The 72,089-nt window shown below is 38.0% G+C and overlaps 3 protein-coding genes and 2 long non-coding RNA genes across 8 annotated transcripts; 4 read left to right on the plus strand and 1 right to left on the minus strand.

The window, feature by feature from the left end:
* Window positions 1-5,746: 5,746 nt before the first annotated feature.
* On the plus strand, window positions 5,747-9,858 carry LOC110917278 (4-hydroxy-tetrahydrodipicolinate synthase, chloroplastic). The gene is made up of 4 exons (XM_022161867.2): window positions 5,747-6,152; window positions 7,685-7,765; window positions 7,848-8,082; window positions 9,033-9,858. Exons 1-4 carry the CDS (start codon window positions 6,046-6,048, stop codon window positions 9,726-9,728), a joined length of 1,119 nt encoding a protein of 372 aa, XP_022017559.1. The 5' UTR covers window positions 5,747-6,045; the 3' UTR covers window positions 9,729-9,858.
* A 13,249-nt stretch (window positions 9,859-23,107) lies between these two features.
* On the minus strand, window positions 23,108-28,622 carry LOC110917277. 4 transcript variants are annotated; one of them, XM_022161865.2, is made up of 16 exons: window positions 28,381-28,622; window positions 27,684-27,778; window positions 27,482-27,583; window positions 27,294-27,329; window positions 27,056-27,166; window positions 26,870-26,953; window positions 26,659-26,777; window positions 26,415-26,516; window positions 25,571-25,687; window positions 25,433-25,498; window positions 25,278-25,344; window positions 24,582-24,635; window positions 24,374-24,463; window positions 23,630-23,656; window positions 23,520-23,546; window positions 23,108-23,422 (listed from the first exon to the last, which is right to left on the minus strand). In XM_022161865.2, the coding sequence occupies exons 2-16, from the start codon at window positions 27,741-27,743 to the stop codon at window positions 23,279-23,281; spliced, it is 1,206 nt and encodes a 401-aa protein (XP_022017557.1). In that variant the 5' UTR covers window positions 27,744-27,778; window positions 28,381-28,622; the 3' UTR covers window positions 23,108-23,278. The 4 variants fall into 4 exon arrangements, with proteins under 4 accessions (XP_022017557.1, XP_035841167.1, XP_022017556.1 ...); XM_035985274.1 differs by having other exon boundaries at window positions 25,433-25,480; window positions 28,361-28,622; XM_022161864.2 differs by having other exon boundaries at window positions 28,361-28,622.
* Window positions 28,623-59,014: 30,392 nt separating this feature from the next.
* On the plus strand, window positions 59,015-60,403 carry LOC110917798. The gene is made up of 3 exons (XR_002580860.2): window positions 59,015-59,141; window positions 59,717-59,773; window positions 60,268-60,403. It is a non-coding gene; the product is annotated as an uncharacterized LOC110917798 (long non-coding RNA).
* A 5,536-nt stretch (window positions 60,404-65,939) lies between these two features.
* LOC118488130 lies at window positions 65,940-66,124 on the plus strand. The gene is made up of 2 exons (XR_004883864.1): window positions 65,940-66,010; window positions 66,075-66,124. It is a non-coding gene; the product is annotated as an uncharacterized LOC118488130 (long non-coding RNA).
* Window positions 66,125-66,415: 291 nt separating this feature from the next.
* Window positions 66,416-68,040, plus strand: LOC110919716. The gene is made up of 3 exons (XM_022163978.2): window positions 66,416-67,189; window positions 67,272-67,562; window positions 67,633-68,040. The coding sequence occupies exons 1-3, from the start codon at window positions 66,416-66,418 to the stop codon at window positions 68,038-68,040; spliced, it is 1,473 nt and encodes a 490-aa protein (XP_022019670.2).
* Window positions 68,041-72,089: the final 4,049 nt, after the last annotated feature.

Consider the following 72,089-nt stretch of genomic DNA (forward strand, 5'->3'; position numbering starts at 1 on the left):
TTCAAAACACAGTATCGCATTTAAACGCTCCTTACAACGCATTAAACGCATTTTATCGCATATTACATTGCTTGTTAGACTAAACGCTCTCGCAACGCAATCTCAACGCAACTCGAAACGCGGATTTACTTTATGCTTTTACTTGTGTTATGTGTGTTACTTGTGTGATTATTTGTTTAAATGTTATGTGGATATCTCAACGCAACGCTTACTAACACAAACGCTTACTCGCAACTCGATTAAACGCAACGCAACGCTTAACAAATGAAACAAAGTCGGAAAACTAACAAAACGCAACTCGGTTGATCGAATGGACTTCCGTCCGCATGACCATCCGCTCGGATGGCCATCCGACCGAATGACCATTCGACCGGGTACGCCATCTGACCGAACACCACTCTCCACCGACTTAACCCTCACTCTCATCCTATAAATACTCCCCGTACACCTCTCTTTCACTGATTTGACATCTCCATCCGACCACACGCACTCAAGTCGCTCTCAGTCACTTTTTCTCACGATTCAAGGCTATTTTGTAAGTATTTCTCCTCAAATCTTGTACAACCTTCATCACTAATCACTTCTACATCATCTCTCTATCTAAATCACACACAAACACTTGCTTTTCTCTGAAATCACTGATTTAGGCCTCTTGAAGCTGGTTCCCACCGGTTTTTCTCTGGCAAACGGTTAAGGAACACCATTTGATTGATAATGGCTCTAGATCTGAAAGATTTCACACCTTTTAACTTAATCTCAACTATATTTCAACACTTTTCAACTGTTTTCAACTTTTCTTCAACTTTCTATGCAATACCGATAACTAATTCAGGCTCTCTACTCATTCCTTAGTTAAGAGCCGGCTTGAAAACGGATTTCCACCGGAGAGATGGCCGATTAACGGGTTGAACATGAAATTCCATCAAGAACAGTGAGTCTAATCGAATGGGTTGAGACCATCCGACCGAGTGAGCTGGACTTGGTGTGTTTTCCGTTGTTTGACACGAAATCACGCCGTCTCCGTTAAACTTCAAACTTTTTACTTAGAAAATTTTACAAAGTTTTCAAGTAACAGATCGTCCACTCGAGTGGCCATCCGATCGGATGACCATCCGATCGAATGACCATCCGACCAGGTGACCTGCCCCTTATACTAATCCTTGTTCAAAACGATTTGATTAAACTTCGAACTTTAACGATTTACAAACACAACACACCTCATTCGAATGGCCATCCGTTCGAATGGTCATCCGCTCAGATGACCATCCGTCCGGATGACCATCCGCTCGAATGGAGGCTCATCTGTTCGGACCACCTTTCAAACACTCAGCCATTCCACATACTGTTTACGCTTTGTTTAACGACTCACGTTACTGTTCTATGCTCAGGCTAACTCCAGCGCGCTCCCTTCAATCCAATCAAGCTTGTGTTTACTTGTTAAACCCATACTGTGAGTATACTCGAACCCATTTCCTTTTAACGCACTTTTGGGTGTTACATACGTTCTATATCAAAACACAACACACAACGCAACACTTTATGAACGCTAACCGCTCCCGCATGTTATACATGATCTATGAATGCTTGTTACTACGTTTATACAGTATTACACTATACTGCCTCTAGCAACGGTAGTACTATAGTTTGGACCCAGCACCTGTCATGGACAGGGGTTGCTAGGGATCAGATCACTTTACTTAAGTTGTAATCATTGTGTAATAGTTACTTGCTTCGCCCGTTACGTGATACATGCTGGTTATGCGTAAACGTATGTGACACATATGTTGGTTACGTGATACTACTATATGCTATGCAAACTTGTGTAATCACCTTTACATGTTATGTATTGACTTTATTTTAACGTATGTGACAGGTTGAATTGGATGCTATGATGAAACAAGCTAGGAAGTCTAGAAACCCGCTAAACAAATCCGAGTTGTCGGAATAGACTTGTTTTTGAGACTTATATATGTAATGACTGTTTTTGCTTTATCTGTTAGTAGTATGGGATATTAACATTAAAGATATGGTAATTTAATAGTTGTTGTAGATTCTCAAAAAACAATCTGTTTCGCTCAGTGCCACACCCCGATGTTTCCGCTATCGGTTGGGGTGTGACAGTTGGGGAGATTGAAAAATTTAATTTTTAGTCCTTGAGTTATTGGGTTGGTTATTTGGTGCTAAAGTGTATGCAAGCATGTGTAATGTATGAACATGTACGAATATAATTCCGAGAAAATATAATCTCGATGCATGGCTTGGTTTTTAAAATAAAAACACGTATGTCGTGATCGTTTACGTATTGTGCATGTATGATTAAATAAATATGGTATAAAATATAGTTTTCGTTATGATCACGTCTTGAATTGCAAAAAAAAATGAATATAAAATACGAATTGAAATAAAATGGAAAATGTTTTAAAAATACGGGACGTTACAATCATTTCTCTCTCTCCTACTCCCCATATCTACAAGTTTTGAGGTGCGACCATGATTTTTGGCGGTGTGTACCGTGGTCTGTAGGTGGTTGTGCAGCGGTAGTGGAGGTGTGTGTGATGATCGAATGTGGTTGAAGGTGGGGGTGTGTACGATGGGTTGGGATGGAGAAGACAAGTGACTGGGGGCGTGTACAGTGGTCTGTAGGTGGTTATGCGGTGGTGGAGGTATAGTGGGGTGTTTATGGTGATGGTGGCAGAAGGTTTGGATGTTTGGGAGAGAGTCAAAGTTGAAGAGATGAGTTTTTAGATATTTATGTGTGTGAGAGTGTATATATATCGGGCTTGGTTCAAATGAGAACCACCACGAGTTGTGAGAACCACTACGAGTTGTGAGAACCGTGAGAACTTTTTGTTCACGAGCGAGTTGGGCCAAATTTTTTTTTTGCACAAACGTAGATAAAAATATTATAAACACATCTGTAAAAAAAGTAAAAAAAAATTGTCGAGTCAGTAGTTTTGACTGATGCAAGTTAATTTAAGCGCTGGTGTAAATTTTGTAAGAAGATAAATATTTTTTACGCCTCATGTAAATGTGGGTATGCGGCATTTTTTTTGTTGAAACAAGTAATTTTTATGACTTTTGAGAAAAAAAATTCGGAAAAAACTTTTGGATGACCTAGTTCTCACGGTTCTCACAACTCAAGGTGGTTCTCATTTTAACCCATCCATATATATATATATACACTTGTGCATCAAAACACTTGTACCTTATGTGCAAATGAATGAAATGCCCTAATATAGTGTTTGGTATGCATGAATGAGAGGCGGAATGAATTGAACTATGGTGAGAGAACGAACAAAAATGTGTTCGGTTAGTTAAGGTAATGGAATCAGCAATTACATAAGACATTACATTCCCCCAAATTCATTCAATCCACCCCTTGCCTTTTTTTTCCATTCCATTCCCTCTCTCATCCTTTATCACCAACATCGCCACCCACCACCATCACTTGTCATCAACACCATTGACCACCGCCGCTGCCGCCACCGCTACCCTCCGTCATTGACCACCTCCACCACCTGCCACCACGCACCGGCGCCACCGCCATCCCGACCACTGCCACTAGGGGTGAGCAAATTAACCACCATAACCGATAACCGAACCATAACCGACATAACCAAACCGCTAATAACCGATAACCAATATAACCAATGGTTATGAAACTTTGTATAACCGTTCAATCGGTTATGGTTATGGTTATGAAGCTTTGGTTAACCGAATATAACCGAAACCGAACCGAAGTTGTGATGTTAACTTTATATAATAGATTTGTGTTTTACAAAACCATATAGAGGGTTTTACTAAGATAAAAGTATGTTAGTAACAAAATAATTTTGATATATATGTCATTTATTTTGATAAAGAACTAAGGTGTTATGGCCATAATTGTTTTTGTTTGAGAATTACCTTACTAAAACGAACTCTAAATTGGTAGTTTAACCAAAAAGTTTAGTCTTCGTTATCTTATAAAATAGGTTCAAGATAAGTTCAAATCGTGCACAACCCTATTTATTTCAAACCTTGCTTGGTTACTTAACCGAAATTAACTAAAACCGAACCATAACCGACTTCATAACCGATTAACCATAACCGAAGTTTGGTTATGGTTATGGTTACCAAAACTCTATAACCGAACTAGCGGTTATGGTTATAGATAATAGTAAAAACCGACCCATGCACACCCCTAACTGCCACAACCACCCTCCGCCGTCGACCACTACCGCCACTGCCACCACCCGACGCCGCCAATAACACCGACCACCGTTGTCGCCATCCTCCACCATCTCCGCCACCACCACCGACGTTGCCAACACCACACACTACCGCTACCCATCACCGATATTAGTCTTTCGTCTTTTTCTTTTTCTTTTTTGCTTATTATACAACACAAGGTAATGATTCATTCCATTCCCACATGGTAACCAAACAAGACCATGGAATAGTAATGATCAATTTCATTCCGTTGTCCATTCCATTTCCTCGTCCATTCTATTACACCATATCAAACAGACCCTAATAGTTACTAGACTTGGTTGACGGTGTTAGTAAATTGGACTCAAATGATTAAAAGTAGAAAAATCAAGTATTCAGATAGTTAAAATTTTTAATTTTAAACTCAGATGATTAAAACAATTAAAACACAAAAACTCAAAAGGAAATTTACTCAAATTCCAAACTTCTTAACACACCTTAAGTTTAACCAACTCTATTGAGACATGATAGAATGAGGTGGCCAAAGTTATACATAAGTTGTAAGGACACATTTTGTTGACATTAAAAAAATAAGAAAGTTGGTAGTGTTTGACGGCTAATTTTATTAGCACTATAAAAATGTAATATAGTGTCAATTGCCTTGAACTTACATATACTTTTCCGATTTATGTTATAGTTTATTTTCTCTACTTTAATTATATAAAATGATTACAAAAGTATATAGTTAAAGACAGTGGCAGATCCAGGATTTTTTTTATTGAGATCCATTTTTCGCGTTACAATTTTTCACAACCAAACATTAAAATTTTCGAGTCGGTCATCGTAGTCGGGTCCGGTCGGGGCTAGGAAATAATGTATAAGCATTTAGTGGACATAAAACCACTACATTATTAACAATCATTTTTAAGAATCAAGTTATCAAATTGTGGTGATTAATAAGTTGTTTGAAACCAATAGCTACCTAAATAACACAATCACTTCACATAACTTTGAAATTTTGTTTAAGTTTTTTTTTAATGCGTATTTGTTGAAAGTCTTATTTGGTAATCAAATGTGAAATAAAATCATTCGGAGACATTAAATTTATCATTTAAAAAAAACAAATTAGAGGAATTATAGTGTTTTAAAACACTAGTTTAATTTGATGGAAAAAAATAAACTAAAAAACAAGAGAGGTAAGACTTGAACTTGAGACATAGTTGTTGGAACACAAGGAGATTTACCACCATACCATCTTTGCTTTTAATGTTATGAGGTTCAACTAATTTATTTTATGGGGTCCTTGAAAAATTTAATATACTGGTTCTACTATTTTTTTTAAAAAATATTGGGGTTCGTAGACCCTGACCCGCACCATGTGGGTCCGCCCCTATTCAAAGTGATACAAAAAGTATCAAAGAGACTCCAAATGAATACATTTAAACAACATTAGGATCGTCCCATCGATACAACTTTTAGATTACAAACCCGCTGCACGACTCCAGGGTACACATTTTTAGCTTTTAACCTAATCTTTGCACGAGACTCTTTCTCCAACTATACACTTTTTATTTAATTATAAAAAGAATAAAAAATAGTATAAATAAAAATAAATAAAAACCTGTTCTGGAGGCTAAAATCTCTAGGGTTCCAGTTCCACTCCTCATCATCCTGTCATCCATAACCAACGGCAATGTTCCACCACCTCGCCGCCAGTATCCTCAGCCGCCGGACTACCACAACCGTCACCACCACTACAACCATTATTATCACCACCATTATCGCCATATCTATCTGAGAATAATATAACTAATCAACCCCCTTCTGTTGCAACTATTATCTCTTTGTTGAAAGATGTCTCTTGCGTATCAGCAAATGTCCGCTTTCAAGAGCTCGAATTCCTTCGCTAATGACTCTGCGTTCCGATTTGTACGCCCAAATTCAACCACCACTCGCAATAGGTATTCTGCCTGTTTGAACCCTGATTTGTATTATGTGATTGTTAATTGATTATTGTTGGTGCATGTTATGTTATGATGGATTTGCATTTTTTGTGTTCTTCTGTTGAAATTTGACTGTGTTTGAGAGCTATTTGTATATTTTTGAATGTGACTGGTTTGTTAAACCATGCAAGTGGTGATGGATAAAATGAATTCTGATTATGGATGGCCATGAAACCCGAACCCGACTGGTAAAACCGAAACATTTGGTTCTGCGATTAGTTTCAAAAATTTTGGAGGTATAGATATGCCTGTTTATCCGACCCAATTACCCAAAAACATATACGATATGCCCGTTTACTTGATTATATACGCAAAATTATATTCTTTTTATTTATTTTTATGTATCTAGTAATAATCCGTTAATCCATAGTTGTCAACAACGAGCATAGCGATCGCTATAGTGCGCTACATAGCGTATAGGTATAGGCTCGCTATTAGGGTTGTAGCGATAGACAGTGACAATTTATTTATTTTTTGTATTTTTTTTAATATAAATAGCAATTAAATATAGATATAAAATGGCTGGATTTTAGCGGTTTTTGTTAAATATACATGTAAAATAGCATATATACCAGGGTAATTTGATATAATATACATATAAAATTTTTAAATTTTTTTTAGTGTATCGCTATTTATAAAATAGCCGTCAGCTATTATCGCTATTTGCCATTAACAACTATGCGTTAATCTAAATATAAGTGAACATATATATTTTTTTCATATATTTAAGAAATTTTATTTTAGGTTATGGAGAGTAGAAAAAAGTAGCATGGTATTTTTTTTTTGTTTTTTTAAAACCCAACGGGTATGCCGGATACCCTATAGATGCTTGACGGGTATTGGGTCTGGTATGGGACACTGTTTTACAACTGGGTATGGCGTTGAGATTACCAAAACCTATCCCAAACCCTCCCTGTTGTCATCCCTAATAATAATTCAGGTTTTTTTTTTTTTTTTTTTTTTTGCATTTTACCAAAGTATCATTGGTTCATTTGCAGTAAAACTACAAGGGTATTGAGATCACAAATAGGATTTGGTTATGGGGATTTTACATATTAACAATGTTTATTTTACATTGCTGTGTTGATGAATCCTTTCATTTGTCTGTGTTCTTCTGTCGCACATATTATACCGTAATACAAGGGTGTGCATAGACAGTAACCAGTAACCACCCAAAGCTAAGCAAGTCGGCCGGGTGTCCATTTTGAGATTTACATGGTTCGTTTTGACGGTTTGGTGGTTATACATTTCGGCTAGCAGACTGGAACTTGGAACCCGTCATTTAACCATTTTATGAACCTTCTTTTATTATTTAAAAATTATAATACAGAGTAATGATTTTTGAAAACAATAAAAAAATCATTTAAAACCGCCAAAGCGAGCCATCAAACCTCGATAATTAGCATACGTCCTGTTACTTGTTCAACACTTTGTCAGTATTTTCGAATTTTGATCATTAAAGACTTGGTTAAATTTCGACTATTAAACAGGACTACACGATGTGTATCCCCAAAAGCAGCTGTGATCCCCAATTTCCATCTACCAATGCGTAGTTTCGAAGTTAAAAACAGGTATCAAAACCTCCAAAATTAGTGTTTCAGTCTCCTCTAAATTTTGCCATCGTAATGTAACAACATCTTGCTATGTTATCAGGACCTCTACCGATGAAATCAAGTCGCTGAGATTAATAACTGCTATTAAAACTCCATACTTACCAGATGGGAGGTTTGATCTAGAGGCTTATGACGCGTTGGTGCATATGCAGATTGAAGACGGTGTTGATGGTGTAATCGTTGGCGGCACCACCGGTGAAGGCCAGTTAATGAGTTGGGATGAGCACATTATGCTCATTGGTCACACCATCAACTGCTTCGGCACATCAATTAAGGTCAAAACACCATTTCTTTATATTTCACTTTTTTACTGCTTTGGTGAAATTTTTATCTATTCACTTTTTTACTGCTTTGGCACATCGTTTTAATAATATAATATTATGCAAGTTATAATTGTTAATAAAAAACGATAAGGAAATGCCTGCGAGTCAATCTAACCTGGCCTCTTTTGACTAGGGGTGTTTTTTCGGGCTTTTTAATCGGGTTTCGGGTTATTTGTTATGGGAATCCTATCCGAGCCCGACCCAAATAAAACTCGGGTTAATCGGTTTCGGGTTTATTTGGGTCGGGTTAATCGGTATACGGATTTTTAAATACAAGTTGCAATGCATACTTTACAATTTAATTTAACATGATTATTATCAAGTAAAAAACACAAAATGCCAAATAAAAACACTCCCAATATGATATTTCGTTCAAACCCCATGCATCAAACATACATATTACCTAAAAAAACATCAAATACAATAAGGCAATAAGCACAATACCAAACCGTATCAACTAATCGTATAAAATAAAAAGAAAACGTCAAATCATATCAACCGAATCTTTTTAGTTGCTCAAACAACCAACGAAACACCGAAACAAAACATCATGTTCACAACAACAAACAAAACATATGGGGGGGGGGGGACTCCAGACTTTTCTGTTATTATATGTATAAATATATCTAACATCTTTATGTAATTCGGGCTAATCGGGTCAACCCGATTAACATTTTTTAACCCAATTAACGACCGGAATACTATTTTCGGGTTTCAGGTGCCATCTTGTTCAGGTTAATTGGGTAACACCATAATCGGGTTCAGGTTAATTTTATTCGGGTCGGTTTTCAGTTAAAAAACACCCCTACTTTTGACTTGTACAATCAAAACAACCTGCTTTTTGCCTGAACATATTTTTGAGTTTTTACCCGTTACCTAATCCGTTAATCTTACCATTTCAGGTCATAGGAAACACCGGAAGCAACTCAACCCGAGAAGCAATCCACGCAACCGAACAAGGTTTTGCGGTTGGAATGCATGCTGCGCTTCACATCAACCCGTACTACGGGAAAACATCTCTAGAAGGCATGGTTTCTCACTTCAAATGCGTTCTTCCAATGGGCCCGACAATCATCTACAACGTGCCGGGCAGAACGGGCCAAGATATCCCGCCAAGTGTCATCCAATCTCTAGCCGAAAACACCACCAACTTAGCCGGTGTCAAAGAATGTGTAGGACACGAGAGAACAGAACAACACACCAAAAAAGACATTACGGTTTGGAGTGGAAACGACGACGAGTGTCATGACGCAAGGTGGGATCACGGGGCTACAGGCGTAATTTCGGTTGCGAGTAATTTGGTTCCGGGGTTGATGCGAGAACTCATGTTTGAAGGTAAGAATTCAGCCCTTAATGCGAAGCTTTTGCCTTTGATAAAATGGTTGTTTTGTGAGCCCAACCCGATCGGGTTGAACACTGCTCTTGCTCAACTCGGGGTTGTAAGGCCCGTTTTTCGGTTACCGTATGTGCCCCTTTCTTTGGCGAAGAGGGTCGAGTTTGTCAACATAGTTAAAGAGATCGGGCGTGAGAATTTCATCGGAGACAAAGAGGTTGAGGTTCTTGATGATGATGATTTTATCTTGGTTGGTCGATATTAGTGGTTAGTTAAGTTAATTTAATAATGGAGAGTTAAACTTTGTTTATGATGTTTTTTTAAGACTTGCCAGTTACCCCAGCTTAGGGTTTAAGACAAGATTTTGTTATTATCCTCAACTTGTTCTTTTAGTAGTAGTCTGTGTCTATCGTTGCTTTTCTTGTGAGAAAAGCATGAAAGCAGCTAGCGTGTTATACCTCTATAGTCATGTTAAAAATATCTACGTCTATAAGGGGGTGCAAACGAGCCGAGCTTAAACGAGCTCGAGCTTAAAGACAAGCTAGTTTAGTAAACGAGCCCGAGCTTCGCTTATCGAGCTTGAGCCGGCTCGTGAGCCTTAACGAGCTTTCTTTTTATATATTTTTTATTAATATATTAAACATATATTTAAATAATAATATTTGCCATTTATATAAATATAAAAAAATAACTAAATTATATGTATAACAATTAATTAATAAATACTAAACGAGCCGAGCCCGAGCCGAGCTCGAGCTTTAGAAATAAAGCTCGGATCAAGCCGAGCTCGAGCTTTCATATGTTAAACGAGCTCAAGCTCGAGCCTGGTCGAGCTCGGGCTCGGCTCGGCTCGTTTGCACCCCTTCATAAGACGTGTGAAATTATCGCCACGTGTCTACTCGAGTGTGTATGAGTTTTATTAAGTGCATATTAGGCCATGGGGTATGGGGCTTGGGTTGGGGGCATGGTTGTAAAACAAGGTTTCCAAGTCCGAGTACTCCCCGAGTAGTCGCTACAAGGTAGGTTGCCGAGACGACTTTCTCTAACTCCGACTAATTACTTGGAATCGATCAAACACGGTCAAACTCAACCAAAATCGGATCTAGTAGGTCAATTCGGGCCGAGTTTGACTTAAAAAATAATAAACCATAATTTATATGATTATCATTTTAAATAATGAATATTATTTCACGTATTTTGTTATAAATATTAGTAAATTTATGTTATTAGACATATATTTAATTTCCGGAAACCAATATCTTTATAATTTAACATGTCCGAGTACTCCCGGAGTACTCTCCGCCTATGCCGAGTACTCTCAACTCTCCGGTCGACCGACTAGGGAGCGCCTAGCGACTTTTGCAACCATGGTTGGGGGAAAACGCCCAAGCCACCACCCCGGGTGGGCTTGGGTTGGGGCGTGGCCCTTGGGGCTTGGGTTTCAAGCCGGGCATGGGGCGGGGGAGCAAGCTGACATGGCGGGTTGTGAATGGCACATTCAGACTAGCCGTTGGGGGCTACTTTTTAAAAAAAAAAAATTTCCTTTATAAATACTTACCACATTTAACATTTTTCTCACACAATATCAAACACATAAAACACAATCTTGTCATGAGTTCTTCAAGTTATAGTGAATCGTCATCTTCATCTGACGATGGTGCGGAAATATATCTACAAACGACCGCGGCGGTGGTGAAAGCTATCGTGGAAGACGAAGACAATGAGGAAGAGACTCAACAACCTAAACGGAGGGGAAGGTACATCGCTCGTGAACGGCACACCGCTAACGATTTGTTGGTAAGCGATTACTTCTCAGCGGAACCTAAGTATGATGAAAAAATGTTTAGGCGTCGTTTTCGTATGAGTAGAAACTTATTTTTAAGGATATCTAGAGATCTTGAGGAGAAACATGTTTATTTCCAACAAAAACCCGATGTAACCGGGCAATTAGGATTTAGTACGTGGCAAAAGGTCTCGGCCGCACTTAGGCAGTTAGCGTACGACAATAGTTCGGACATTATGGATGACTATTTAAAAATGTCTGCACGTGTAGCTAGAGAAACTTTTCACAACTTTTGTTCGTGTATTCTAGAACTTTATAGGAAAAGATATTTGAGAAAGTCCTCCTTCAGTGACATGCAACAAATATTGGAACATCACGCAGATTATCATGGGCTACCCGGGATGCTAGGTAGTTTAGATTGTATGAAATGGCCTTGGGAACTTTGTCCTACCCAATGGCAAGGCGCTCACACTAGTGGATTCCACAGGGTGCCAGCCATCATGCTTGAAGCGGTTGCGTCCCAAGATCTTTGGATATGGCATGCGTTCTTCGGTATGCCAGGTTCATATAATGATATTACATCATAAACCACTCGTCTCTTTTCAATGATCGGGTAAATGGTGTAGGACCCAAAGGAACTTTCTTTGTAAACGGGGTTGAGTACGTGTACGGGTACTACCTAGTTGATGGGATTTACCCAGAGTGTGGGGTTTTCATAAAATCGTTCACAAGACACGGTCCCGCAGATCCAAAGAGATTAAAGTTTAACAGGGTCCAGATGGCTGCACGTAAAGACGTCGAGCGAGCATTCGGTGTTTTGAAGAAAAGGTGGCGAATATTGGCAATGCCTTGTCAACTATGGGACAAGGATCAGATTGGAAACGTGATGTACACATGTATCATTCTTCACAACATGATTTTGGAGGATGAAGGTAGAGCGGTCGTAACCTACTATGATGATGATGACCCTCAACCAGGTAACGTAACAGACGAAGATAAAGCGGCAAATGAATTTTTTATAAAGTCAAGGGATATACATCACAACCTTCGATCTGATTTGGTGGAACATGTTTCAACGATTCCTGGGTTCGAAACCGACGAAGACGACGAAGAATGATAGTTTTTTATTTTGATAATTATTTTGTATGTTTATTTTAATAATTATGTTGTATGTTTATGTAGTTTTTGGTTATATATATATATATATATATATATATATATATATATATATTAAAAAAAAAGCTGATGTGGCTTGGCCACGCCAGCCAAGCCACGCCCACCATACCCCCTCCAAAGTGGGTTGAAGACTTGAGTTTTGAAATTCCACGTGTCAACCAATGCCCCAACCCAAGCCTCAACCCAAGCCCCACCATACCCCACAGTCTTAGGTCCTATGCGAATTAACTATCGTTGTCATACCTAAATTTTTGTAAACCCCTTTTATAACCATCTAATGATTTGAAAAAAGTGCTCCTTTTTTAAGGATAACATAACTATAAAAAAAAAAACCTACATTGTCTCGTTTGATCATTTCAGAGGCTCATCTCTTCTTGCCATCTAAGAATCATATGTGTTAGACCGGATGGTGTGGAGGCGTCAAGGATGGCGTGGAGGCTTCAACCACGCCGGCACTTCGTGGCCCGGTGTGGTTGTGGCGTGGAGAGGGGGGCGTTGAAAGCTTCACTGGCGTGGAGAGGCTTAAGGTGGTGAGATGGAGGCAGGCGGGTGGGTCGGGATGGGTGGGTGGGAGGGAGGTTTGTTTTGATTGGTTGGTTATTATTTGTTTATTTTTTTATACGTCTATGCCCTTTCCACCCCATTCTTTTTAAAAGCCCCATGCTGATGTGGCTGCCATGTGAGGCTTCATGTCCCTCCACACTGAGTAGTCTTAGGCTAAAGGGTGTGATTGATAGAGACTGAATTGAATGAAGATGATCAAAACAAAAACTGTAACTATATGGTTTGATTGACGAAGAAAACAATACAGAATAATAACCACCGAAGTGGCCAGGGCTATGCCCTTCTCAATGCCATAAACATGAGCTTAACACTTACTAATTTCTCCCTCCCCTTTACTAATGACTAATGGCTTATTTATAGCAAAGTAATTACACTAATACCCCTTACACTATTACAATATACTAATACGTATGTGATTTCCATCAATACTCCCTCCATAAGTCAAGACTTGTCCTCAAGTCTTGTGAAAAGAACCCACAACTGTTTGAACACCCTCGTCCGAATGCATAGTCAACTCATCCCTTTCATCCCATTCATCATCCCCAAGTAATAAGACACGAAGACTACCCGTCGGACACTTGTGGCTAGGACTATAAACCTGTCCACATTTAAAACACAATCCCTTCTTCTTCTGATCCTCCCACTCGACACGAGATAAGGAGCGAATGCCTCGATCATTGACACCTGCTTGCACCTTGGCAGCCCCATCATTGCCAACACTTGTAAATCCCGTGGTACGGCATACACGATGGTTGATCCCTGAATCCATAGAAGGCAGCCCGGTATGTGACAAATACTGAAAACGAGATATCAACGAACCGGATTTGGAAGGCCGAAGCATCAACTCCACATCTTTGGCCAAATACATAACATCCATACAAGTAATAGGGCGATGTAAACGGACTTGTTGCTTGACATCCTCTTTCAAACCCGCAATGAAATAGCCAATAGATTGCGACTCCGGCAAACGAGGGACCAAGGATAACACATACTCAAAATCATCAATATAATCAAAGATGGAATCCGATTGCTTAATAGTAGCTAACTGTTCATACGGATTCTGAATTGAAAGACCAGTGTGTCACACCCCGATTTCCACGTGTCTCACCAGTGGGCCCGGTGGGGGATTATCGTGACGTAGTTGGCAACAATATAGTTAAACCACACAATATATGAATGCACAGCGGAAGCATAAAGATAATTATATTTCAACCATTGTTTGTAATATCAATGTATTACGAATAGTCGAAAAGTATCCACAGGGGATCAATAAAAAGATAAAAATAATTGTTCAACAGACGTGGGCATCTTAAGCTTGCGAGACTCTTTATTGATGCTAAGGAGAAATATCCAGCCAATTACGCTTAGTACCTGCATTTAGTCTTTTTGGGAAAATACGTCAGTTTACACTGGTAAATACATTCAACCGACACTTTTGTAAAATGTTTATTAAAATTGATTTGAATGCACAAGGCACAAACTCTTTTATAACTTGGGAGAATTATTTAAATTTATAATCTTGTTAACGGATTACATGTTCCTTATGCGTTCAGTAGTCTGGATCTTGTCCGGGTTAAAGATTAATAGACACACCACTTAGCATAAAACCGTGGCGGTTAAACCAACGGCTATACCTTATAATTATGGACATAATGCCGGGTGTACGCCTACACCCGGATGTCAAGGTCGTGGCCATTTCGTAAAATGCTGCCAAGGATATCCGGGACATGTTCATTAACCCCCTAAAGGCTTTAAGTAACAAGACTGTTTAAACGAGCCGATCAAATTTATTCAATTACCCACTCAATGGTGGAGAATTTGATGCCCGATCAAGCGGTATGCTATATACCGTAACCCAAGCCCGTATAACGGAAAATAAGTTAAAAGTATTTACCTTTGCAAGTATAAATCCTTAATCGAATAAATTGCAAATAGCTTTTACTGGTCTCCTATTCTGGAACGAAGGTTAAAAACAACCTATTAGAATCCTAACGGGTCTTTAATTTAGCCATAGCTTAGACCGGTCAGTTTCAAAGGATAGTTACGGTTTAATCGCGTGAAAGGCGAAAACCGGGAATGGAATGTGATTTAGACCCGACAAGTTTGAAGACTTGTTTTATATGGGTATAATAACCACACTCTTGATTTTGGGGTCAAAACAATATGGTTTGACCCGTTTCGGCTAGTTTATGTAAACTAGTTACATAAGCCGAACCGTGCGAGCAAAAGGCGCAACGGGTAACCGTAAGAGTCCTACACTGGTTTCCTAAGTCAATATGCTTTAAAGAGGTTGGGGTATCAGTAGGATACCTTCCATAATGCCCGTAACGAGTTTAAATCAATTTTATGCCCCGTAGGGGTATTTCGGTCATTTTAAAGATTATAAAAGAGGTCTCTGAATTCTACAGGAAATCTGAGTTTCCTGAACAGTTTATAAAGTCCAAAATATTTTATTTATTATTTAAAATCAGTAGCAACTGGAATCGGGTCAAAAGACCTTGTAGAACTCAAGTTATGGCTGAAAAGGGTATATTCGGTATTTACCGAACCGTTGCCATAACCGCATCTGGAGGTCGTACGCGGCCCGCTTTAGAATTCAGGCTAGGCTCACGCCGGCCGCCTGAATCCTAATGTCAGTAAACGGATCTTTATATGGCGCGCGGACCGCATTAGCTTGCTGGTTTCACTCACGCGGCCCGCCTGAGGTCTGATTTCCAAGATTTTCAAATCTTTTGTAATCATTAACCTGACCTTTCGGTTTCGAAGGGGTAACTTTGCGATTTGGCCCTCGATTATTTACAATTAAGGGCCTCGTGACTTTTACCCGCATTGTTAAGTCCCCGGTTAGTTTAATTACTATCCGAAAAGCCTTAACTTTTATTGTTGACGCTTTTAACCCCTCGCATACAAATTTGATCATAACTTTCTCGTTTTAAAACGGAACTTCGCGAAATTTATATCGTATATTCTAGTGAGCGTATTTTACTGTTACAAAGCCTCGGGTTCGTCAAAGGGTCACTCAGAGGTATAAATTAAACATGTTGACACAATTAACCCCTGTAGCTTGTAATCTCTCACTTTCTCCCGCATTTCGCTCCGTACGATCCATGATTCATTCGTTTGAAGGTACGAGCATCATTTAGGGTTACTATACAGTATATTTACCCCTCGTTGACATTTTTAACCCTCGAATTTACATATTTTCAAGGTTTGTCAACTTTAGTCCTTTATTTAGTATTTAATACCACGTGTAAACTTATGACACGTGTCAACACATTATTGGACAAAAAATTTCGAGGTGTTACACAGTGAAACCTTGCAACAATTCGGACTGAAATTGAAGCCAAGTCAAAGACGGATGAACCTGATTGATGATTGTTAACGAATGTTGAGCGGCACCAATCATACTCAGTTGAGCAAGCTGTAAACGAGAAGCCTCAAGAGTCTGATTGAGATCGAAGAACAGGTTCGCCTTCCGGATCCAAACTTGTGGATCAAAACCAGAGAATTCAGGCAGGTGCACCTTCTTCACAGCCCATGGTAAGCCTGATGGTGGATCCGAAGAGTCAGATTTAGGATCGAGCATCGAGAACACTATACCAGAAGATCCAGGACCTGATGAATCATCCACATGCTTCTTCTCCTGCGATTTCATCCATGTTAACACAACCTTACGAAACTCGGTGGATTCCAAACGATCCTCTTCCAAAACCTGCAATGAGGCCTTAATTGCAGTAACATCGGCTTGTAACTGCCGAATCTGTTGATCATGGGCATCCAATCGAGCATTATGATTCACCATAATTGAATCGGAAAGTGAAGTGAACTGGAGAAATCTGAGAATCGAAACTCGAACAGGAACAGAAATTGAAAACCAGCGAGTAAACTGAAATCGGAATTGAAATCCGAGAATGAATCTGGAAGAAGTGGAAACGGAAATTGATATAGCAGGTGAAAAGGTAACCGGAATTCAATGAAATTGAAGCAGAAAAGATGAGGAAGGTCGAGCAGATCTGAGATGAATTAGATCTGAGATTCGCAGGTGATACAGAGCCGAAAATTGGAAGAGAGATCTGATTGAATTTGGAATTGAGATCGGAAATAAATTGGATCTGAGATCTGACTGTGGCACAGATCCGAGAACGAAGATAAATCTGGTTGAAATTGTGAACGATCAGAAGTAAAGCAGAAGAATAGCGAAAAAAAAATAAAATAGAGAAAGAAGGTGAAGCTGACTTGAGACGCTAAGTTGAGGAATCACCTGAAATTGAACGAATGGAGAGTAGAGTAGGCAGGTCGGACCAATGATAGAGACTGAATTGAATGAAGATGATGAAAACAAAAACTGTAACTATATGGTTTGATTGAAGAAGAAAACAATACAGAATAATAACCACCAAAGTGGCCAGGGTTATGCCCTTCTCAATGCCATAAGCATGAGCCTAACACTTACTAATTTCTCCATCCCCTTTACTAATACTAATGCCTTATTTATAGCAAAGTAATTACACTAATACCCCTTACACTATTACAATATACTAATACGTATGTTATTTCCATCAGTGATCATGACCCTCCATATAAATGTCATGTCACCCACATCTAATCCACCATCTAAAATCACTACCTTAAGTTAAGGGGTGGTCATTACCCAAACCACTATCCCCTTTATTATTTTAATATATTTTTGTCTCGGAGTCATCTGTGGTAATCCACGCCAACCACCATTAATCACGGAGGGGGGTGATATAGCTTTCCATTCATGTTCCTATGTGGTGAATCATGTTCCAACCATTACCACCACACCCTTCAGCCTTATAAGATACTAAGCATATCTTACGAAAGTAACTTCTAGTCATATAAGAATCGTACTTTCAAATTACCCATATCTTGCGAGCTTAACAACTTAGCATACAAATCTAGTATGCAAAGGTCTACAACTAGTATTGTTACTTAACATAATAAGCATGTAGACATATTTGCATACAAATAGAACAACTAAGCAAATTAAACACATTCATCCTTAAAAAAAGAAAATTTTATGTACTCACCTTAGTAAAGCTTAGGTTCTAAATTCATAATTGTGATCATAATTTTCATTAATAAGATTCATGTAAAAATCATTTTCATGACCAAGTTAACTCAATTACCCAAATTCAGTTATTGGTCTTCATTTGTTCATCGTCACATACCAAAGATTTGACTTTGAGCTTTAATTGGGAGATCAACTTTGTCACACCCCGATTTTTAATGGGCCCAGACTTAGGGTCATGTGACGGTCAGATAGCAATCATCACAATTTGCAGTGGAAGTATAGAGTTATCACAAAAGTAGAATCCAATAAAATGGACTTGAGACTATTTTGGGTCCCTAACCAAGGAGTCAAAAATTCCATGGTTTAAGACCAAGCACTATCCAGCCTATTTCGTTATTCGCCACCTGTAGATTAATCTTTAAGACTACGTCAGCTTTCGCCGGTAAATACAATTAATTGACTAATTTTGAAAATCATTTTATAGAATCATTTGAAATATTTATCATGAGAACCCGTAGGCAATCACCAAATATTCCTTGGGGTATTTTTCTTGTCACCAATTTTACATGCTTGTCAATATAGTCGGGAACCAGAATCATATGCCGGTCATTGCAATAATGATTATGGTACATACCACCTTTAATACAACGTCTTATGGGCGTATGCCTACCCTGACGCGTATTTTATATGGCCATACCTCATTGATGAGTCGGGACGCTCGGACACGGTACCATTAACCCCCAAGTGTATAAGTTATCAAGCAATACAGATTAAACCAGATTCTTATATTTATGAGAGCATTTGGCCATTAATATAATACACGCTCCAAGAGGCTTATTGCCATATCCCGAATTATTAAATAAAAATAGGCTAAGAGTATTTACCTGTATTAGCATTCTCATAGTGTATTTGGTTCTCGTAGAACAACGGCATTCAAAGTTTATCAACTCAGGTGCAATTTACTTGAGGGCTCTATAGTCTAGAATGGATGGAAATATTATCCTATAGAATGTTAATTGTATATCCTTTGGACTTTGACCGACTACTTAGAATTACACTCGATATCACTAGATTAAGCGTTGACCGGATAGAATGTGGTTTATACCCATCTGATTGCAGGAACTCATTGGATACGAGTTATTTAACCAAACATTCTGATTTGGAGTAATTTTGAAAGGTTTAAACCCAATTCGACTAGTTTATATATTTTACATATTTAAACTAGTCATGTCTGTAAATACGGCATCAGGTGGTCGAATGAGTCTTATGATGAGTCCGCTATGTCAAAACAAAAATTTAAAATGTTGTATGATCAGTTTAAAGGTCAAATTATATGTCTCTTAGGTTTTAAAACGATTTTTATGTCGGAGGGGCATTTTTGACATTTTTTTAAAAGTATATATGGTTGACTCGTCAATTAACTCTTTAAATGATATGAACAAAAGGTATAACCTGAGAGGATTATTCCCTATAATATTATGGTCACATAACATGCCTTGATTGGGTTTCAAAGTAGACCAAACGGGTTAGAATCAATAGTTAAAGCAAAAGTCAAACTGCTTGACTTTCGATATAAGAATGAGTGCTAAACTGAATATGACAAGTTGGACATGTTAAAATGGGTTTTATAAGGTTATATAAACTGTTATAATGTTAAAACATGTGGTTTATATACTTAGAAGTCCATTCGTCGTAATTTACAAAATCTGCGTTTTTGACTTTTATTTTGTACAAGTTTGACTCGTCATTTCGCCTACTAAGCGTGATGATCAGAGGGTGTAATCGGAAGAGATTAACAACTTCATTATTACGATCACGTTGCAAAGTTCAATCCGAACTTTGACTTGACCGAAATGGTCAGAAGCGAAAGTCAAAACAAAAGTCCATTTGCTTGACTTTCGGCTAATAACTAGCCTATAAAATGAAATAAACTAGAAAAAGCACTTACTAGTGTTGAAGAATACTTATAGAACTCAGAAGGAGGTTTCCAATAGTAGAAGCAAGCTCCATTGAGGGTGAAAGAAATGAATGGTGTGATCGTGATGAACTTTGTAAAACTTAGGCCTATTTATAGGTGATCAAATGTGAGGAGAGTGTGCCAAGGCCCAAGTGTTACTAAGAGAGCTTAGGAGCTGATTAGTGGCGTGAGAGGTGTCATCATATGGTTAACTGTGGCACAAAATGAGCTAGGTGGCAAGAAAATGAAGCAAGGCTGCTGCCAGCCATCCCCCTGCTGTCAGCGCACCCCTTACGGACCGTAAGGGGTATGTCTTACGGTCCGTAAGGGACCTCAGGCGCACAGTGTATTTGAAAACCCCCGTTACGGACCGTAAGGGGTTATGGTTACGGTTCGTAAGGACCTCCTGAATCAGAATTTCGTCTTTAAGGCAGATTTAGCCCCTCAACTTTAAATTTATAATATTTTTTTTTGATTTTTAATCCTTCCTTTCAACATTGTGAATTATGTGGAAGATTTCTAGATACGTGTCATGCTTGGATTCGATCCATAATTATCGAGGTGTTACAAACTTCCAAACTATGTTAATCTCAAATATTCCCATAGTGATTTTCTACTTATTTCAATAGAAAAAAAAAAGTTTTATAATCCATAATTTCATAAAATTTACTTTTTGTCAATTTTGATCAAATCCACAAGTAATTAACATATCAATAATCTTGGTTAGGCTAGAGGGTGTGGTTCACTAGTGGAGGCTCATCATCACCCTCCACCTATCCCCTTCCACCATCTCTCACATCTAGGGATGAGATTGGTACAGTACCAGTACCCGTACCTAGAATCCAGAAGACGAGAGGGTATGAATGCTAACATAAATGTAAATGTTAATCAAGACATTAGGAAGACAAAGATTGCAAAGTATAATATATTTGCTAAATGGAAATTGTTTCATCTCCGTCGTCTACCCACCTATCACTGACACGTCCTGTTTTCGCGCTCTTTCCCATGAGTCTAGGACTGAGCATTTCACGATTCTAACCCATCAAACCCGAAGACTCAACAGGTTTAAGTGTTAGAAACTTACTAAAAGAACCTTAGTTAATTTATGGGTGTTTCAAAGGCATGCCTACGTAAGCGAACTGTTGGCAGGGGCGGACATAAGGGTGGCCGAAGGTGGGCGGGCGCACCCCCGGGAAAAAAAAAATTAGTGCTAAGTTCCGTAGAAAATCCTGTCCGCACCTCTTGAAATTTTTCGTTCGCACCCCTTGGAATTTTCCGTCCGCACCCCTTATGTAAAAAGTGTTATCAATTTATATTTTAATTTTTTTAGTAAACTCTTATTTTTTAAAAAATACTACCTAAATTATATAACTTTTAATACCCAAATAACTAAATAACTAAACCCAAATACCTAATACCTTTAACTTGCCCACCACTAAGTCTTAGCCCAATAAACAAACCCAACAAATCAACAATATTTCAAACTAAAATAAAATATTCTCTCCCTCTCTGTATCGTCCTTGCATGCATGCCAGCGATCAGAACATCAGTGACAACAGTGAACAGTCAGCAGCCGCATACCACCGTAATCAGCCAGCCACCATACCACCGTCGATCGAACACGGGTAAGTTTCTTTGTTATTTTTGATGATTTTCGATTGATTTTTTGATGATTTTTGGTTGATTTTTGGTGGGACGGAACCGGTAGCCCACCGGAAGTGATTTTTTGATAACAGGAGACATGTTCTTCGTTTTGATGATTTTGTTAGTGATGTTTTTTTTTTTTTTTTTTTTTTTTTTTTTGTGGTGGGTTATATACTTATATTTTATATTTTGTTAGTGATGATATTTTCCTTTTTTTTTATAGCCGCATACACCACAACGATCAGACCTGATAATGTAAAAATACCCCTTAACTCCGTTTCCGTAATGTAAAAATACCCTTTAACTCCGTTTCCGTAGTGTAAAAATACCCCGCAACTTCATCTCCATTATACAAAGGATACCCCTGGTCTAAAAAATAAAAAAATTGGAATACCCCTAAATTTTGGGCTACTTCCGCCGCTGTGTTATATAGAGAAATAGTTGCTTAAGAAAGTAGGTTTAGATGATGTTTTGGATAGATTTCAAAAAATGAAAACCCGTAATACTGACGTTTTAATTATGTTTGTAACAAGGTTTGACATGTTTTGATGATTATATAAATTCAGTTTGATGTTCTTTTGTTTTACATGACCCGACCCGACCCGAACCGATGTTTTTACTTATATACCTTGGGGCCTAAAATTTTTAAAAATGTTCCGCACCCCCTTGGAAAAATTTCTGGGTCCTGTTGGTCTCATTCTTAGCTCATCGGATGCTGAAGCAGAACACACAGTTCCAATCAACAGCCACTAAAGTTCTCTGTTCAGTTCATCATCCACAGGTATTGCTTCTTCTTCAATGTGTAATATGTTGTGTAATCTCGATGGACTAATAAAGTCAAAGGCCCAACTAAAATATATACAGGTCAACCGAATTAATCGCGGCCTGATAAGGATCGAGAATGCTACTTTGCTTTGTCCATTGTTGTTAAAAAGTCAAGATAGATGTCTCCTATAAATAGATATTATTGTTAGTTTTTTAATTGTGTTTGGTTTAGTAAACCTGACATGAAGTCAAGATAAAAGTCTCCTATAAATAGATATTTGTCTTTCCCTATGAAGTCAAGATAAAAGTCTCCTATAAATAGTTATTTGTCTTTCCCTATACGTAACAAGAGTTTTGAGTTGAAAAAAAAAAAAAAAAAAAAAAAAAAAAGAAGAGTCTTGGGATTTTCGTCCCCCACAAATTACCGTGTTTAGCATGTTCGTGTTTTCTTTTATCAATTGTTCGCCGACACTTGGGATCTTCGTCAAGTTTAGCAGCCCAGATAAATAACTGGTCTAAACCACGCAACTCGTCATACCCAACCGCCAAACCCAGAACCGACACATTCGCATACTGTTAGGTTCTTGATTCCATTATTACCCATCTCACGGTTCTGGTTCTAGTCCGGTCAGGTCCAGGTTTGACCGAATTTCTTGTTTTGTTTTAAGTAGTTTACATTATCGACTATTGTGAATGTGAAGGGGCAATGGCTAACAATCATAGGCTAAGCAAAATAAACCAAGAAAAGCGAAAAACATGGAGGTTTAAACAAATTAAATATACATGAGGTCAAATGGGCCTCTAGACAAAACTAAATTACAAGCCAACTTTATAAACGGTCACTATATCCTAAGCTAAGCAAAATAAATTAAAATTTGTGCGGTCAAAAACTCACGAGTCAAGACTTGCGATCAGTCTTGGCTTGCGTATCCGTCTTCTTCTCAAGAACGGGTCAACCCAGTTTGTGTCCTCCTTCACGGCTTTTTCCCATCGTTGTTTGAACATTTTGAGCTCCATCGTTGACTGCCTCCTTATCTGCATTAACACAATCGATACAGAAACAATATATGTAAACCGGAACAAGTATACATTCAGATGTAGAGTACAAGAGGATCGGGTTGGGTTGGGTTACCTCGGCCCGCGTATCAACTGTGTGTTTCTGGAAAAAAAAAAAAGGAGAAAAGATAAATGACATGGGATTAATAGAAAGAAAAGCTAAAACGAACTATTAAGGAATCATACCTTAGTCATATCTAAATTGTTCCGGGTCTGAAAATAAAAAGTTAAATGTAAGTTCTAGTGAGATAAGATAAAAGTCTGCACATGTGAATAGGGCTAGCAAACGAACTGTAACATTCAGCGAACAGTTCGGCAGGAAGTTATTTGTGTTCGTTCGTTTAATAAATGAACGAACACGAACAAGAAATTTCGTTCTTTTAGTTAAATGAGCAAACATGAACAGAGGCCACATTCGTTCATTTATGTTCGTGAACGTTCGGTAACGTGTTCGTTTATGTTCGTTTGTGTGCAATAGTCCATTAATGTTTTTAATTTTATACTTTATTTAAATACTTTAAAATTCTGACAAATAATATATTTAACAAGTTTCAATGGATTGATTATATATTCTGTGTTCTATATGTTTTGTTTATGAATGCTTGTTTATGTTCGTTTGTTTTTATTTGTGTTCATGAACACTAGTTTGTGTTTGTTTAAGTTCATTGCCTAAAATTAACAAATGAACACGTTCATTTCCTTAACGAACAAAAAAAAAACACGAACAGAAATCTGGTTCAGTAAGTGTTCATGAACAGTTCGTGAATACATATATTTCCTTAACAAACGAACACGAACAAGGTCTTGTTCGTGTTCGTTCGGTTCGTCTGCAGCCCTACATGTGATAGAGGTGGCAGTTTCGACCCGTTTACTTTGATTAGGCGAGTCAAACCAAATAGTTTCTAAACGGGGAATGGGTCAAAGGGATACCTTTTTAGCAGAGGGTCCACCTAACGATTGTATGCCCTGATGAACAACATATTCGCTGTCAACGATTCCCACCTTCTGGGACCGGTCCCCCTAAAGAATGCAACATTTTACTAGAATGAGTATCGCAACGTTTGGCATGTTGAGACACTCGTACATCAAGTATTACTTCCATTTTCAAATTAATGGGATGTTCAAAGTTCAAACTAACCTGTGCACAATACCCAAGTTTTATATCCATTCCCCATCCGTGAACAAGGTCATTCTAGTAAACAAAACATAATGAATTCCGTAAGGCTTACATGCTGGTATGAGATAAAATCGTGCGATAATGTAGTAGTAGAACATATATGATGTATATATAAAAGCCCACAAAGATAATAAAGAATTAGCAGTAACTGAAAATTTGACACGAATTAGCAATAACATTAGAGTAAAATGCAATTTTCGTCCCTGAGGTTTGGCTAGTTTTGCGATTTTCGTCCAAAGATTTGTTTTTCTGCATCTGGATCCAAAAGGTTTGAAATCTTGCCATTTTCATCCGTCTCGTTAACTCCATTCATTTTTCTCCGTTAACTCAGGGGTATTTTCGTCTTTTTTTTGTTAACGTAAAGGACAATTCGGTCTTTTGAATACTTGTACATTATGCTAAATAGTTTGTACATAAAGTGAAAAAGACCGAATTGCCCTTTATGTTAACAAAAAAGACGAAAATACCCCCGACTTAACTGAAAAAAATGGATGGAGTTAACGAGCTAGATGAAAAAGGCAAGATTTCAAACCTTTGGGACCCATATGCGGAAAAACAATTCTTTGGACGAAAATCGCAAAACTGGCCAAACCTCGGATGAAAATGGCATGTTTACACCTGAATTGATAGTAAGACGGGCAAAATAACGTTTTTTACCTGAATAAGATGCCAGGCACAATGCCATGCAGCCCTAGAGAAAACCGGAGCCATTCCTTCTACAAATCTGCGATTCAAATAGCAACACTGAATATGAGAACATCTACAATAATAAATTTGATGGCTTTTGTATGCATAAAATTATAGAAAATTACCCGGCACATGGGGGGCCGTCACTGGCATCCGAACATTTCACACTGCCTCTGCTGTCATACACTCTTCTGTTTGTTAGAAAACGTTACAGGCATTAGCAACATTGATATTTATGAAGTACAAGAAACCGATTTGTTCACCTGTGGAACTTGCTTGTTCTCTTGCGTACTGTGATTCTATGATGTATACCGGTTGAATTTGGATCTAAAGCGGGCTGCGATATCTCTAATCCCTCTGTTTTAACAATATCCAAGTACCTGCGGATAACATGCGATAACATTATATCAATACTCAAAAAGATTTGCTTATTCTTTTGATTCTCGAAAACTCAAAAAGATTTGCTTATTCTTTTGATTCTCGGAGAGTAGCTTGAAACTTCTGATGTATGATTTAAAGATGATGAAAGAGCATCATTCCACCATATGACTAGAGCGGCAAACAAACCAAACGTTTGGCGAACAGTTTGTGAACCGTTCGGCGGGAAGTTCGTTTGTGTTCCTTCGTTTAATAAATGAACAAACACGAACATGAACAGAGTCCGCGTTAGTTCATTTATGTTCGTGAACGTTCGGTAACGTGTTCGTTTATGTTCGTTTGTGTTTCATAGTTCATTAGTGTTTTTGGTTTTATATTTTATTTAAACACTTCAAAACTCCGACAAATAAAATATTTAATAAGTATCGGTGAGTTGTATATTCTTTCATGGACGTTTGTTTGTGTTCGTTTGTCTCCATTTGTGTTCATGAACATTAGTTTGTGTTCATCAACGTTCGTTTGCGTTCGTTACCTAAAATTAACAAACAAACGCCAAACGAACACGAACATGTTCATTTCCTTAACGAACGAACACTGACATAAAATCTCATTCGGTAAGTGTTCATGAACAATTCGTGAACACATGTATTTTCTTAACAAACGAACACGAGCAAGGTCTTGTTCGGTTCATTTGTAGCACTAATATGAGTATTGATGTACCAACTGTACCTCTTAGGATTAAAATGCTGCACTCCGAGGTCTTCATCCCAGAGAAATATATAATCATAAATGGACACGGCAGCTGGATGCAGAAACCGCTTTGCAAACCACCTGAAATAAAGTTAAATTTTCTAGTTTCTATTGTATAAATCATAACAAATAGCTAATGTAGATGAGGCAAAAATCATAGCATTACCAATAACCACAAATAAAAACCATAGATTCTGATAAAAAAAGGTTGTGAATTTGTTACCACTTTGTTTGGTTCTGAGCTACAACATGTATAGCTTTGTTGCTCCACTCAAGATCTTGCCAGCTATCCAATTTCCCATCGTAATGGAACAAAATAATCGTAAAATTTTCTCGAAGAAACTGAAAATGCTAGTGTTAGGCTGCTATTTTTCATAGAATAATAAATGTAAAACAGGTTATAAATATCAGAAGAAGATAACTGATCATTGTACCTTTTGAACAATAGCATTAACATTTCGCTTCTGTTTCAGACCCACTGGCATTGCCAACAAGTTATGTGGGGCGGAAATATTAGCCTGCAATCAAGTAGATATACATAAATCAGTATATACAGAAGACAGTAATGAAGGTAACAGTATATATAATACAAACTAAAAGCAGGAGGGATTGAGTGTAACCTCTAACTTTGAACTACTTGTTGACCATAACGGTTTTAACTCCAAATCAGATCTAGCTTCAATAATACCACGAGGTAAACCCTTTAAGTTTGTGGAATCTGGCAAAGATTCCTAGAGACCAGCATAAAAAAGGTCATTATTAACACGCAATAAGGACCTCAAAATACACAAAAAACAAACATGTCCCAAGATCAACCGATATAACTTTAAAAAGCTTCTGGTGATTTTGAAACTGTACCTTTGATGTGTAGAACCGATATAATTTCGAGTCCAGCTGATGAGGCATACAAGAAAAAAGACGATTGTTAGTAAACACAAAAGCTTCAATTAATCTTCAAGCAGATTATTAATCAGATTCATGCAAAATGCATGAATCCCCAATCTAACAATTTAAATGCATTAAATAAAAACAGTGTCATATCATACCTCTGTCTGCAAATACTGGTAATTCGTTGTCCTATATACAATGAATAACATTAATGTACAAACAAATCCCAATAGCGGTTTCATTGTGTATCCGCAAAGTCCCTACATACATAGCACAACCTCTGCATACTTAGAATCATCATATAGCAAATGTACAAAGTGTGCCCTCAGAAACAAACTGCTATTGACTATATAAACTTACCCAATCACAATGGTTTTGTCTTTTCCTCAATATATTCCTCCATGCTTTGGATTCCCTCATAGACAAATATTGTTTCTATATATTCTCATGCCAAACTGCAGCCATATAAACTAGTTGTTACATGCTGGTATGAATCAAACTATGAACAAACATGAAAAAACCCCTCAGTGCAGATCTTGAGGTATAAAGTTGCAAATTAGGGCTCATAATGATAAAATAACCATCCATAATCATGTAAACTTATAGCCAGAATATTATAATTATAAAATACTATAATTAAACAAATACCAGTACCAAATTTCATTCTTTGATGTTGATTTTGACCATCATAAGTCAAACATAAATACTAACATAACATATAGTAGCCTGTAATAAATTAACCTCTTCAACAATTGGATCAATTTGCGTGCAAAACGTCAATCTTACTCAAACAGTCAACATAATAATAAATTAAACACTCAAACCTATGCACAATCTGAAACAATAGAGATAAAAAAAATTAAGCAGATAACAATCAATTTCTCTCAAAACGGATAATTAAAGTAAACACAAAAAGGATTGAATCAATCAAACATGACTCCAGATGTCAAATCGTGTGCAAAATCAACAGATCTCAGACGGAATCTAATCAGAGACTGCTAATCGAATAATTTTAAGCAGAATTAAAAGTTATAAACCTGATATTTGAGATTCGTACGCGAATCAGTAAAGTGAAATTCAAAATATCAGCAGCTGAAGTACAACTCCGAAAGATCACCGGAGATAAGAATCGGTTTATCCGGCGAGAGTGTGTGCGAAATTAGCTGCGTGTATTGCTCTGTTTCTGTATGTATATATACATATAGATATAGATTTTAGAGAGAGAGAGAGAGAGAAGAATGGGGTTTTAGTTTTAGAGAGAGAAAGTGTGGAAGAAAAGTGTCGGAACTTGAAGTTTCCACGTTTCACGGTAGGGGATTATTATTTATGCATGCGTGTTTCATCGCCGACGAGGGGGTAAAGTGTAAATTGCTTCTTTATTCTTATTGTTATTGGTCCCCAATTTTTACTTACTTTTTTTTTTTTTTGGTATTAGGTACCTCGTACTTTATTTGTCATTAATTTTAGTTTACAACAAGTTACAAAAAAACTATCCACCAACGATCGTCATTTTAAGTTTAACCTATAATAATGGGGCCGGGTGAGTTTTTCCTTCCAGGTTTTAAGTTCGAGTCTGAGTGATAGGGGTTTCTCATTGAGGGGTTTAAATTGGGGATCTATTGTGCGAGGGGGCTCTCTAGCACAGACTCGATTAAGACAACGTATGCTAGACCTCCCGACATTCACGAATAATTCACACCTTTAAAAAAATTAGGCTTTAAAGGTTTCTTGTATAGATGGTATTTATAAACGGACTAGAGTGTCTAAACTAATCGATGCAGGTCAGTTGAATCAGCTAGTTTTAGATCTATAAAGATTGGTTCAATTCAATGTTTGGTTTTGACGTTTCATTGGTTAGTGGAGCTGTTGATAGTTTAGAGATTGTAGTTGTTGGTATAAACTAAATTGGTTGCTTGATTTTTTTTATGTCTTTTGTTTCAGAACACATATAGTTAAATATATATTATTAATGAACGATTTATAGGTTTACCAAAATTTAAATGGTTCAAACTGTGAAAACTGAAAATTCAAACAATCAAATTAGTAAAACTGGTTGGCTTGCCTAACTCATCTAATTCGGTTGATTTGCTTTGTCGTTCCATAATTGCAGTTACCAGTTTGGTTCAAAATTTTTGTTAAAGCATGTCGAATCACACGCAGAACATCATTTTTGTAACGATGGTACAACTGTAAAAAAATATGTATTAAGTAATCTCAATCCCAACTTCAATTATATATAAAAGGGGGGTTTTGCCTCAATTTGCATATTAGTCAATAGTATAAGGATGTGTTGTGCAATATACACTTGAATTAATCAGGACTTTCAAGTTTGACTATACCGCATAACTAGATTGCATTTCAAGTTTGAACGGAAATCTTGTAGATCAAATACTCCATTATTCAAATTTAGAATTTATTATCATTACAACATGTAATTCTTAATTTATATTTTATAGTGTAATTAAGCATATTCTTGTATGTTTAATTAAAAAAGTTATAAGGTTGAATTTAGAAAATCAGCATTTAATGCTAATAAATACTTAATATTTAGTTTGTTACGTTTAAGGATGACAGGCAGTAAAAGAAACAACACTCAATATTTGTACTTCGGTCCATGTTCTATTTAATTTGGTTTAATTAGAGTAAATGGTAACTTATGCAATCAGTCAAAGCAGCATTTTAATATTAGAACATTTATTGGGTTTCTCAGATGATTCAGATTATTGGCTTTTCTCCTTAATTGGTGTATAGGTATTATTGCCTAGTGGAGATTGATATGATCGGGTGGTTCTGCTGTTGGCACGATTATACTCCAGTGGTCCGTCAGTGATCCAAATTTGCCGTTAAAAAAATATATTAGAACATTTATTAATATTATTATTTTTTAACGGCCAACAAATCAATCCCGAGCACTCTCGGGGCACCCACTGGACAAACGGAGTACTCCGAGAGTAACCCGAGTCGTCCACCTCCAATTCCGGGGAAAACCCAGTAATCCACCCGCCTGTAGGCACGACGGTAAATTACCAGAAAAACCCGTTTGGCTTAAGGATCGAACCCAGGTTTCCCTGGGTCTTCTATCACTGCCCACCAACGCCTTACTCTTTTTTGCACTAAATGGGAATTGAACTTGAGTTTTCAAAGAAGAACTCAAGTCCTCCTACCACTTGAGCTAGAGGTCATTGACATTTATTTATTAATATTATTATTATTAGCAAAGTATAGACGTGTGTATTACATGGGGTCGGACAATATAAACGTCATGATTATATAATATGTAAATGACTTTATATAACTAATGTAACCATATTATCATATGATAGTTCACATAACTAACTTGAATTTATCACAAAAACTGACCTTTGTTAACTAATAACACTGAAATACCAAAATAGTATGTGCATTACACGGGTTAAATACCGAAAAAGTATGTAATACACAAATATATCTAATTTTCATATGAGTGGAATTTTGTATTACAATATAATAGTATGTATAAAAATATTATTTTTTATTATTGTATATCTTTTGAATATTGGTTGTATTTAAAGCAAATGATACATTTGATTGGTATATCATAAATTAGATATGTTATTCTTATTAATAATTATTTATGATCGAATTGACGGTTTATATATGGAATAAAATGTTTTCATAATCAATGGTTAACTACATCTCAAAAATGGGTAAAAATATAGTCATGTTAAAATAGAATTAAGTGGTTTTTTTCTATTTTATAAAACATTTCTTTATTTATGGTAATGTTGGGATTTGGACAGGAAAAAACTGGTGAGGTAATGTGTTGGTAACAACACTCTATAATTGTACTAGTTTTGTATAAATTAGTGTTTTATTGAGTCACTTTGGGTGCGTCTTAGTGTATTTATGTTGTATAGTTTTTTGCAGGTTAAACGTGTGCTAACTGAGTAAAAATGAGGTGTAGATTAAAGAAACCAAGCATACGAAGAAGTTCGAGGGCTGAAAATGAAAATCTAGAAAAACTTCTGCCCCACATCACACGAGGGAGTGACGTGACGCGGGGGGTTGGGTGTTGACTGAAATGCCTCTTTAGTTTGTGATATTTACCCGCTTTGCCAATAGACCTTCTGAGCCACGCGACCACCTGTGAAGATCCCCTGCGTGGCGCGAGGGAGTTAAATATCAAGTAAAAGTTGTTTTTTTACCTAAACAAGGCTTGCGGATGAAGTTATTCACAATCAGACTTCATTCGACGAACTGAGAGCTTCCAAAAGGCGATTTTAGGGTTATTTCATCATTCTACTTCAGTTTATTCAGGTCAGTTCGTTCCAAATCAAAGATTGAAGCTGTGATGACAACCATGAGCGGCTAAACTCCTCGCGACTTCCCTCGGGTGAAAGATTGTTAGGTTTTTACACGTATACTTTGTTTTGATTATTGTATAACTGGTGCATCTTGACCACTTGTGTCTGGAATGCAAACTATGGATTTGATAGACATTTTTTATATTTAAATTATCTGTCTTTTATCAAACGTATTTGTGATTTCTTGCATCGTTAGCGGGTTGGTAACTAGGTGGGTAATCAGTACTTGTGAACGGATAATTAAGTTGTACGGTTATTATTAAAAATTGTCCTTAATTGTTATCTACTTCAATAATTCCAATGTCAGGTCTATGTGGTGTTTAAGTAATTAAAACTAAGTTTTGTGTAAAACCTATAATCTGAATCTTGGGTGGGGGTTGCTTTCTTTAATTTGATAACTTTCTTCTCACTTAATTACTTGTGTTCTTTCAACCAAACAAACAACCGATTTTGCTTCAGTATTTTGTTATTTTAGTAGAAAACTTAATTGACAACCAATTTCCTATGGAGATGACTCAACTTTCATATACTACGTATTTATACTTGTTTGTTATTATTCCACGACAGCTACGTCATGAGGTGAAATATGGTAGTGACACACGTCCAACTTTGTATTCAATTATGAGACAGTAGAAAATTATTATTATTATTAATTTGAAATTTGCGATCACGTAATGCAGATGTCAACATGGGGTGTGTAGAATGGCATCAATAGTGGACTATAGCATAAAGATATCATCGGCAAGTTTATATATTACCAACTTACAAACATGTGTATTATAAATATCGAAAAATTGTAAATCATAAATTTGTATATAAATTTTATTAGTGAAATGACTTATATTACATAAAATAGTGAAACAAAAAGAAAAGTTGCATCAAATATAGTTTTTCAAGTTTTCACTCTCTCTTGAGTTACTATTATCTATTTTATTAATATACGGTTGTAAAACAATATTACTAAAAAAATAAAAATAATAATGATAAGAATTTAAGTGTTTTTAAAAATGAATTGTAAGTTATGAGGTTGTGCAAATGAAATGTAATTAACTTCTATAACGCATATTAATGATATGATAATTACTTTGATACAAAAATATTTTAAGAAATATGCATAATTAGATTAGATACGAATATCATCCAACTAGGTTATAACCCCGTGTATTACACGGGTTTAAGTTAATAAAATATTAAATTATTAAATAAGAAAAAAAAAGTAGAAACACTGGAAAAAGAAATAGTAAATAAATGAAATATTCTTAAAGTAAATATTAATAAAGAATAATAAATAGCTAAGAAACAATAAGCGGAAATAATTTCATATAGTTACTATCAACATTTCTTATTTTAAAATTTTTACCTATATTATACGGGTTGAATAAATGTAATATTATATACCAAATAATAAAATAAAATATATTTTTAAAACCATTGTATTACACGGGTTGAATAAATGTAACATTGTTTACCAAATAATAAAAATATTACATTTATTCAACCCGTATAATACATATGGTTCTTATAGATATAACTTATTTTATTATTGAATATATAAAATTACATTTCTTCAACCCGTGCAATAAAGGAGGCTTTTAAAAATATAATGTTTTATTATTTGGTATATAAAATACATTTATTCAACCAGTGTAATATACGGGGTTATAATCTAGTTCATTATAAAAGAGACTTGTCCAAACTCATCTTCCGGCTTAGATTGTATTGTATGAGCTCAGGTCCAAGTTGATGTTGGCTCCACTCAGTTCACACGTCGAACCTTACCCAAGGTGCCTAGTACACACTCATGATCAGTTTAATTAGAATATCCTGCAATTGAAATCCTGTTTTTTTTTTCTTTTTAAAAACGGCCCATCTCTTAAATAAGTTGTTATAAAAGTGTCATGAAATAATTTACCCTAAAACCCCCGTTTAATTAGAATATCCTGCAATTGAAATCCTGTTTTTTTTTCTTTTAAAAAAAACGGCCCATCTCTTAAATGAGTTGTTATAAAAGTGTCATGAAATAATTTACCCTAAAACCCCCCGTGTATTACATTAATATTATAATATTATATATAGTTTTTTATCTATATATTAAAAACAGAAACCAATAAATCCCTAATAACATATAAATTAATAAAGATAAAACAAATCACTAATAACATATATATTATTAATAAAGAGAAAGAAAGAAATTTGATATAGTATATAACACAATAATTGAAAAAATGAGATAATGTACAACATAAGCATTGATTCATTGCTATAATGTAATATAATAATGTAAAAACTAATATACTATTTATTCGTATGAATTTTTATTAGATTTGATTATATATTATTGATAATAAAAATTTAAATTAGATTAGATTTTAGATTTGATTAAATATTATTAATAAAAAGAATTAGTATTAATTTAGATTAAATATTATTATTTTTAGTATTATTAATAATTTTAATCAATTAAATTAGAGAATGACAAGTGTCTCAAAAGTGGTTTCTTTTATTATATAGTATAGATTAATGAAAATATTATATATTTAATAAAACATACTATAAATAAAATACGTATTTTAAAAGATAGGACTAAAGTTTTTAAAACTAAAACGTAAGGGGGGCGGAGTCGTTTCGGGAAGGGGATGCGGGGAGTGGGGTTGCCGCACGGGGAAGGGGTGTCGGCTTCAAATCGGTGAGTGGGGAGTGGTGTTTGCGGTGAGTATACACCGAAGCGAGAAGAGGAGGGAATGAGGAGAGAGGGGGGGGGGGTTTAATGGGTCCCAACCCCTTTCAACCAATCACAATTTTTTTTTAAATTCTTTTTCACTCTCCATGTGTTTGACCATTGCCAGTGATTGAGTGCAAAATAAGCAGTGAAATGGGGACTTGACATGGCATGATATTATTTGCTAGAGAATAACTCAAACACCCTAAGACCATGTGTACTGGGCCGTGATTTTAAAAAAAATTGCAAAAAAACGCCCGGAAACGCCCACTCCTCCATTACGGCCGGCGTTTTCCGGCGTTATTTTTGAAAAAAATGGGTTTGGCGTTATTTATAAAACGCCGGAAGTTGAGTTGGTTGTCCAATGAAAGCTTGCCATGTGTGTATAATATTTGTGTGGTTCTTTTATTTAAAAAAACAAAAGGAAAGGAAGAAGAGAATGGTGGGTTTTTTGAAGTTGCAGATGGAAGAAGAAAGGAAGAAGAAGAAGAAGAAGGGGTAGGTGGTGGGACCTTTGGTGGGGAAAAAAACAAAAGAAGGGGTAAAGGTAAAGGTAATTTTTTATTTTCCTAATTATTCTTGTTTTTTTTTAACTTTATTTTTTTAGGTTTTTTAATTTTCTGTATTTTTATTTTCTGTTTTTTATGTCGGTTTTTTTTTTCAAGTAGTGTAATTTTTATTTTAAATTAATGAAGTTTTTTATGTTTTAAATTAAAAAAAAATAATTGGGAAATCATTGTATGGGCGTTATTGTAATAATGCCCCACTACACCACTTTATGCTATAATGCCCCATGCTGACTGGGATGACACGTGTCGCAAAACGCCCCATGGTAGGGGCATTATATTGATTTACCACTACACATGGTCTAAGTGATTGAAACGACTCCCTCCACTCTTAAGTCCAAAACAATGTATTTAATTATTATATAATGTCTTTGTTTAGTAATTAATGTTACTAGGAAGTTTGACCAATTTTGTAGGGTGAAAATTTATTGATATATAAAAAATATTAAAATTGTTAGACTAGGGTAGTGTTTGGTATGCCGGAATGAGAGGTGGAATGGAATGAGTGATTACGAGGGAATGAAGAAAAGAGTGTTTGGTTGGTCAATGGAATGGAATCACCCATTCCAAAAGGCATTCCATTCCCTCAAAATCATTCCTTCCACCCCTCATGTTTTTTTTCCATTCCATCCCCTCTTGCACCATTCATCAACAACACCACAACCCACAACCTTCGCCACAACCCACCACCACCACCACCCACCACCCACCACCGACGCCATCGCCGCCACCCGCCACCACTTCACCCCGACATCCACCGCCGCCACCCACTCGCGACCGTTATCACCCACAGCTACGACCAACCGCCAACGCCACTCGCCGCCGCTGCCCACCAACATCGTCGACGCAACCACCACCGCCACCACCAACCGCTGCTGCTGCCACCAACCGCCACCTTTGCTGCCACCCACCACCAACGGCCACCTTGTCGCCACCACCACTCGTCGTCACCGCCGCACCACCTCTTGCCGCCACCACCACCAACCATCGCCGCCGCCGACACCCACCACCACCACCGCCACCTATAAACCACCCACGATCACTACCACCGACCACCACCACCACTCACCGCTAATTTTATTACTTCGTTTTTTTGCCTACCGAACAATACACAATAATAATTCATTTCATTCACATGGTAACCAAACAAGACATGGAATGGTAATGTTCCATTGCATTCCCTCGTCCATTCCATTACCTCGTCCATTCCATTCCTTCGTCCATTCCATTACCCCATACCAAACAGACCCTAGGTTTATTATATATAATATTAAAACTAAAAACGGGAGAAAAGGTTTGGTAGTTAGATATGACATCATTTGAAATCGTTAATTATAATAAGGATTATATTAGATTTGAAACTCTACTTGTCTGGTAACGAAAAATGTAACTCGTCTATTAGTTTGTTTTTCCAACTATAACAAAATAAAGATATTCGATTTTTTTTAAACAAAGGTATGAGACTTTAAACCAATATCGGGGACCTGTCTTCAGCTGCTAAGATCAAACAAACCAAAATGTTAGACTTTTGTTTCCAAAATGTGTTTGACACGGTTCCTTTAAACAAATTTTGATCGCCCATACAAGCATTTCACACGGTAAAACAACATTAGTTCTATATATTGTTGTACATGACCTCCGAGTATGAAATTTACCTGGAAAAAGTAAGTTTTACTATTTGAAATGAAATGTGTTTTTAATGTGAGATTTTTGAGCAGGTATATTTCATGAATTATTTCACACGTGTTAAGCACTCTGTTGATGCATAATGTCTATCGCCTGCGTCATCAGTCATTGTCGTGTCATTTATATGAAATAGGTTAAAATGTCAAAGTTATGTATGTATTTTAGCCAGGTCGCACGACCTGACTGGTCAGGTCGCACGAAGTGAGCTTGTCCAGTTCGTGCGGTCTGGGTATGTTATTCCGTGCGGTCTGGCAAGTCTATAAATAGCCTAATAGTGTTTTTCATTTGTAACTTTCTGGAGAATTTTGTACCGAAGTGCTGTCCGATTCTCTCTGTACCAAAACGTCTAAAATCAATGAAAAACATGTTTAAAGTGACTTTCTACTCTTCTACTCCTGTTCTAACACTGATTGACTGTTTCTAGTCTGATTCCGCCTTTACAGAAACTAGATCTGACTCTGATTGACTCGTTTGGACGAATCCTCGATCCTACACACTCTATCCCTTAGTTATAATCAAAGTAAAAAAAAAACCTCTAGGTCATCGATCGGTAGCAACATGAGATCAATAGGAATCATGCTCATCTGTACTAATTGTCATCAGCAGTAAGAACCTGTTGCGCGCCATCATTAGTAATTGAGGTCTCGTTGTTATCCATCAACAGCAATGGGCTATCGATAGTAACTAAGCCTTGAGTTATCAATAGCAAACAATCTATAAATAGGAAGTTCCTTATGAGACCGAACCATCAACAACAAAGATGGCTCATGGTGATGCGAGTATGTGAAGTACAAACCGCGCCATCAAAACGTCAAATTTCGTCCATCACACACATTCATGGAGTATGTGTGAGTATGAGTGTTTCACACTTTTTTAGATCCCTATGTCTTCCTTATTGCTAAGGAAGTAGTATGAGGTTCTCTCACTTCTTTCATCTCAAACAAGTCACTTCAATTAAACATATCTTATTAATTTTAGCTTCATTCTGGCACTTTTTTTAACGGCAAATTTCTTACTCCTGGACTTGAACCCAAGACCTCCCCCTCCGAAAGTGTTTAAAGGTTTTACCTTTTTCAATGGACCACCACCCCATTTCCGACACATTTAGGCTTATTGTTCTCATCAAGGAGATGGCAAACCAATTAAATTATCTTTGTCCAAAATTAATGAAACCCTATATCTTCACTAACTTTTCCAACAATATGTTTTCAGGATTCGTTTTTATTATTTATTGATGATAGTTTAAAGCTAAACACTACAAGAAAACGATAACATAAAATACTGTATAATTACATTCTTGATTTTTCTTATATATTGGTAATTAGATAATGCGCATTGTGTTACATATGTAATTTGATATTTTTATCAACATGTTAATTAAAACTTGTATACAAATAGATAAAATCATCAAAATTCAAAATAAAATGATCTTGTTGACCGAGCTAGTTCGAGTTAAACCACAACTCAATTTTCAGGTTGAAAATTTAAATATTACTAGCCGAGTCACCTTCACATGTTTAGTTAAAGGCTTGATCCTGGGCTGATAATTGCTTTGACTTAGACACGATTGTTAACTAACCCTACCTACAACAACAAGACTTACTAACCCTACCTACAACAACAAGACTAACCCTACAACTTATAGCTCGTAGTGTAATATATGTGGTTTTCGTATATAAATTTTTGGGTATATACGTTTTCGACCCCCTGGTTCTATTGAAAATTTTTCGTATATACGTTTTCAACATTTCCGTTGAAAATCTCAAGCTTCGCCGCTGCTTATCACCATTCAAATCATTCCCACCAATTATAAATAAACAAAATGTCCTATGGATGATTACGGGACAAGCTAAAAGGACAAACTAATAAATGATAAAATAGAAAAAAAAATATTTATAAAGCTTATATTCTTACATATATGTTGTTTTTATCGATAACGATAGAAGTGTTTACCAAAACTTGTTTATCTTTTATACACATGGGATATATTTGTTGGCTAAGGAATAACAAATCGGTTTAATAATTGTCGATGTGTGGGATCATGTCTATTTTGGGATCTTCTGAACATATAAGATGGAATTGACAAGATAGGTGATATAGATATGATCGAACTTTTGTAAAGTATTGGAGGATATAAGACGGTGTATACTAGATAAACCATAACATAAATAGTAAAATTTCTTCACGTTGCGTGGCATGAATTCGGCCATTATCTGTTCAGTTCGTTACGGTATCATCATTCGCCATAGCAATCGTAAAAGAAAACAAAAAAAGTCGTAATATGTCAAAAGGATGTCGACACGTGTTTTACATCGATCGAAAACCATAAAAACGAATACCAGTACTGATATGGATAATATCAATACTGGTACCGATGTTGTTCAATCGGAACTGACTCGGTTCGTCACTGTATCGGTACCGACACTCGTATAGCTTGCGATACCAAAAAAGGATTCTACTTCCGTTTTCAATAGAATTAAAACCAGAATGGTTAAGCACTATACTGAATCTGAATGGTTAAGCCCTCTAATCTGAATTGGCCAGACATTTGCCTCTGAACGGTTAAGCATTATACTGCCTCTTAATGGTTCAGATCTCTTACTGGTTCAGCACTTAATGGTTCAGATCTTTTACTGGTTCAGCACTTAACCATTCAGATGTTGCCAAACATTCCCTTTGTTAAACATATATTCTTGTTAGAATACAAACCCTTGCCTCCTTCATTGATCAATGAAACGTATATATACAAGATAGCATATCTCCTATTCTATTGGAGAGATTTACATTGACATATAAAATATTTACATTCCTAATATATGTATATTCTGTTACACCCCCGCAGTCGAAGCGAGAGGTGGCCGAATGTTGAGACTGGACCGAAAATCATCAAATAGAATCTGAGGCAAGCCTTTACTAAAGATGTCTGCAATTTGAAATCTGGAAGGTACGTGTAACACCTGGACCTGTCCACGCTGAACAAGCTCACGTACAAAATGGATGTCCAACGCGATATGTTTAGTACGCTGATGTTGAACCGGATTCCCTGAAAGGTAGACCGCACTAATGTTGTCACAAAATACGATACTAGCCTTGAGCATCAGTTTATGAAGATCCAATAATAGATTTCGAAGCCAAGACAATTCAGCAACCACATTAGCAACACCCGGATACTCAGCCTCGGCACTGGAACGAGAAACCACAGCTTGACGCTTGGACGACCACGACAATAGATTAGAACCAAGATAAACACAATACCCAGACGTAGATCTACGTATGTCCGGACACCCGGCCCAGTCCGCATCCGTGTAAGCACGCAAAGAATAATCAGTAATGGAGCCCAAAGTAAGTCCAAAAGAAGTCGTGCCTTTTAAGTAACGGATAATACGTTTAAGTTCATTCCAGTGATCAATGCGCGGAGAATGCATGTACATACATACCTATTGGACCGCATAGCAAATGTCAGGCCTGGTAAATGTCAAATACTGAAGTGCACCTGCCAAACTACGATACTGAGTGGGATTATCATACTCCGGACTAGATGTGGCACTAAGTTTCAGGTTGCAGTCGACAGGTGTGGCAACCGGGTTACAAGAAGTCATGTCGGCACGTTCAATTATGTCATTAGTATATTGCTGCTGAGAAAGAAACATAGAATTTCCAGTGCGTGTCACGTGAATACCGAGAAAATGACTGAGCGGGCCGAGGTCTTTCATAGCAAATTCGTCACCCAACCGACGCATAAGGTGATCCCGAAGCTGATTAGTGTAGGTTGTAAGAATAATGTCGTCAACGTATATAAGTAGGTAAGCCGCATCAGTGCCATGATGATAAACAAATAGAGAATTGTCACACCGACTTTGGCGAAACTCAATAGAGAGAACAAAGTCAGTAAACCGTTGGTACCATGCTCGTGGTGCCTGTTTTAATCCATATAGAGATTTCTTGAGACGACATACGTAATCAGGAAACTGCCGATGCCTAAAACCCATTGGTTGATACATATAAACGGTCTCATGCAAATTACCGTGTAGAAACGCATTTGTAACATCCAATTGATGAATCTTCCACTATTGGGACAAGGCAAGAGATAAAACGGTACGAATAGTAGCCGGTTTAACAACCAGACTAAAAGTGTCTCCACAATCCACCCCAATTTGTTGATTACTACCATCACAAACCAACCGTGCTTTGTACCGTTCAAGTGTACCATCCGACCTGTATTTATGACGAAACAACCACAAACTACGTAGAACATTCATGTTGGGTTGCCGGGGGACAAGTTCCCACGTCTTATTTTTAATAAGGGCATTAAACTCAAGGGTCATGGCGTTAAACCATTCCGGAACGGAAAAGGCATCCTTTGGGGATTTGGGTAAAGAGGCAACGGATGTAGTAAGGAGATTAAGGAACTGCCGTGGCTTGGATATACCATCCATGGCGCGAGTAAGCATAGTACGGGTAGAAGTAGGATGAGAAGGTTGGGAGTGGGAAGTGACAGGTGGATCCGCTGAAGAGAGGGGATTAGATTGGGCTGGTTGAGGTGCCGGATGGGGTGATGGTGGGGAGTTGATGTGGGCTGAGTTAAGTTGAGAAGAGGATTGGGCCGATAGAGGATTGTTGTGGGCTGAATTAATTGATGTCCACTTGCTTCTCGATTGGTACATTCCCTCTTGAAATGTCCTTTTTCCCTGCATCGAAAACAAGTAACTTTAGATTTATCAAAACCCAAAGTAGAGACATTAGCATCACGGAAGTCATCTCTTCCAGTAATCTGCTTGAATTTCTCAGCTCTCCTCAGCACACTAGCCAAACACCATTTAATATCCATCAATTCCATTTCTTCCCCATCGATCTGATCGTAATCCTCCTTAGTCAACATAGGATTTTCAATCTTCCCCGCAACCAAACTTTCATATGATTCCAAAACGGTAACAAGCAATGCCATGTGACCTTTTGCAACTTCTTCAGAAAAATTCTGTCCATTCTGAAGATGCAAAGCAATGTTGCAGTGTAGCACATGATCATTATCATTTCTTGAACTCTGAACACTTGGATTAACAGTCGGATATGAAGAGAATCCACTGGACTTGACTGAACTTTGATTGATTGATCCTGATGAATTTTCTGCACTGAAAGCAGTTTGGATCTTTGGACTTGCTTCAACAGTTTGAACATTTCCTTTATAATACAGTTTGATGTCTTGTTGATTGCTTGAACTACTCATTCTGGCAATCTTTTGCTGTTCCAGATCTTGTCCCTCAAGTTTTTCAATAAACTGTCCAATAGACAGTCTACTAAACTCTCCGGAATTCTTCAAAATCATGAGATATGTGCCCCATTCTTTCTGTGGTAACGCGTCAGCTAACTTCTCAACCCATTCATCTGGAGTTTTAGTAATTTTCAACTGAGACATTGAACGCACAAGATGACAATATCTCTCAATGAGAGTCTTTGTAGTCTCCCCTGGCACACTCGTAAACAACTCAAACTCCTTCTTCAACAAAGATTTTTTACTCTTAAGCATTTCTGCACTTTCTTCAAATTTCTTTTTAAGTGCATCCCAAATCGAATAAGCACTACCATCCTGCTGAAGCAAAACAAAAATATCCTCTTTAACAGCTTATTGTAAAAGACTAATCATCATTTTCTCTCCTTTATAACTATATCTCTCTTTGTCTAAAAATTCTGAGATGATTTTATCAACATTCAAAGCAGTTTGTGGTCTAACATACTTGGTTTCAATACTTTCCCAAGATCTCAGATGATTTGCTTGAACCCAGTTCTCAAACCTTTCTTTCCAGCTATGGTATTCTTCAATACCCATTAGCTTCGGGGGTTTTCGCAAAGTTCCTGTTTCATATTCCATATTCATGTTTGGAGCAATGGCAGTCAGAGTAGTCGGGGATGAAGCAAATGCGTTATAGAATTCCTCTTCCATGATTCGGTAACAATTTTTTTACAACAGACACTTATCAAGCGAAATTAGATCTTTTAAACGAAATCTCTCAAGCGAAATTAACCCTCAAGCGAAATAACCTGTCCACGCGAAATTACCTGCACAACAACTTCAAATGAAATTACAACACAAGCGAAATTAGACTTTTCAAACGAAATAAGTAATTTCGTGTGAACCGGTCAAACGAAATTTAATTTCGTACGAAATTATGAACCAATTCAAGCGAAATTAACCTCTTTGGAACGAAATTATAATTTCGTATGAAATTACTCGAGCGAAATTACTAATTCCGTGCGGAATTAGCAGAAATTTCAAACGAAATTAGCCAAAAGATGTAATTTCGTGTGAAATTAAGGAGCTATTTCAAACGAAATTATGCTGATGTCATCATTTCGGTCAAACTTTTGTCAAATTGATCAGGTTTTAGCTTGATTTTAGGTCCAATTCTTTCATGGGTTTGTTAAAACACAATTTCGCTTATGATGTGTGAAATTCAAACCATTTTAACCGTAAAAACTTGTTCAATTTAGAAAAGAAGGTGTAGAAGTTAGAAAATCTGATGAAATCAGGCTGAATTCGGTAGAACTCCTCCTCCTGAGCTCTGATACCACTTGTAGGATCGTATTACCGACCGAAACGAGTCGTTCAGAGGCGTTCTACATAATATGAAAGGCGGAAACAGACATATTGAGTTTGATTCAGCTAGATATTCACTTTAAATGTCTTTCTGATTGATTTGACAAAGTTTTACAGCGAAACAACACTTCGGCAGCACTTCGGCTCCGGAAACACACATACAAGAATGATTCAAACGAAATTACAAGGCTGCTATTTATAGGCAAGCTAACTTCGTGTGAATGGTTCATGCGAAATTATATTTCACACGGAATTAGGGTTTCATGCGAAATTACAGAGTAATTTCGTGCGAAATTACAGAGTAATTTCGTACGAAATTACCTGATTACCATTTCAAGCGAAATTAGCTAGTTCATGCGAAATTGCATGCTTTCTTGATTAACATGCCCACAATAATACAAGACTCGATACAAGACGAAGTCGACAGACGTATCCACCAACAGACTCCCCCTCGAATGTTGACGAGTCTTAAATGCCGAGTCTTCAACGTCTTCAGTCTTTATCAGTCTGCACTCTCTGAAATATCTGACAGTGTAAAACTTCTTCAATCTTCTATCTTCTTTTTTCTTCAGCACCAACAAATCCTTAGGTGTCTTCAGACCCCCCCCCACTTTCAATATGCTGGGATCGCAGTCTGACTTTTTGAAAACACAAAGTCTTCAGATATCGGAACCTGGCTCTCTTTCACTCAGAATCAGGATATGAAACCTGGCTGTCCTGCATATTCTCTACCTCACAATAAATTTCACAAATTTAACATTTGACAAATTTATATACCACATGCAAGTATTCATCCAGAATGATTTAACAATGTTAATTTCTGAAGAACTACTTGTAAACAAAATATTCAAAATATTATCATTTTAAACACAGACTCCCCCTCAAAATGATCATCATGTTTGGCACCTGGAATTTTGAAAATCAGCTTTTCTTCCTCAGTTTTCAAAAATCTTTTTGGATTTTTCAAAAATTTATGCTAAAACACACTTAAAATCTTTTTTTTTTTTAATTTTTAACATTTTGACAGAAGTTCAGAAAAGAAATATTTACAGACAATATCTTTGTGAGTTTGTGTAAGAGGATCATATCAGTTTTTGAGACTAATCACCAACACCGTTAAGCTTTTAGCATTTTAAGTTCTAAATAATTCACTTAGATTGTCAGTATATTGATCCACTTAAATTTTCACACAAAGTTCAACTGTTTCGAGATACGAGATTAATGTTTTAAGCACTTAAACTTATTCGCGTGTTCCACCTCAGAATATACTCTCGTATCCAGATCCCAATATTCAGTCTTACAGGTGAATATACCTAGATGATATCTGTAAAGGGTTAAATGCGAAACCGTGAGAGCTCAGGTCAGAACTTCCGTTCAGCAAAGAGATGACAGCTCGTCTTTTGGTGTGTTCTCTTTAGAGAATCTTTTCTTCAACAGCATATGATTAGCATTTTTCAATGTTTCATCATTTTTTGTACTGAGGGCGATGCTATATTTCAAGAAAATGCAAAGTATTATACGGGGACTAGGCCATTGCTTCCGCAAAATCAGAAGTCCCGGGATAATACCCCAGATATCACTGAGTATAAAGACCTAGTATCTCAGAAAAAGGGACCTTTCAAACAAGATTTCGGGGGTTACCCATATATTCGAGAGATGTTCCCCACGAGATAAGCAAGTTTGAAATTTATGTTTATATCTCGAAAACAATCTACTAAATGTGTAAAAACCTACTGGCACATCCGCAGTGAGATTGTTTATCACATTTTGACTTTCCAATTCTTTAGCATGTTGTGATAGTCCACTGATGTACTATCATTTCCTCTTTTCACAACAAAAACTCAATTTTTTATTTTATCATGTTTTTGACATTTTCAAATTTTCTAATGTTTTTGGATTTTCTGAAAATTTCTTACTCCCCCTAAAATTCAAAAACATTTAAAGAAGAATTTAAAAACAAACTGTACAAGTAACGTGACAACTGATTCGAATTGCTTCAATTCGCCATCCACTTGGCATAAACAATCAGAACTCCCCCCTTACAACAAACTATTTTCCCATTATGATTTAAAAACACTTAAGTTTGGTTTAATCAAAATGGTTTTTCTGGAAAATAAGTTTTGTTGATTTTATCACATGTAGGTTCGGGATCAATTCATCACCTTGTTATCTTTAACACTTGAAAAATTTAACAATTTTAGATTTTACCAACAAACACCACATGTAGTAAATCAAGTACAACTTAATGTCCTTGATTAACCACTTGTAGGTCAAACCAATTAAAACTTGTAGGTATGCACAATCAAATCTGATACAAAGAATGATGCCGATTCCTGCTCCACTCTTACCAACCTGGGAGCTCTGGCAAATCAGGATTTTAAGTAAAAAACACAGACACCCAATCCTGACCAGGTTTGCGTGTAATCACATCATCTTCACTCGGGGTGTAGGTTGCCTTTTTAGATTTATAAAAATCTTTAACCCCTTTAACCTTCCCCTCGACCATTTTTCCAAAAATCTTTTTAACATTTCCGTTAAAAGTTTTTTCGACATCAAATTCTTTCCTTTCAGAATAGAATTGATTCGAAATCTCAACCTTTCCAACTTTTTGTTTAAAATTTTCAGTCCTCAATGGTGGAAAGTTCTCATCATCCATTGGAGGCACTGAGTTTTCTTCTTTTATCTCAACTTGTGGCTCCTCTGACTTTGTGGAATCAGATTCATCGCCAGATTTCACATCTGATTTCTTAACAACCCATGTTTGGTTGTCAAGATTTCCCCTTCGTTTGTAAAATCTTTTCGAACACTCACCAACTTCATATGTAGAATTTTTAAACACTTTAAATTTTTCAGTTTGTGGTTTAGTTTTATCAACTACTTTTTCTTTGAGTTTTTCCGAGACTCCCTGTTTTGTGTTGGTTGCCTTTGAACAGTTCCAGGCAATGTGACCAACTTCTTGACATCTGTAACAAGTTCTAGTCTCTTTTCTCTGATAAGCTTCATTCTTTACAATCTTCTGTTTTTCAGCTAAGAACTCTTTGTTTGATTGTTTCCAGAAAGAGCTCTTCTTTTCATCCTCAGCAGAAGTACCCGAAACAAATTTTGTATTTGTTTTAGAAATTTTCTCATTTTTTATGATTTTCTGGTAGAATAAAACCCAATCATTTCTTTTTGAAATTACCGTTATGGTTTGGTTTCTTTTGAAAACCAGAACCAGAACCGTAATTCTTTTTCTTGTTTAAAATTTTGTTCATTTTTTGTTGAACTCTTCAAGTGTACCTTTTAGGTTTTTCATTAAGATTTAAATCTTTTATTTCAGAAATATTAATTTCTGTTAATTTGAAAACCTGTTTAATCATTTCAAACTTAACACTTCTTATTGGAAATTTTTTATCAAAATATAATTTGTCAGAATCATTCAAAGTATAAACAACTTCAAAAGTTTCGTCATTCAAATTAGATTTTGATAACAAAAATTCTTTACTATAAACCCGTTTTCCCGACGACTTTGAACTCTTGACAGACGAACTAGAACTTCCGGACTCGGACTGTGATTCTGACTCCTCATCCTTATCCAACACCTGATCGACCATCTTTTTTATTAACTCAGACTCATGATCTGTGTTGGACGCTGTGAATGTGATGTCAATATTGTCAGGTAACTCATTGGTTATCTCAGATTCTAACATTATATTGACAACCTTTTTTACTTGTTCCTCATTTGGTTTTCTAGGCGAATACCCTTCCCAAATCGGAGGCGGACACTTGTTATAATTAACACTCTGTTTCTTACCAGTATCCTTCTTCTCAGACTTCTTGTCCTGAAAAACTTCAAAACCTGCAACAGTTGGATAAATTCTGTCAATCAAATAATCGGAACATGAATAACTTTTCAGTAATCGTTTGATTCTTTCATTTTCAACTTTTTCAATCTCCAACTCTTGCTTTAACTTAGCACATTCTTCAATGTAGTAATTGATCTCTTTTTGCTTGGACATCATTGTTGCATTCATCATGGTCAAAGCATCTTCTCTTTCTGAGTTTGTCTTCTGCAAACTATTCATGGTTCTGTTCAACACATCGTATGAATCTTTCACATACTTAACATCAAACAATAACTTCTCTTTCAATTTATCCAGTTCACTAAATCTCTCGTCTTTTTCTACACATTGTTTGCGGGGTTCTAAACATGTAAGACAAGGTTTTGTGACTTCAACAATCTTTTCAATCTCTACGATCTTTTCCACTTCCACCATCTTTTCAACTTCAACAATCTTTTCGACAATTTTAACTTCTTTCTTTTCTCCTGCAGCTCTTCTCACTTTTAGTTTCTTCAATTTATCTGCAAAATAAAATTCGAATCTGTCAGAAGATAAATGAGTTTTTCCAATGTTTATCTGTTCAATTTCTTCATCATCATCACTATTGTCTGTTGAACTATTTTCTGAAGAAATAGATTTTTCATCTTGATTTTTCTCTTCAGCAGCTAACACTTCTATCCATTCTTTCATCAATTCTGGCTTTTGAACAATTTGTGCAATGAAAGCTTTAAACTCCATATTCTCTGTCACATACTTATCCCAGCTAAAGCCTTCTGCCATCCTTTCATCATCTTGATTCACTAGATAGGCTTTCTTCTTTCCATCTTCAATCTGTTTAGCATGAGCAGTTTGCGTTTGTTGTTGATGCGGCTGTTGAGCAACTTGATGATAAATTGACTTCCGATAGTAATCATTATCGCCGAACGGATTCTGAGCTCCACTTGCTTCTCGATTGGTACATTCCCTCTTGAAATGTCCTTTTTCCCTGCATCGAAAACAAGTAACTTTAGATTTATCAAAACCCAAAGTAGAGACATTAGCATCACGGAAGTCATCTCTTCCAGTAATCTGCTTGAATTTCTCAGCTCTCCTCAGCACACTAGCCAAACACCATTTAATATCCATCAATTCCATTTCTTCCCCATCGATCTGATCGTAATCCTCCTTAGTCAACATAGGATTTTCAATCTTCCCCGCAACCAAACTTTCATATGATTCCAAAACGGTAACAAGCAATGCCATGTGACCTTTTGCAACTTCTTCAGAAAAATTCTGTCCATTCTGAAGATGCAAAGCAATGTTGCAGTGTAGCACATGATCATTATCATTTCTTGAACTCTGAACACTTGGATTAACAGTCGGATATGAAGAGAATCCACTGGACTTGACTGAACTTTGATTGATTGATCCTGATGAATTTTTTGCACTGAAAGCAGTTTGGATCTTTGGACTTGCTTCAACAGTTTGAACATTTCCTTTATAATACAGTTTGATGTCTTGTTGATTGCTTGAACTATTCATTCTGGCAATCTTTTGCTGTTCGAGATCTTGTCCCTCAAGTTTTTCAATAAACTGTCCAATAGACAGTCTACTAAACTCTCCAGAATTCTTCAAAATCATGAGATATGTGCCCCATTCTTTCTATGGTAACGCGTCAGCTAACTTCTCAACTGTTGGGATTGAACCCTAACAGAGGAACAGATAATGTAAAGCCAAAACCGGATCCCATCTGTGGACTCTTAATAAGCAGCAGTTCGCTCTAAACTTTCCCCTTGACAGTGGTTATTTAACAGCTGATGGATGTTAAGTGCTGCTCAACTACAACAACTGATAAACCAAACTCTGATGATTATCTAACAACTGCTGAAGACAAACTCTGTTGCTCTATCTACTGCTGTGTCCTAAGTACTGCTGAAGACTCATGCACTGCCCTCTCAAAGACTGATCACCTTTAAAGAAAGCACTGAAGACTCAACATCTGTGCTAAGGCCACAACAGTGGAACGTGAAGCAGTAGTTTCCTTATGTTTTGTATTTTAGTGATTATCAGATGTTACATAACAGTAGTTTGTATAGAACAATATTTTTAGTTTGTTAGGTCGTTAGATGTCACTATCATGGTGACGTCAGCTGAAGCATATCAGTAGTTTGGTTTGCCTATAAGTATGACAGTACTCTGTACTGTTACACTTGATCGTTTTGAGTGAGTTTTTCTCCTCAATTCATCCTTTTATCTTGTGCAACCAACTCTGGTGTATCAGGCTGAGGGGGAGTTTAGATTGTAAGCCTGCACTTTAATCTTTTGCTTTTATGTAAATCTTTTGACTCAATGAAAAGCAATTGTTTATCAATCTACACTTTTCTTTGTTTGTGTTTACAAAGTTTGCTACTCATTTCCGCTGCACTTATTCGTTTTATGCAAACAAACACAATCACAGACAGCCTCAGATCCCAACAATTGGTATCAGAGCCTGGACAGTCAAATTCGATCTAATAATCAATTTGACATAACAGTTCAGCTCAAAATTCATTGATACTAAGGTTGGTTGCATTCAGTTGAAATACAGAGTAACGAGTAAATCATGGTTAAAATGGCTATTTAAAACTCTGTAAGTCAACCAAGATGTCATATGACACACAAATCTCAAGCAACAAGTGTTATCATGCATATGTCACTCATAACTTTCAGATCTGTAAAATATCTGATAAGTTATGGGATCGTTCAATGTTTCAAAATTGATTTCAATTGTTGTTTCGATATTTGTGATGTTTTCAATAAACACTAAAGTATGTACCTCAGATCAGCAAAACTTGTGTTCATCTAAAACACCTGCATACTGTTGATATTGAAAAGAGGGAGATAAAACTTTAGTCAAAATCACTCATGTGTTCAAAGGCAAGTTGAGTACCTTCAAAAGGACCAAATCAACCTTGTCTAACACATATTAAGAAAATTAGATGTCAAAACAGTCCTAATCATAAGTAATGTGAGATCTGAACTAAAACATGCTCAAATATGGTCAGATTTCTTAAAACATTGCTTCAAAGTGATTATGGACAAGGTATGTTCAAAACAAAATCTCCTAGTGAGTATTTTTGAACATATGAATAAAAAGGGTAAAAAGGGGAAAAGGGAAATAAACAATCTCAAAGTTGTGGCTAGCTCAAAACTTTTGAAGTCAAAAGAAAAGAGCATTAGCATAAAACACCTTTGAGGTTAAAGCTAGGTCATCAGTGGGTATTAAGCAATTGTGTGCACTCAGGAATACAGAAATTGTTCTAATAACAATAGCATCTCCAGTGATTATGCTTAAAATAGATTTACAATCAATTGACAAGAAAATGACCCAAAAATGGTTAAAGCAACTTGAGAATAATTTGATCATTTACTTAAAAACTGTCGGATCCTTTTGATTATCTTCAAAACATCCTTTATTTTTTTTAGGTGTTTTCCTTTAAATAAAACCAGATGTATTTTATTTACTTTAAAATATATTATGATCTTTTACTCATTTTTTATAAGAAAAGTTCATCTCTGGTCTGGATGTAATTACCTTATTTTTGTGTGTAATTACTATCCCTAAACTTAATCAAAAGGAAATGGCACACATATCGAGATCATATTAAACTCAAGTTAGGTTTCCACTGATCATAAATTAATTGCAAATTGACTTAGACTACTGAGATACTCATGTTCTAGTTCCAGTAATTAGACATAAAATGAGCAGCTCAAGTAGAAATGTCTTCATCATCTGGGATGCTAAACCACTATCTGAAAAATAGACAGATGGCAAAACCTTGAACAAAATTTCTGAGAAGCACTGCTGACAATTTAGTCTTGATATTATGCATCTAAAATGTGTATTGTTAAGAATAGCATTTCTGGTACTCAACAGATGATAGACAAGAGATTGTGCTTTTACAAGAACAAATCATTTTATACATCTGAACAAACAGGTGCTAAAAGAATTTGTCAAAAGTCAAAACATTGCCGCACAAACAGTTGTTAAACATATGATCCTCATTGGTTTTATCCACTGTTGTTCCTAAAATGCTGTTGTGCCATAACATCTGCTTTCTAAAGTCTGTCCACTACTATAGTGTCAACCTCTGCTCTTCAAAAACACTGATGTTTAAAATCTTTGTTCCATCCACTGTTACACCCACCATCTCATTTTATTACCGTTGTAACTACTGATGCTTAATCCATCAGTAGTTGTTAAAACAACTGTCTTCCATCATTTACCATTTCATCAGATGTTTGACACGTGGTCCGTTTTTAGCCTTCAGATCAAAATAACCGCTGCCACATCAGCAATCACTTTTTTCCCTAAATAAAGCCCTGATTAAATCCAAACAGGGTTTTACTGTCGAATTGAATCCCAAAAGTTCTCTTCTCATAACAGTTTCCCTCTCATAACTCCAAAAATCTTTTTCGATCTTCTTCATCAAAATGACGAAACCTAAATCGAAAACAAAATCAAAACCATCATCTTCTTCCACAACAGCAGATGCCACTCAAATGGCTGCTGAAACACCGGAGATTCGCTACAAATCTCCACACAACTATGTAGGTATACTCACAAAACCTACCGATAACCACACCTTCGATTCCATCCTTGACACCCTTTCTGCATCAAAGTACAAAACTTTGATAACAACAGACACTCCTATTTACCTTGACACCCAGAGAGATTTCTGGAAAAATGCCACCCTTGAAAAACAAGGAGATATCATCGCCGCAATAAACTCCTCGATACAGGGTAAGAAGGTAAATATCTCACCAAAATCCATCTCTGAAACCTTTAAACTCGATGATTTAAATAGAAAAACCTCTTTTACAAAAGACGAGTTGGTAAAGGATTTCATGAAAAGGGGCTATGCAGAACAACCAAACAGGGACACCCTACAAAAGGGTTACTTCCCTTCTGCACCCAGATTTTTATTCCACACACTGCTCATGTGTGTTTCAAATAAAACAACGTCCTTCAATGAGATACCAACAAAAATCCAATGGCTGGGGTATGCAATTTTGAACAATGAAAACTATAACTACTCCCAGGAAATATTTGATGATTTGGTAAAAAAACGTTGATAATAAAGCATTTCTGCTCTTTCCAAGATTTCTAAGCTACTATTTTAAACAAAAATTTGTTGAGAAAGATGCAGAATTGCCCAAACAAGGTGTCTCATTCAAAATAAACTGTTTAACAATAGAAACTTTTTCAAGAATGATGGCACCAATAAAATTAAAAACAAAAGAGGCAGAGCAGATTTTAGAAACTGCCACTGACCCTCAAGAAACCACTGCTGAGCCCACTGCTCCAGGTGATCAGAGTAGCACACCCACTGCTCTGAAACCCACACCTGCCACCACCAAAAAGACCAAAAGAAAACCATCCAGAAAACCCACCAAACCCAAAACAAAGGCAACTCTGGAAGATGAGATCCCAGAGCAACTGCCAATGACAACACAAAAGTCACCAGGAACCACTACTGCTACTTCCTCACAGCAGATGGAAGAAAGATCTCAACCCCAGCCTAAAACTCCTCCTGCATCCTCACAAAAGGATCAGGTTGTAAGCACAGGGACACCAAATTATGAAGCTCTGTATCCACTCGGATCCATCTTCCACAGTCCTGATCCCAAGGAGATGTCTCTTTCAACACCCATACCCTCACCAATCACATTACCACAATCAATAATACCCCTGTTGCATGCAGTTGATATGGCACAGACACAAACCAGTTCCTCTTTATCACCCATAACTGAGAGTATACCTCCACATGTGACTGGGTCTGATGCACTTACCTCTGCTATCCCAGCAACAGCTGAGGAGGTTACACCCCCTGAGTTACAAGTAACTCTCGGTGGTAGTTCAAGTGGAGCAACAACTACAACTGATGGATCAACAGATCTTCAGTTGGACAGTTGTTACATAACTAAGACTCCCTTGAAGGCAATTTCTTCTATGGAAACATCGGTAACCACCTGCAAGTTATCTTTAGCTGCTGGTAACATCAAAGGTTCATCGATTGCTGAAGAAAGAAGTCCCCAGTACCAAGAAAAAGGGGCATCAATGGATGACTTTTGGGCTACAGCTCCTAAGTCACACATTGATACAACCACTGCTGGTGGGGATTCAGATGATCCTGTTAATTCAGGTGATGATTCAAAGTACAATGAATTGACGGCCAGAGTTGAAAATCTAGAATCTTCTGTTGCCGAAATAAAAGATATGGTGCAGCAGCTGTTAGAAGCTCAAATAGCCCAATCTTCTGCTCCTCCTGCTCAAGCACCTGCTCCACAAGCACTTGCTGCAAATGAGCTTTGGAATATCTTCCAACCCATGCTTGAACAACAGCAACAAATGGCTGATAAAAAGCATGCTCTTCAAGTAAAAATGCTGACCAACATGGTGGAATCTCGGTTCAAAGACACTCAAGCAGACATCAAGGCTATAAAGGCCAGCATACAACAGAATGCTCAAAGTGAGAAAGGTCCATCTACCATTTTCTTCATGGATACACCCCTGGCAGATAATGCCAAAAAGGGGGAGAAAATCAGGTTGAAAAAGAAAGGTATAGATGATGGGATGCACATTGAACCTGAGAAACCCAAATCCTCAAAAACTTCAACAGCTGATACAACAGTAGTTACAAAAACTGCTGCCAGTAGCCAAACAGCTGCCATCTCATCAACACACACACCTTCAACACACACAACTACTGTTTCAACACACACCACCACAACTACTGTTCCACCTCCATCATCATATGTGTCTATAACACAAAAACCACCACTATCATCATCTACAATCACATCACCACCACTGCCTCCTGCCTAAAGCAGAAGACAGCAGATGTTATAACATCTGTTGTAATGACAACAGTGGTTGAAACACCAGTTGTTTCAACTACTGTCAGTCAGTCACAATCACAAACCACTAATCCACCCAAAACATCATCAGCCTCTCCTCCACTAAAAAGGAGAAGGGTTTTCATTCCTGATGATGAGTCACCACCACCATCACCACCATCACATCCTTCGTTCCCTGCTCAAAAGCAGAAGACATCTGCTGACACATCAGCAGTTGTAATGACAGCAGCAGTTGAGACACCAGTTGTTTCAACAGTTGTTAGTCAACCATCCACCACTGCTCTATCCTTTCCTATATCTCAACCAAGGCTCTTTAGCAGAAAAAGAAAACCTATTACTGCCAATGAAGGGATACATGATCCAAATGCTGAAAAATATCCACTAGAGCTTGATGCCATCAAAAATGAGATGAGACAGTTTTATACAGAAACAGATCCTTCAAAAAGAAAATTCTCCTCACTCATTGGCTACATAGCTCCAGAAGATATAACTGATTATCTCAAGTTAAAGGCTAGGCAAGCTAAAGTTAAAGCTAAGGTTGACAGTGAAAAAGAAAGGCTAAGCGAAGTAGGCATTGCTAATAGACTGGAGTTCTACCTTGCAAAGGTTAAGCAGATGGAAGAATTTGCTCAAGAGCTAGACAAAGAAAAGGCAGATCAAAAGAAGAAACTGAGAGAACAGCTTCTAGCTTTCATCATGAAAGAAAGTTCTATCCTGCTGAAGAATCCCTGTTTAAAGAATGGCCTTTAGTAGCTTTGAAGCATGAGGCTGAGAGGATCCAAAGAATCAAAAATGATCCTTCAAAGAAGAAAACTGCTCCAAACTGGAGTAAGTACAAAAGACTCATTGCTGATCTCACTGCTGAATATAAAGGAAAGAAGAAAGAGTTAGTGGATGCTAAAGTAGACACTGCTGAAGCCATATCAAAATGGTCTAGGCAGCAAACTGATGATGCCTATGAAAGGCTGAAGAAAAGGAAGAAGAAAGAACAAATGATGAAGATGGAACAACAAATTGAAAACATCAAGACATTGCTAAAATCAGCAGACAGTCCTACACTTGGGTCAAAACAAGATGAAGGCAAACAGCTGACTGAAGAAGAGGTCAAGGAAAAAGAAGCAGAGTTCTTCAAAGACACCATCATGAAAATGGGTCTGAAAGAAGATAGCTCATCAAAGCTTCAAAGCCTTGTTGTGAAGTTATTAAACAGCCCTGCATCCTCAAACACTGCAACAGACATGATAGACAATGAAAAACAAGAGCTTACTGGACAAGAAACTGCAGAAGACATAGCTGCAGCAAACAAAGTCATAGAAGAAGCTTTCAAAAGAATGTCTGAGAGTTTGCATGTGTTTTCAAGGCCATTATCCCTCAACTCATCAGAAGATAAATCTCTCCCAAGAAACCCATTAGGCTTTAAAATACTAAAGTGGATGTCTGATCAAAAGACCCACGTATTGACTTTGGTCAGAGCCAATGGTGAGGTGAAGCATATATCAAGGAAAGAAGCACTAGGCCTTAGTGTTCAAGATTTGCAGGATCTCCTTGAGCTTTCACTGTGCAGGGATGTAGATGACCAGAGTGCCAAAGAATTTGAAGCTGAATTTAAGGAACAAGCCAAGGCACTCTTGATGAGTAATAAAGGTCCTGAATAAGGAAGGGTTTTGGCATTATCTGTTCCAGGGGGAGATTGTTGGGATTGAACCCTAACAGAGGAACAGATAATGTAAAGCCAAAACCGGATCCCATCTGTGGACTTTTAATAAGCAGCAGTTCGCTCTAAACTTTCCCCTTGACAGTGGTTATTTAACAGCTGATGGATGTTAAGTGCTGCTCAACTACAACAACTGATAAACCAAACTCTGATGATTATCTAACAACTGCTGAAGACAAACTCTGTTGCTCTATCTACTGCTGTGTCCTAAGTACTGCTGAAGACTCATGCACTGCCCTCTCAAAGACTGATCACCTTTGAAGAAAGCACTGAAGACTCAACATCTGTGCTAAGGCCACAACAGTGGAACGTGAAGCAGTAGTTTCCTTATGTTTTGTATTTTAGTGATTATCAGATGTTACATAACAGTAGTTTGTATAGAACAGTATTTATAGTTTGTTAGGTCGTTAGATGTCACTATCATGGTGACGTTAGCTGAAGCATATCAGTAGTTTGGTTTGCCTATAAGTATGACAGTACTCTGTACTGTTACACTTGATCGTTTTGAGTGAGTTTTTCTCCTCAATTCATCCTTTCATCTTGTGCAACCAACTCTGGTGTATCAGGCTGAGGGGGAGTTTAGATTGTAAGCCTGCACTTTAATCTTTTGCTTTTATGTAAATCTTTTGACTCAATGAAAAGCAATTGTTTATCAATCTACACTTTTCTTTGTTTGTGTTTACAAAGTTTGCTACTCATTTCCGCTAAACTTATTCGTTTTATGCAAACAAACACAATCACAGACAGCCTCAGATCCCAACATCAACCCATTCATCTGGAGTTTTAGTAATTTTCAACTGAGACATTGAACGCACAAGATGACAATATCTCTCAATGAGAGTCTTTGTAGTCTCCCCTGGCACACTCGTAAACAACTCAAACTCCTTCTTCAACAAAGATTTTTTACTCTTAAGCATTTCTGCACTTTCTTCAAATTTCTTTTTAAGTGCATCCCAAATCGAATAAGCACTACCATCATGCTGAAGCAAAACAAAAATATCCTCTTTAACAGCTTGTTGTAAAAGTCTAATCATCATTTTCTCTCCTTTATAACTATGTCTCTCTTTGTCTGAAAATTCTGAGATGATTTTATCAACATTTAAAGCAGTCTGTGGTCTAACATACTTGGTTTCAATACTTTCCCAAGATCTCAGATGATTTGCTTGAACCCAGTTCTCAAAGCTTTCTTTCCAGCTATGGTATTCTTCAATACCCATTAGCTTCGGGGGTTTTTGCAAAGTTCCTATTTCATATTCCATATTCATGTTTTGAGCAATGGCAGTCGGAGTAGTCGGGGATGAAGCAAATGCGTTATAGAATTCCTCTTCCATGATTCGGTAACAATTTTTTTACAACAGACACTTATCAAGCGAAATTAGATCTTTTAAACGAAATCTCTCAAGCGAAATTAACCCTCAAGCGAAATAACCTATCCACGCGAAATTAGCTGCACAACAACTTCAAACGATATTACAAACAAGCGAAATTAGACTTTTCAAATGAAATAAGTAATTTCGTGTGAGCCTGTCAAACGAAATTTAATTTCGTACGAAATTATGAACCAGTTCAAGCAAAATTAACCTCTTTGGAACGAAATTATAATTTCGTATGAAATTACTCGAGCGAAATTACTAATTCCGTGCGGAATTAGCAGAAATTTCAAATGAAATTAGCTAAAAGATGTAATTACGTGTGAAATTAAGGAGCTATTTCAAACGAAATTATGCTGATTTCATCATTTCAGTCAAACTTTTGTCAAATTGATAAGGTTTTAGCTTGATTTTAGGTCCAATTCTTTCAAGGGTTTGTTAAAACACAATTTCGCTTATGATGTGTGAAATTCAAACCATTTTAACCGTAAAAACTTGTTCAATTTAGAAAAGAAGGTGTAGAAGTTAGAAAATCTGATGAAATCAGGCTGAATTCGGTAGAACTCCTCCTCCTGAGCTCTGATACCACTTGTAAGATCGTATTACCGACCGAAACGAGTCATTCAGAGGCGTTCTACTCAATATGAAAGGCGGAAACAGACATATTGAGTTTGATTCAGCTAGATATTCACTTTAAATGTCTTTCTGATTGATTTGACAAAGTTTTACAGCGAAACAACACTTCGGCAGCACTTCGGCTCCGGAAACACACATACAAGAATGATTCAAACGAAATTACAAGGCTGCTATTTATAGGCAAGCTAACTTCATGTGAATGGTTCATGCGAAATTATATTTCACACGGAATTAGGGTTTCATGCGAAATTATAGAGGAATTTCATACGAAATTACCTGATTACCATTTCAAGCGAAATTAGCTAGTTCATGTGAAATTGCATGTTTTCTTGATTAACGTGCCCACAATAATACAAGGTTCGATACAAGACGAAGTCGACAGACGTATCCACCAACATGGCATGGTTGACCAAGGAGCCCAAGGGGAAAAGTTGGGAGCAGGCCATGTATTGAATCCATATGACCAAGGAGGATACCCGGGCTGCATCGGAGCCTGTTGAGGAATGATTTCCGCGTCCCCTACCGGCTGACCCGCCGCGTCCACGGCCACGACCGCGACCGCGGCCGCGTGTAGACTGCTCATGAGTGGTGTCCGAACGGTTGTCATAACGACCTGAATTAGAGTGATTCTCATACGTGTCGGGTGGTGGGGGAGCACGAGTGTCGGATGTGGCCATGAGAGCCGAACCTGCAGATTGAGCCGCACTTCGAACCTGGTTTGCTTTTCTTGTTTCGGCCATGCAAAGCCTAGACCGTGTCTCGTAAAAATCCGGTAGAGGAGTAGTTTGTTGGATGATAGTGGCTGTGATTTCATACGGTTCCGTAAGTCCCATAAGAAGTTGGAGAACCAACTGTTCCTCGGTGATGGGTGAACCAACATTGGTAAGTTGGTCATAGATGACCTTGAGTGCCTGACAATAAGCGGTCATAGAGGGAAATTGTTCCAGCCTAGTATTAGCGAACTTGTTGTTGAGGTCAATAGTACGGGTCGCCTTATTGTCTTGAAAGATATTCGCCAACGCCGTCCACGCAGCATGTGCGTTGGTATTAGGCTTCAAGATGGTGTGGAGAAGGTCGGTGGAGATTGTCTATAACACCCCTAATTTCATATGTTATAAAATAATAATATGTTCGTGACGCTTAAATAATAGAAAACGGTAAATATAGAATTGTATCGTAAGAAAATAATGGTAAGTTTAAAATATATATTTATAACCTAAGTTAACCAAAGGAAAGATGACCAAGTTAGAATGTGAAGTAGGAAAGTGACATGTTTTAAAAAGAGAATGAGCTGAAAATGAAAATATGAAATAAGAATTTCATAAAACAAAAACTTGGTCAGTGTTTGGGGATGGGGGCGTACGATCGAGAGAGAGAGCAGGGGATAAACCAAAACCCTAACAACATAAATCCATCAAATCGAAAGGGGAATTGAAGGCTAATTCAATGCATGAACCTGGAATGTTGATTACCTAAGTGTTTCTAACATCAAGTAAGTCGAATTTGGTGTTTTAGTGATGTTCGATTTAGTGGGTTTTGTGAAATCCGTGAATGTAGTGTAAAATTAAGCATGAATGTCAGTTGTTATGAATATGTAGATGTTAAGATATGTTTAATTTTGTCTATAATGATGATTTGGTGAAAAACCCATTTTTATGTTGTAGAATGATTAAGATTAGTGCTGTTTTATAAGCAAAAATTAATATGTTGTTGATGTTTGAAGAAATATGATGATGATAGCTTGACGAGTATTTGATGTAGAACTAAATGTACATAGTTAGAATGGCAAATTATGAAGTTAAGGATTTGTTATGCTAATCAATGGATGAAATATGGAAGATGAGCTTAAGATATATGTACATTATGCTTTGTAGAAAGTACGCACACCACGTGTTCGATGAAATGCCTTAATTGGAATTTATTGTGATTTTACATGAATACTTGCTAAGTTAATGTAATATGATGATGGCAAAATGTATGCGAGTAACTAACATCACTATGTACATCAAAGAATGTCTAAGTAATAAAGTCGTAAGAAAGCTAAGTGTATGAAGTTGTGACATGTAGGAACAAAGAAAGACGAAGGAACAAGTCAATCCAAGGCGCTAGAAACGCAAGATCACGGTAAGTTCATATGAACTTAATTTAATTCTCCCTTCATGTAGATTTACGAACGTTAGTTTTGGCAAATGAATCCTAGTGTAGCATTGTACGATTGTTCATGGTAGAATTATGATAAGTTGAATATTGGAAAATGGAAAGGAAATGCAATAGTAGTGAATGTGTAATGACCCGCTTCAAGTGGGTCAAAATGTTTGGAAAGTATGATGTCGAAATGGTTCAAGTAAAGACTTGTTATGAACGGGTCGTACTAATAGAATGTACGTTGGAAAGTCATGTAGTCGAACCGTGTGAACGGGTCGAATTAAGGGAAAATGGTAAAAAGTTAGACGGATCTTGGATCAAGTCTTAGTGTGTGAACTTGGTTTGATTCTAAAGACCCATTAGATGGAAAAGTATGTATGATAAAAAAAACGAATGATAATTGTTGAAATAAAGGAAGGAATATGTTAGATTATTGTTTTGCATTTTTAGTTGACTTGTTAAGAATGTTGTAGGTAAATAGTCCTTGGAGCAAATCTTGAACCGGAGGAACGAACACACATCGCGCCATTTAATTGCTTCCGCTCGTCAAGTTCTTTAAAGGGTGATAGTGTCTTTGGTTAATGGATGTTTTTTTTATCATGTAATGGTTACAACTTTTATGTCTTTTGGAACGTGTCGTAAAATTTAATCTTAAATGAAGAATTTAGTTTGAATGATTGTTAAAAGCAGGGAATTGCTTACAGTACGAACGGTCATGCCCGATTTTTGTTAAAATTTGTATGTTATTTTTTTTATATTCGGATGTAAAATAAGGGCGTTACAAGTTGGTATCAGAGCCGAGGTTTGAGAGTTTCGAGCACGGGATAGGGTGCTCGGACTCAAACCGAAAGCTCAAGAAGTGGTGTGTGTTCGCTCCAAGACGCGGTTAAGGTACGAATTTAGTATTATGATTTCTATGTTTCATTTTATTGGGGAATAGCTATGGGAAAGGATGTAGCGTTTTTAGTACAGGGTAATGCCTGGAAATGGTATTCTGGAAGCCCCGGGGCAAGTTCGGGTGTTACGGTACTCGGGAACGGGTCGGAATGGGTAAAAAGAAGCTTAGCAGCGTTTTAGGCAGTCGGCAACACGTCGCCGACGCCCATTTTGCCCGTCGCCGACACCCCCTTAAATGAAGCAGAAGATCCGACGCGTTTTGTGGCCGACGCCAGGGAGGGCCGTCGCCGACGCCACTCCCTGGGTTCGTTTTTCTGATTTTTCTTGGTTGACTTGTGTGATGTATCCTCGGACGTCCGAATGTCGTAAAACACATCTAAAGATCGTAATAAACTTCTAGGAAGTAGTATGTGATAGAAAAAAAAGGGGTCGTCGAACTTAGTTGATGTATTATTATAAATTGATGGAAAAAGTATAGTACATGGATGTAAGAAGGAACTTTAAGAAAGCATGCATATCTTAGCAATTAATGACGTTGATAATGATAATACCAATAATGATAGTAGATATGATGCCCAATGATGAATGGTATACGGTGTGGTCACGAAGTGACCGTTAACACCGAGAATGATGAATGGTATGCGGTGTGGGCACGAAGTAGCCGTTAACACCGGGGATGATGAAAAGAATGCGGTATGGTCACTAAGTGGCTATTAACATCGGGAATTATGAAATAAAAGCATGATAACCATAATTAAAAAGACAAAGGTTAATAAGACGTAAGCATGATGGCATGAAGTAACATATAACGAAGTGAAAAGCGTATAAAATTAACGAATGTGTAATAAGTAAGAGAATGAAAGTCATTGAAATATGTTAGGCATATTAGCATATTTCCTAAACTATGTTGTAGAATATTTCTTAAGGCAAATCCAATAGTTTCGTTAAGTTTCCGAAATGCAACCTATGATAATTAGGATCCTCTAAATGTTAACCGGGCCATGTCGAAATGTTTCGAAGTAATAACGTATATGATTGGAAGGCTGTGAATGAAGTTCTAGTTGGGTTTTATCAACCTTATGATAAGAGATATGTGGTGTGGTCATAAAGGACCGTTAACACCTAGCATGAAAGAAAGGAAAGTATAAAAATTTAAAATGTTAAAATGAAATGAACATGACCAAAGAATAAATTTTCATAATGATCTCGAATGATATAGTAGATGGCCAATGAAAACAAAGAAATTGTTAATAAAATATGTTCCGAGTAGCGGATGGTGCGAGAAAGTAAGTAAGAATGATGAGGGATTCTATTCCCCTATGAACGAAAGGCATGCATGATGTGGCCTATCGTGACCGATGTTGATGATGATGTACAAGTGGAATGAAAATTATTGAAATATGTTTCTGAATGTATCAATGTAACTTGAGATGACATGGAAAGTATATGAAGTAATGAATGTAGAAAATGCTTAACGTAGATGACGTACGAAGGAAATAAAAACGATAACAAATGACACGGTAGGAAGGAATAAAAGCAATGATTACGGAAGTGGATGGTATAGTCCTAGAATGTAATGAAACGTAGGAATGATAATTACGATTAAGCTTAGAAAATATTGAACATGAAAGGATGATAGAATTTCGAGTGTAGTATGGTCCTAAAGATGAAAATTTTGTCAAACAAAAAAAAAATGTTAGTAGAATTAAAATTTTAAAGGAAGATATTTATGTGGTAAGCATGGATAGAGCCTTAAGAAAGGGTTGTAGACGGATGAAAGTTAGAGTCGCTAGGTGGGAAGGAAAATATGAAAGCAAATGGGGAGATGCTTTTTCTCCACCTAACTAAAGATAAGTATAAAGATAACAAGTAAGTGGCACAGATAGCCTGGCTGGTCAAGCATAATGTAGGACAAAAAGAACACACACACACACACACACACACATATATATATATATATAAGTGATGCGTATGTGAAAGTATGTGAGATATGTTGCCGCTGGTTGTGGGAATATGAGTAGGGATATGTTGATAGTTAATCGTCGTAGACCTAAACGGGATATACGAGTAAGAGTAAAACATATGACAAATGTGGTAACATGTGATGGTGTAAGTAATTATATATACATAGAAAGATGTTGAGGTAATAAGATTATGATGAATAAAGTATGCTCCGAACACGTTGCGTATTAAGCATGTGATGATCGACTTATGAGGACTAAAATGAATAATGGGCTAAGACCTAGATGGATGATTTAAGCACCGATGAGGATATAGATTTTTGCAAGAAAAGGTAAAATGATAACAAGTATGTCTAAAATCAATAAGGAAGTACAAATGTGCGAATTAGTCCATACTGTAGGAACGGATTAACAAGCAACTAATAGTAATAGAGTTACTAAATGTTTGAGGCAAGTATATGTATATGTATATATACACACACACACGCATACATTCATAGTCAATTTTTTTTTACGTCACAAGAGGGGGTGACTAGGAAGAATGATGATATTAATAATAAAGGAATTAAGTAGCAGGCTCATGGTGAGCATTATAGTTTCTAACGGCATAGTGAAAGAACAAGTATGGTTAGTAGCTTGGAAGGCAGAAGTAAATGAATTATAATGCTAGTAAATAAATTATAATCTTCATATCAATACATGAAATAATGGCAGCTCTAAAATTCTTGTTTATTGTAAAGTACGGTTATTAGATGTCTTGAAATGTCATGATGGAAAAATGGTAAGAGTCGGCCCGCATATCGGAAAATGGGTGGTAGAAAGGAAAGAAAAGTGAGGAACTGTTAAGAAAGCGGGGTGCACACTTAGTATGCCAAACTTAGAATAATTAGAAAGAACTTTATGGAAGATGTGAAAGGTTAACGGTTGAGGGGAATGTAAAATATGATGAATATTTGGATGGATATTTGAGTAAATCTTGCCCTCTGTCGAGTTCCCTATCGTGAGTGAGGATTTATTAGAAGATAAACCTCCAAAGAAATGTTCGAGATTAAAGTTGTTATACGCATGATTCTTGGTTCGTATTATAAAACAACCCTACATGGTAGAGTGTAATCTCAATTATCGAATGAATGGTTGTGCCAAATTTTATGTAACTCATACGTGAAATGGAGTGGCATATGTAATAAGCTTATAATCTCGTATGTAGTGGAACCTAGGTAAGTATATAGATAAGAATTAACCCTTTGAGGTACAACGTTAGGTAATTGTCTTAGTATTATAATTGCTAGAAGAAATGACGTATGTATGACAGCTATGGAATGTGATGACAAGTATTGCTAAGTATGGCACCTCGAGTGTAATATGAGTTACTCAAATGTAATATTGATTACACGATCATATTGATAGCGTGATTAAAGACTTATGTTGGCCCTTGTAACTTAGGGATAGACGGTAAAGAGGTTAGAGCAAGATAGTATGTACACGAATTTGGATAAACGTATACATTAAATTATGGTTAACCATGCAGTTATGATAGATCATCAGTGAAAGAAATATTGGTCTCGGGTAAAGATTATACGTAGGTACTGCAAGAAAAGTATGAAAAGAACTATCAAGCAAGTGACATGAAAGAAATTTTGCTTGATATTGGCCCTGGAAGGATGGGGAGTATGTAGAAGCTAAGTAGCTAGAAACTATTGAATGATGTTGATTTGTGATTTTATATGAATAAATAGGAATGAATAAGTATGAATATTATGATAATTATTTCCCCTAAGTAGATGTTAGAGGTATGCGGGAATGAATAATCTGACAGATAAGGTTTAACAAATCAGCTTGAACAATTGAACGATAATCATGAAATAATGTAATAGGATCGCTTTGATTCATACAAGATTGAATTACCAAATGTATTAGACAAGTTTAGAGTAGTAACGACCGATTCATCACGAGGGATGATCGAATGAAAGCATGTTATCGAAGTTCGAGGTATGTAATTACGGAGGGATTCAGATAAACTCGTCAGAATGTATATATTCAGGTTTCAGGGACGAAACCTTCTTTAAGGGGGGTAGACTTGTAACACCCCTAATTTCATATGTTATAAAATAATAATATGTTTGCGACGCTTAAATAATAGAAAACGGTAAATATAGAATTGTACCGTAAGAAAATAATGGTAAGTTTAAAATATATATTTATAACCTAAGTTAACCAAAGGAAAGATGACCAAGTTAGAATGTGAAGTAGGAAAGTGACATGTTTTAAAAAGAGAATGGGCTGAAAATGAAAATATGAAATAAGAATTTCATAAAACAAAAACTTGGTCAGTGTTTGGGGATGGGGGCGTACGATCGAGAGAGAGAGAGCAGATAAACCAAAACCCTAACAACATAAATCCATCAAATCGAAAGGGGAATTGAAGGCTAATTCAATGCATGAACCAGGAATGTTGATTACCTAAGTATTTCTAACATCAAGTAAGTCGAATTTGGTGTTTTAGTGATGTTCGATTTAGTGGGTTTTGTGAAATCCGTGAATATAGTGTAAAATTAAGCATGAATGTCAGTTGTTATGAATATGTAGATGTTAATATATGTTTAATTTTGTCTATAATGATGATTTGGTGATGAAGAAACAGTGATCTAATTAAGGTATTAATTAGAGGGGTTTATGTTCCTATCATAGTGGTTAATCTTCTTTGAGGTATTTGAGCTCCGACTGGTTAATCAACCTGCAAAACAGAACACCGTTACTCGTTAAGAGGGGAATGTGGGGGTTTCCCTCTTAACCGGGCTCCGGCGTGAGAATAAGCGATTGCTTTGAGAGTAATTAAGCAGTTAAGAGTAAGAGCCGAGAGAATAGAGTGAATAACCTGAGGAATGAAGGTCCCTATTTATAGCCGGAGAGGTGTAAGAGGTTGTGGGCTGATGGGCCTTGGGCCAGAAACGGACAACAACGAATATGCTCTTTGCCTTGCTGGCCTCGACTGCTTAGTGGCTTCTAGATGCTCGTCGGTGCTGGCGCACCTTGATTGGAGCCACGTGTCATTGTTGTCGGCCTTGTTGTCCCTTCTGTCATCAGCAGACAAGTGGAGATCGTGGGACAGTTGTCCCCGTCTCTTGATTGGTGCCATGTAGGCGTCCTTGTGTACTTATCGTCAGAAGATCGTGGCGCACGATTGAACAGAGCCGAGAGAATAGAGTGAATAACCTGAGGAATGAAGGTCCCTATTTATAGCCGGAGAGGTGTAAGAGGTTGTGGGCTACAACTGGTGTGGCCTCCGCGCCTCAATCTGTTGTGATCCCTGCGATAGGGAAGACGAGCAGGCTGCGCTCGTTGTATCAATTTTCTCCTGGTATGTTCTTTTCTTCTCTTCTTTTCTAAAAAACTTCTTTGCTTATACTTGCCTTGTTTTGTAGAGATCAAGAAGAAGACCCCTGAAAAGGCGGTTACATTCGTTGAGGCGGGGGTAAAAAGGCCCAAGATAACCGTCAAGCCCACTGACGCTGCAGCTCAGGACGCCGCGAAGGCGGCTGAAGCGCAGCGAAAGGTGGAGCAGGCGCGTAAGAGAGAAGAAGAGAAGAAGATTGCGGAGGAGAAGAAGAAGAAGGAAGTAGAGGAGAGAGAGAAAAGAGAGGAGGAGGAGAGGAAGAAAAGAGAGGAGGAGGAGGAGAAGAAAAAGGAGGAGGAAGATAGGAAGCGCAGGGCGGAGCAGGAGAGGCTGGCTGAGGTGGCTAAGAAGCAGGCCTTGGAGAAGGAGATGGCGGCGAAAAAGGCTATGGATCAGCCTTTGAAGTCTCAAGGTCCTGAGGTCACCAGGCCAGCCAGCACCGGCCCTGTTAACATTTCGAAAGGGTCCGGCCGCTACTCTTCTAGCGGCGCAAGCTCTGGTGGAGCTGGGGGTTATAACCCCACTGTGGTAGGGGCGAAAGATACCGTTGGAGATATCTACTACAAGACATATACTGAAGAAGAGCGCGGTGATGCCCTCCATCAAGCCCCCTGGAGCTTAAAACAGAAGGATACATTTGCTGAGTTTAGCGCTTCGCGTGAATGGTTTTTGAATTCCTTCCCCCCTGGTGAGGTTAATCGGCAAAGGGCAAAAACCCATGAGATGTTATATCGTACTTATATTCTTGGGGAGGCCAATGCCCGCTCTGCCAACCATCAGATCGTTCGCGAATGGCGGACGATGGTCAGAGAACGTGCCGATTGGGAGGGTTACCGCGAGCGTACTCTGAAGCGAATTGCGGAGTTTGAGAAGTCGAAAGCTGCGCTCGACGAAGAAAGAGCCAAGTTTGAGGCTGACAAGAAGGCGGAGGAGTGGGGCCGCGAGGGGCTGCAGAAAAAACTCCACAATGCTGAGGAGCAACTGGCCAAGGAGAAGGCCGAGTTCAAGCGTATATGCGCCCAAGACAACGAGCGTACTTATGCTCTACGACAGAAGATCGTTGGTCTTGAGGCTACAGTTGCGGACTTGACCTCAAAGGTGGAGGAAGCGCAGGGTGAAAAAACTGCCAAGCAGCAGATGGAGGTTAGTTCTACTGATTCTCGCTCTTCCTTTTTATTTACGAGATTTCTCTAAGTCAATTCTCAAGGTGTTTGTCAATTTTTAGGTTGAGCTGACTGAAGCCAAGGTGCAATTGTCTAACAAGGACAAGGATCTTCATGCCAAGGACGTTGAGATAGCGGAACTCAAACGTCGCTTGAATGAGCAAATCGACAGATGCGAGTCCTTGGAGATTGACCTTGAGGCTGAGAAGGTCAAGGCTGCTGATGCTGAGGAGGCGCGTGCTGTGAGTACTGCCGCGCTGAATGTGGCTCAAACCAACTACTCTGAGGCTCAAGGTATCGTCGATACACTTGTCTCAGAAGCGGAGTGGATGCGCACTCGTGGCGTAGTGATGGTAAGTGCCTTGTGCTTTTTTCTTAAGTTGATTTGAAGAGTTTTCTTTAATGCTTATCTTTTTGTTGAAGGTTGCCAACTCCATCTTGAATGCGAACGAGCTAGATCGCGCTGTGGCGGCTCTGACAGATGCGGCGCGTGCGGTGGGTCACCGAGGAGGTTACCTGGAGTGTGCTGATCATGTTGAGCAAATGCTTGGGCAAGAATTTGACACAAGCCACTGCTCAGTAACAGATCGTGCCGACGCTGCGCTGGCAAGTGCTGAAAATTCCTATGACAACCTCTCCTTGCCTATCATGGAGTTAGTTGTCGAATCGTTAAAGAAAGACGACTGGTGCCAGCGTCTTAAGGCAATCCTCGATCCACCAGTGACCGTCGAGGTGTCTGACGAAGAGCCTACTGGTGACGACGGTGATGATGGCAATGATGATGATGGTGAAGACGACGGAGATGATGGTGATGATGGTCGCGAAGGATAGGATAGTTTGTTTAGTAGGTAGTGGATAGGCATTTGTGCCTTTGTAATTTCTTTGAAAAATCTTATGTATGATGCTGCGCGGTTGCGCAAGTTGTTAATGAAACACTTTGTTTTTTCCGTTGCAATTCTTGCATTGTTATAAAAACTTATGCTAAATTAGTTCGAATAAATGGAAGCGTTTTCTAAGTATAAGGTGGCCACCCGGTCTCGCGCTTTGTTTGCGGAGGACCTTGGAGGTGGTTTGAACCATCTCAAAATGCTGGAGTGTTTTCGCGCTAATCAGAAGTGTAACATGCATTTGTAACGAAAAAACAATGTAATAGAACATGTCGTATGTTTTCATTCAATTCAGAATTGAAAAATGGCGCAAGGCCGAAAAGATTACATATAGCATTTGCGCAATTGTTGCGCATTCCAAGTTCTTGGTAAGATGTGGCCATCTAAGGTGCGCAATTTGTAGGCCCCTTTGCCCAGGACCTCATGAATCAGATATGGGCCTTCCCATTTAGGTGCCAATTTCCCTGGGCGTTCTGCATTTGACGCTTCGTTGTCGCGAAAGACGTACTCCCCTGGATTGAAGGTACAAATGCGAACCCTTGTGTTGTAGTACCTTTCCAGCTGGGTTTTGTATTTGGCCTCTCTGATTCTTGCGATTTCGCGTCGTTCTTCTAACAAGTCTAAGTCTAGACGCCTTTCCGCTTCATTGTCAACCGTGTTGACCGTGGTCATTCGCGGCGAGGGCAGGCCAATCTCCGCCGGGATTACCGCCTCTGAGCCATAGACCAGGCTGAAAGGGGTCTCGCCGGTACTCGTCTTTGGCATGGTCCGATGAGCCCATAAAATGCTTGGGAGCTCATCGACCCATCCGCGCCGCCTTGTTCCTAATCTGGCCTTTATCCCTTCGACGATGCATTTGTTCACACTTTCCACTTGTCCGTTGCCTTGTGGGTGCGCAACGGAGGTGAAAGTGTGTTCAATGTTCATCTCCTTCATCCAGTTCTTAAGATCGTCTGAAGCAAAGTTGGTGCCATTGTCTGTCACGATCTTGAGCGGGAGGCCGAATCTGCATATGATGTGCTCCCATATGAACTTGCGCACAATCATAGCCGTGGTGGATGCAAGGGCTTTGGCTTCTACCCACTTCGTGAAGTAGTCGACAGCTACTATGATGAACTTTACGGCGCCGGGGGCATCCGGGAAGGGTCCTACCATGTCAATTCCCCATTGTTGAAAGGGCCATGCGGTAGACACGGGGATAAGATCATTTTTAGGCCGCAGCGTTTTTGGAGCGTGCCTCTGGCAAGAGTCACACTTGCGGATCTCCTTCATTGCGTCAACATGCATACCAGGCCAGTAGTAACCGGCGCTCATGATCTTTGCGACAACCATCCTTGGTCCGGAGTGGATACCGCAAATCCCTTCGTGGATTTCCCTTATCAAATAATTCGCGTCCTGGGGGTCCACACAGCGCAGTAGTGGTCCCAGGAAGGATTTTCGGTACAGGATACCGCCGTTCATTTCGTACTGTAAGGCTTTGTTTTGGATCTTTTTTGCTTCCGCTTTGTTCTCGGGAAGCACCCCCTCTTGCAAGTATTGGATGATGGGGGTCATCCATGAAGTCTGCCCTGTTTCGATTACGTTAACTTGGCACAGTAAAACCGACGGGTTCTTGAGTACCTCTATCCTTACATCCTTGGCGAGATGTTGAAAGGAAGTCGAGGCAAGCTTGCTCAAAGCATCGGCTGGCTTGTTTTCTGAGCGATTAATGTGTATAACTTTGTGGGATTTGAATTGCTGTAGCAATTCCTTCGCTTGTTCCAGATACAAGGCCATGACCTCTCCTTTCGCGTCATATATGCCGTTCACTTGACTCGCGATCAGGAGTGAGTCAACATGTGCGCGCAAGTTTTTTGCTCCCATCTTGATGGCGAGGCGTAAGCCTGCTAGGAATGCTTCGTACTCAGCCTCGTTGTTGGTATTTTTGAAATCCAACCTAATGGCGTAAGTAAACTCGTGATTCTCGGGGCTTACTAAGCGCAAACCTGCTCCCGCGCCATCTTCGTTTGATGCTCCGTCAGTGTAGAGCATCCATGTCTCCTCTGTTGTGTTTTCCTTGGGAGTCTCTATCATCTCACATTCCTTGATTTTATCAGCCGGCACTTCTGTGATGAAGTCGGCGAGGACCTGCCCCTTAATGGCTGGGCGCGGCCTATACAAGATGTTATGGCCGCCCAGTTCAATGGCCCATTTTGCCAACCTGCCTGATGTCTCAGGCTTCTGAAGTATAGTGCCAATGTGGAAGTTGGTAAGCACAGTTATCACATGGCCTGTGAAGTATCGGCGCAATCTTCGGGAGGCGTGTAGTAGCGCAAGAACCAGCTTTTCCATTGTGGAATATCTTGTTTCTGGGTCTGTGAGTACCCTGCTGATGTAATAGATCGGGGTTTGCACGCCATTCCTGTCTACCAACAATACTGACCCTACTGCCTTATCCGAGGAGGACAAGTACAGCACAAGGGGCTCTTTTTCAAACGGTGCCGTCAGCGTAGGGAGTTCGATCAGACACGCTTTCATTTGTTGAAAAGCTGTTTCGGCTTCCGGGGTCCATTTGAACTCTTGCTTCTTTACGCAATTGCGCAACGTGCTAATGAAGGGATACGACTTTGCGGCGTGATTGGAGAGAAAACGATTTAGCGCGGCCAGCCGGCCGGCTAGTCGTTGCATTTCCTTGATGTTTCTTGGTGATGGCATTCGTTCTATAGCTTGTACCTTCTCTGGATTCACCTTGAAACCGCCGTTTGTGACAATGAAGCCCAGAAACTTCCCTTCTTCCATGCCAAAGGAACACTTGGCTGGATTTAGCTTCATATTTACGCTGCGCAATGAGTTGAACGTTTTTTCGATATCTTTTAACATTTGGTCCTCCTCGGGACTTTTCACCACTAGATCATCGATATAAACCTCAATGTGCTTTCCGATGTCACCTGCGAATGTTTTGTCCATCAAGCGTTGATAAGTCGCGCCTGCATTCTTTAAACCAAAAGGCATTTTGGTGTAGCAGAATATTCCAAGATCAGTTCTGAAGGCTGTCTTGTCTTCATCTTCTAGCTTCATCTGCACTTGATGGTATCCTTTATAGCAATCCAAGAAACACTTCCATCGGTAAGGCGCGAGGGAGTCAATCTTTTTATCGATCTCTGGCAAGGAATAGCAATCCTTTGGGCATGCTTTGTTGAGATCGGTGTAATCTACACACATGCGCCATCCGCCATTTGACTTTTCCACCATTACTGGGTTCGCGACCCAGCTTTGGTATCTTACCTCTCTCAGGATTCCAGCCTTGAGCAACTCACATACTTGCTCATTCATTGCTTTTGTCTTATCCGCGCCTAGGCTGCGCCTTCGCTGGACTTTTGGTTCTACAGAAGGGTACGTGTTTAAGCAATGCTCAGTTATGTTGCGCGGGACGCCGGTCATGTCTGACGGGGTCCAGGCAAATATATCCATGTTGCGGAACAGCAGTTGCTTTAAACGTTTTCTGATGTCTGACGAAATGGCGTGGCCAATTGTCACTGTCTGTTCTGGGTACTTGCGGTTTAAGACCCATTTTTCTGGCTCGGTCGTAGAGACCTTCGCCGCTTTTGTTGGGCGCAGCTCTTCAGTTGACATCACTTCTTTCTTGGCGTATATGATTGCTACGCCTGTCTTGGTAGGGAAACCTATGGCAGAATGAGGTGTTGAAGTCACCATGTTTAGTTCGCCTTGTGTTTCCCTTCCAATGAGTACGTCGTGTCTTGACTTCACTGGCATTACCATGAAGTTTACGGTTGTTGTTCTTGAGTGTTTCCCGTCAGAGAGCGTGACGGGGAAACTGATTTGCCCGAGAGGGAAGACCATTTCATTGCAAAAGCCGGACAAAGGATAATCGACTGGCTCGAGTCTCGCTTTGTCTTCTTCATCGAGTTGGTTGAAACATTGTTCGTAGATGATGTCGGCTGTGCTTCCTGGATCGATGAAGATGTATTCAGTTTCATAGTGACCAATTATGCC

This window comes from Helianthus annuus, chromosome 16 (genome assembly GCF_002127325.2).
Source record: "Helianthus annuus cultivar XRQ/B chromosome 16, HanXRQr2.0-SUNRISE, whole genome shotgun sequence".
NCBI lineage: Eukaryota > Viridiplantae > Streptophyta > Magnoliopsida > Asterales > Asteraceae > Helianthus > Helianthus annuus.

Bases quoted from the DNA above. Each gene is read 5' to 3' on its own strand.
- LOC110917278 (XM_022161867.2), top strand. From the start codon at position 6,046: ATGTCTCTTGCGTATCAGCAAATGTCCGCTTTCAAGAGCTCGAATTCC. The intron at 6,153-7,684 runs GTATTCTGCCTG...ACTATTAAACAG, and splicing joins TCAACCACCACTCGCAATAG to GACTACACGATGTGTATCCC. The intron at 8,083-9,032 runs GTCAAAACACCA...TTACCATTTCAG, and splicing joins GCTTCGGCACATCAATTAAG to GTCATAGGAAACACCGGAAG.
- LOC110917277 (XM_022161865.2), bottom strand. From the start codon at position 27,743: ATGAGGGAATCCAAAGCATGGAGGAATATATTGAGGAAAAGACAAAAC. The intron at 27,167-27,293 runs GTACAGTTTCAA...GCTGGTCTCTAG, and splicing joins ATCGGTTCTACACATCAAAG to GAATCTTTGCCAGATTCCAC. The intron at 26,778-26,869 runs GTACAATGATCA...TAGCATTTTCAG, and splicing joins TTAATGCTATTGTTCAAAAG to TTTCTTCGAGAAAATTTTAC.
- LOC110919716 (XM_022163978.2), top strand. From the start codon at position 66,416: ATGGCGGCGAAAAAGGCTATGGATCAGCCTTTGAAGTCTCAAGGTCCT. The intron at 67,190-67,271 runs GTTAGTTCTACT...GTCAATTTTTAG, and splicing joins CTGCCAAGCAGCAGATGGAG to GTTGAGCTGACTGAAGCCAA. The intron at 67,563-67,632 runs GTAAGTGCCTTG...TTTTTGTTGAAG, and splicing joins GCACTCGTGGCGTAGTGATG to GTTGCCAACTCCATCTTGAA.